The sequence below is a fragment of the Botryllus schlosseri genome, chromosome 13, assembly GCF_051294905.1.
Source record: "Botryllus schlosseri isolate E-star chromosome 13, Bs_hap1, whole genome shotgun sequence".
In the NCBI taxonomy this organism is placed as follows: Eukaryota; Metazoa; Chordata; class Ascidiacea; order Stolidobranchia; family Styelidae; genus Botryllus; species Botryllus schlosseri.
In genome coordinates, this window is record NC_137248.1 from 13,829,811 (window position 1) to 13,901,899 (window position 72,089).

General features: G+C 40.3%; 1 protein-coding gene and 2 long non-coding RNA genes across 3 annotated transcripts in view; 1 reads left to right on the plus strand and 2 right to left on the minus strand.

Annotated features, from left to right (window-relative positions):
* Window positions 1-2,361: 2,361 nt before the first annotated feature.
* LOC145453230 (uncharacterized) lies at window positions 2,362-22,437 on the minus strand. The gene is made up of 6 exons (XM_080331214.1): window positions 20,921-22,437; window positions 18,208-18,432; window positions 14,413-14,607; window positions 11,633-11,881; window positions 4,080-4,256; window positions 2,362-2,711 (listed from the first exon to the last, which is right to left on the minus strand). The coding sequence occupies exons 1-6, from the start codon at window positions 21,049-21,051 to the stop codon at window positions 2,642-2,644; spliced, it is 1,047 nt and encodes a 348-aa protein (XP_080187340.1). The 5' UTR covers window positions 21,052-22,437; the 3' UTR covers window positions 2,362-2,641.
* Window positions 22,438-24,895: 2,458 nt separating this feature from the next.
* LOC145453268 (uncharacterized) lies at window positions 24,896-25,961 on the plus strand. Its single transcript, XR_013919682.1, has 2 exons — window positions 24,896-25,237; window positions 25,714-25,961. It is a non-coding gene; the product is annotated as an uncharacterized LOC145453268 (long non-coding RNA).
* A 30,935-nt stretch (window positions 25,962-56,896) lies between these two features.
* The window catches only part of LOC145453275 (uncharacterized), a 159,600-nt gene continuing 144,407 nt past the window's right edge, over window positions 56,897-72,089 (minus strand). The window contains exon 2 of the long non-coding RNA XR_013919690.1: window positions 56,897-58,078. This is a non-coding gene — a long non-coding RNA (uncharacterized LOC145453275). The remainder of the gene's footprint in view (window positions 58,079-72,089) is intronic.

A 72,089-nucleotide genomic window follows, 5' to 3' on the forward strand; every position in this document is an offset into this window, starting at 1 on the left:
ACCTTAAAGGGGCACTGCGCTTTAAAAATGATATGTTCCCAAATTGAAGCACAGATCGAACACATATTTTGGGCCGCAGACTTTCTCCTCAGAGATAGTCACCGTAATTGAGCTATACAATCAGAGCCGTAGCTGCCGCACCCCAAAACCACCAATTGAGGGGGGGCGAGCTCAAAGGGGGCCCAAAATTAATTCGTGAATGAGCATAAATTATAGAGTATTTTTTGGTAATTCATGCAACTTTAAAAAAAAAAAATTATTGGGTACTTTTCCCCCAAGAAAAACTACACAGAAATGCATAGAAATAATAATACATAAAAAATACATAGAAATGAGCATATCAGCGTTGGCTAATACCGCGCCACGACGCACCAAGACATATAAAGTTTTAGGCCATGTAACAGGCGACTCCAAGAAATGTGACAGAACGATCGGCAGCGAGAAAACCTAGGCCGTAAAGGGCTGCCCTTATGCTGACCGAAAACTTCGTTTTATATACAAAATACATATAGGTTTATTTGTCCATAGGCGCCTAAATGACTGGTGTCGAATGTTTATGTCTTGGCAATCTGAACCTCACAAGACAAATACCCTCCCGCAGGGGAAAAAATTATATGCCAGTAAAGAAATACCAATCTGAAATCGTACGGGCGATTCTATATTTTTTGATATAGCAGACAGGAGGTCACGAAATAACATCATGTAACGAAGTCATACACCAATCGGTCCGCGCGCCCGAAGATGTTCAATTATTATTTACGGGCTCTACAGTATCAAAGACACCTCACTCGGCTCTACCGGTAAATCTGATTACGTGAGCAGAGAGGACAAGAAATTGATAGCAATATATATGCAATTCCCGATCTTATAGACCGATTTTATTATGAATTATCGAAAATTCTCGCGCTAGCGCGGGCTCACTGAACAGTAAAACTATAATTTCGTGGCATAAGCGAACAACGTGACAGGGGTCAGTTTATCACGTTATGGGAGCCCAAGACTCAAGTTTTTTCGGGGGCCGGACGAAGTTCTGTTTCGTTCCTGCCAACGGGTATACACCCGGATATGTTTAATTATAATTTTTAATGCGGGGTTCTACCTTTTCAAACACACCTCACTCAGCTCTACCAATAAATCAGATTACGTGAGCACAGAGAGGATAAATATTGATAGCAATATATACGCCATTCCCGGTCATATTTACCGATTCAGTCATGAATTATAGAAATTTCTCATTGCGCGTTTCGGCGAGAAAAGCTGACTCACTAAACGGACACCCAATCTAACATATAAATAGCGGGAAAGAGCGTATAGCGTGAGGGGGGTCTGGCGGGCCAAGCCCCCAGAAGTTCGGTTTATCCCAATATGGGGGCCCACGACCGACGTTTTAGGGGGGCTGACGAAGTGCTGTTACGGCCCTGGCTACAATCAAATGAATTTTGATTAAGCCCCGTTCCACTCCGATTGCCGCGGCTGCGCGTCATGTTTTTTTTTTAACTAGTAGCGAAATTTATGGCGTGACATTGCCACCTCTGCACTTGCTCGACGCGATTAGTCAGTCTGTGCGTCACATCTCGTTTCGCGCTATATTTTGAACAATAAATATGCGAATCCCCTGATTTCTGAAGTTAAAATGTTGAAAACTGAACCATTCATGAATAATAATAGAAAATGCCCTTGATTATTTTTGGTTTATTCATTAAAGGTTTCTTAATATTCTTTTACTCATCCTGACGAGTATGGTGAGGCACTGCCTCACTTGCCTCCCATGAGCGCACGTCACTGCGTACTACATATATGCCGCTTCTCTACAATTTGTAGCTTTTTTCAATAATGTGCGGATGGTATATGGATCCAGCAGCTTTCTAGTTGCTGTAATATTACTCGAATATTGCCCCAGGTAGACAGATGTGGGGAGTGGTCGAAATAGGAGAAGGAGAGTTCTTTCGCTGAGGCCAAATCAGCCAGCGACTCGACCAAACCGATTGTAAACAAGGAACTTGACTTCGAGTAATATGAAGATATAACTTAGTCCTCTTTTAAGAGAATTTGTCCTCATTTCTGACAAAATTGAAAGGGACCTCTTTTTGGGGAATTTAACCTCTTTTTATGAAAAAGTAGTAAAATTTCATCGAAAAGTCCACTTAACAGCAGTATTCGTAAGCAGAATTGTAGATATGCGGGTAATTCGGGAGTGCAATCAAAGTGATGACATTTTTTTCGTCATTTAAAATTCACCAGTTTTCTTCGACGGAACCACGGGTTTCAGAATTTTTGAGAAGTATCCTTTTTTTCAGATATCAAGATATGGTAACCCTATATAACCTATCTTACCTATTCATGGAAATAAAGTAACAAAACTAATATATATATATATTTATTAATATGCGTTCAGTGATAGTAAGCGGATTGAAAATAAAATAACGGTATAGGAAAGCATAATAATATAGATTTATATAATGCAAAGAGAATGAAAGTAGATTCTGCGTGATTGATAATATAATTGTGATTTTTAAACTTAACAAAGAAACAAATAAGCAGTGAGGAACCCCAATAACTGTCTTGGTTGACAGATTCCTCATTTTTCAAGTGCATCTCACTCCTTGAAATGGTAGTTATCGTCACTTTCACTCTTTATTCGTCAGTAATATTCACATTGCTTAGCGTGGACTTCACCCTCTGGAGTAACCAACCAAACCGTTCTGGGGTAACTGAAACAAAAATACTCTGTCTAGTGCATGTAGGCCTACTCCAAACGTTTGAATGGTAGCGACTGAAATTCCGATTTCAAAATGCTCCGTGAACCATCTCTAAATTTGGGATACTGATTACAAAAAAAGGTCAGCACCTTCGACCAGACCTACTCAATGCCATTGAGAGAATCTGGCGACTGTGTGCGCAGTCATAGCCATTACATTACCACTCTGTTGAAACAATGTTATATGGAATTACGTTTTCATCCGTTAGGTCATATCTCATGCTGGGTTGCGAACTGAAAGGGGTTGGAAAGCACTGGCCTAGAACGAAAGTGGGCCGGGGTGCAAATTGGTTGATCAGCTATCGTAACAAAATATATCGGCCCGGTGTAAATGACCCAGTTAGTCGAAACACCATGAATACGGAAACAAGAACAACAACAACAACAACAACAACAACAACTCGTCTACTTTTCCTTGAAAGGTGATTTGCGTCCTATTGATTTCTATGGTGTAATTGCCAACATATACCTCTATTCGGGCATATTGAGATCACTATAAAGTTATTTACTCCCTACAATGTTTTCTCGCCTCAATCTTCGTACTAGTAGCTAGACACCATTATTACGTTACGTGGCGCTTTGAAATCACGATTCGACTGATGATAGCTAGTAAGCCGGGTTCGGATCCCTAATAAGTCGTTTTTTTTTCATTAAAAAAATGATCCAAATCTTTCAGAAAGGAGCAGCCTACATCATCCCGCGATTGCATTCTCGTAATAGTTATTAATATTTGATTGTCGTCTCCGCAACACCAAGAGGTAAGACAAACGACCCGCTGGTCCAGCTTTAGAAAGACACAAGTCCATCAACTCGCCAACTTTAACTATCCACGATTCAAGGATACACTTTCCGAAGGCAATAAGCCAATAACCGACACGACAAGATACCGTAGTAGTGGAGTGTCCGGCTACTTGATCGGTAGGTCAGACCAGATATATGTTAGGTAGTGCTATTGGTATCCGCGGATTCCCCGCTTGGCGCTCAGCATTTCCAGGATGTCATGGAGGGGTCGGGCGAGACCTTGAAATCCACACAGGGCTAGAGTGTACAATGTACATCTTCCTTGTACAGCGGCATGTGTGCAAATGTACGTCTTGCACTCATGATATGCATATGCACGGATCTTGTGTATACATTTTATATCATGAGTCGGTGTATACGTTGCACAAACATCAAGAACGAAATACATATATTGCAATACGCCATTGCATAATTTCAATTGAAACCAATGACTTTTTAACTGTGAATGTGTATATGTTCAACTATAATACGATACTGGTAATTCATGACATATGTGAACCAGTGTACCACTATCACTTACCATTCTTTGTGAACGGGGGCTTTCCTCTCAGCCGCAGGCACGACGACGGTACTCCGTTTTTTCAAGTCGTCCTCTTCCTTGGTTTTAGTCTTCTTCAAATAGGGAACCCAATCTGTTTCGCACGGAGTCTTATGAACGATGCCACGCTCATTCACGACCCACATTTCCCGGTCACGGCTGTACAGGTTACAGAATATATTTGGATTATATAACTGATGCTACCTAGGACATCTTCTAAACGCAACGAATATGCTAGCGTAGTGTTCTGCAATTATCGAACGACTCGAGTCACATTTTTGAAGCACTTGACTTGAGTCGAGTAGGCTCGAATTTGACGAAGAAGCAACATTGAATGACTCTTGAGTAGGGTTGGTAAAGCTCAAGTATCGGATCAAGTATCGAATATCAGCTTTCGAGTCAAATTGGGTTGTCGGGTATCACTAATTATGACTTCATAGCGATATGGATAATTCTGAATGTCCATGCCCATCCAAGCATGTACCTTTTAGCAACCACAAAGACAATAATCCGAGTTTCACGCCAAATTAAAGCTAATGTGATATTTTTAACCACCCATATTTCATTGCACTTTGTGGTACGACGTCACAGCAGTGTTGGGATCAAGTCACTACCTTCGAGTCACAAGTCATTTCGACTCATTGCACATTTTGACTCGAGTCAAGTCAAGTCACTCGATTTTTGGAGGTGACCCGAGTCAATTCCAGTCAAGTCAAGTCAAGTCACGAGTGTCAAGTCACGAGTGTCAAGTCACAATTCAAGCCAAGTTGCCTTTTCGAAGTATGAGGCATGATTACGTCATTCTATTTTGCTAGGTGTTTGAAATCCGCATTGAATGGTCCTTGATTTTTAACGAGGAACGAATATAGAGTTCTTAAATATAAACGCAAGAAGGCGTTTGTATTGCTCACATCTACGAAGAACTGTTGCATAGCCTCAGTTTATACTTACCAGCTAAAATAGAGAATATGGAATAAAGAAACGAATTGACAAGATGCAATACATTACCCACCTACACATTCATGCGATACAATTCGAGCCTGTGCCAATATTTGACGAGTATATAAACTATATTCGAATTGAATTTAAATAAAACAAGAGGTTTGGTTAAGATAAGAACAGACAACAGAGATAGATATTTGCTATTAAATTACCTAACTACTATTTTACGACAACGTGGCTTGTAAGTTCCGATCACTTCGTTAGTTTGTTTGGAGTATTCATGGTGTTCGTCGACTGCAATGGTCATTTACACCAGGCCGATTTTCTGCAGTTTTGATTCCGTTTCTGCCGACTTTCGTGAGAACAATGTAGGCTCAGTAAAACGTATGATCAGTGGTGGCCCTAGGCGAAACTTCCGGGGGGGCCCTCCTTATCTATATTATCGAAACTTCTGGGGGGCTACGCCCCCCAGACCCCCCTCACTAGCGCTTAACGATACTTTTATTGTTCTACACCACGTATACACTGTTCCAGTAGTGCTTTGTCTGTACATCATGTTGAAACTTTAAGCATATAAAATAATTATAATGTCATGCCACAGTACAATAAACGACTTGGCATATTCGAAAACAAGTGACTCAAGTGAACTACAGCGCGTGCCCAGACCCACCTATGTAGAAGAATTATGGGATGTAGCATGACATAATAGTATAACAAGGCAACTGCACGCCAAATATACCACATAAATCCAGAAAGCTGTCGGCTGACATTAGTAATAAGCCAGCACACCACGTCAAGGTTTCAGCCAGGTGCTGGATTGGGCCTATCTTTTTGCTACAAAGAAGATTTTGTTGCATGATAAGGCATAAAAGCAAAATGTGCGGCAATGTGGTACAACACCAGTAATACCACAGGAACACATCAGTACTGGTATCACCTGTGAAGAGCTAGTTCCATGATCTGTAAGAATATAGCTTTCAATACAACATCCATTGTAATATAATATTTATTGAACTCGGATAATTTTTGGGTGCCTCTCTTCAAGAGTTAACTGCACACCTAAGGGATTTAAATAGATTTAAAATCAAAACGGCAAAGTATGACGCAACAATCAAAATCACAAACCATGATATTCGCATTGTAACAATGACAACAACAACAAACCTTGAAGTATACGGACATACGGTACTATAGTAGCAGCGCAATTTGTAAATAAACAGTTACACACACGAAACAACACGCACTAATGAAAAAATTATAAGTTATAGAAAAAAAATTTTTGTCTGTAAGAACTTGCCTGGTTGGATTAAACCTAAAACGCCACAACTAGCATAGACAAAAGACCACTGCAATCAAATACAATATACGTATTTGAAAGCACTGTTACATCATTCAAGTCTACAAGGCAATATAGTTGGTGGAAAAACAGCATCATCCTCAATCTGTGCAGAACATTCCTGAGCTGAAATAGATGGTTAAATATTTATGTCGCAGTTCAAAATTTGCATTGTCACTTTCTTTCCAAATCTGAACCACTTCCTTTTCTGAGGTCCTGACTTACATTTAGCATGTACTCGCGGCATTGTAACAGATACTTGACTGCAGTAATTAGGAGATACTGATGCTACCAATTACAACATAACATATAACTGAGTGATACCAAACTCATCGTAGCTAATGAAAGGTACGGTTGTAAACTGACGAGTGCGCCTTACTAAATATGCTGTTTACCGGGTCACATTTATATTGAACTGGTAGCCCATTTCAAGAGTGTAATGGTCAAAATTGTCTTATGCAACACCTGATCTTAGGGCAAATTTTGGTTGCAGTCAAATCCGTGGAAAGTTGCACATATTTTTCATAAAAGTTGAAGTAAAAAGTTGCATTTATTTTTCATTTATTTTTCACTAAATTTACACTAAAAAAGTACATTTATGGATAAGTTTCTTGACATTATAAAGGTATGAGATACTCGAATCGATGCGTATCCAAGGCACTGTCGCAAAACTCAGTGTTGGCGCCTTCAACAAAATCAATAGCCTGAAAAAATTGACCCAGTAGTAGGCTAATATAATTTACGGCGGTCTAGCCTGAATGTATGTCAACTGAGAAATGACCTCAAATTTAAACGACAGTGATGATAATCAAGCGATCTATTTACATAAAGTACCAAATATTTCCAGTAAAAAGTGAGTTGCATGAAAAATGGAAAAGCAGCAAAAAGTTGCTTGAAAAAATGAAGAAAAGTCGCAATATAAGATTCCTCGAAACAGCTTAAAACACCATACTACATAACTTCCGAGTATGTAGGAAGCTGCCAGAAGCTGTAAAAAAAGTTGCAAAAACTTGACTTGTGATCATTTAATTCTTTCCTCTGCCCTGCTGAAATTGATTCCATTGCTAATTGTTTGGTCACATTTTGGTCTTTTTCTGTGACATCACATTAAATTATCAACCTCACAACAAATTGAATATATGTAGCCTTTCGTACACCTTTCTCAATGATAGCCATTCAAACCTTTCAAGTATCGACATAGATTTTTGAGGCATAAAATATCAGGCATCAGGCCGCTAGAAACTGTCCTGCATGCAAGATGTATTGCATATCTATCTATAGTACACCACCAATTAAAAGACATCCACCTGTAATAAAAAAACACTTTCTGACAACACCATAAACACTTTCTGACTGACTGTACCGGGTGCACATTGAGCATGGTAAAGCTTTGAAAATACGCTGCTAATCCGCAGACAAGAAATGAACAAATTTACCATCATGACAACCCTGAGAATGGATTTCCATTAAGAAAAGGCCCAATTCACAACAAGAGAATGGCTCAGTAAACAACAATATATAGGCTATAATAGCCTATGCTTTCATTGGCTTTCAAATGACTATTTCCTTTGATATTTTGGATATTCAGGCTCAGTGTGGACACGGTTCATTATCAATTAACATACGGTATCATATGAAAGCTGGCATCAAGAGCTAGCAAGTAGAATCTCACAAACTTATACTGGAAAATTTTGATGCACTGAAATATACACTGCTGCCACTAGGAAATATATACTCAATAATAATTCATTCCATGTTACAATATGACCTCATTAACATAAAATCGAAGTAGGCTCTTTTAACAAGCACAGAAATTCAATTATCGAACACCGTTTACAAGACAATATTCTACATGGGTAGGCCTACATGTATTTTCACGGTTATTCGCAAAATGATAAACTAAAATTGGCATAAATGGAGGGGGGGCTCATAAAATCAAAGTAAGCTCTATTAGCAGGTGCAGAAATTTAATGATAGACTACTGTTTACTGTACCATATTCTACATGGGTACATATATTTTCACGGTTACTCGTAAAATGACAACTAAAATTCGCATAAATGTAAGGGGGGGGGGCGGGCTCATAAAATCAAAGTAAGCTCTTTTAGCAGATGCAGAAATTTAATGATCCACGGTTTACGGTACCATATTCTACATCGGTACATACATTTTCACGGTTATTCGCAAAATTATAACTAAAATTCGCATAAATTTAGGGGGGGGGGGCTCATAAAATCGAAGTAAGCTCTTTAAGCGGATGCAGAAATTCAATGATCGACTACTGTTTACGGTACCATATGCTACATGGGTACATGTATTTTTACGGTTATTCGTAAAATGATAACCAAAAATCGCGTAAATGAAGAAGGGGCCTCCCTCATAAAATCAAAGTAAGCTTTTAGCAGGTGCAGTAATTTAATGATTGACTTCTGTGTGCGGTATTACATTCTACATGGGTACATGTATTTTCAGTTATTTGCAAAATGATAACATTTGCGTAAATGTAGGAGGGGGGGCCCTTTAGCTAATGGCAAAATAGATAGAGATCATCAAATCAAAGTGAGCTCTTGCAACTAGCGCAGAAATTTAATGATCGACTGCTGCTTACAGTACTATATGCTACATGGGTACATGTATTTTTACGGTTATTCGTAAAATGATAACCAAAAATCGCGTAAATGAAGAAGGCCCCCCCCCTCATAAAATCAAAGTAAGCTTTTAGCAGGTGCAGTAATTTAATGATTGACTTCTGTGTGCGGTATTACATTCTACATGGGTACATGTATTTTCAGTTATTTGCAAAATGATAACATTTGCGTAAATGTAGGAGGGGGGGCCCTTTAGCTAATGGCAAAATAGATGGAGATCATCAAATCAAAGTGAGCTCTTGCAACTAGCGCAGAAATTTAATGATTGACTGCTGCTTACGGTACCATATTCTAAATTGGTGCATGGATTTTTGTGGTTATTCGTAAAATGATTACTAAAAAATGAGATTTGATGATTGACCTGTCTTTACGGTACAATACCATATTCTTTATGGATACAAGGATTCCGCGGTTATTCAGAAAATGGTAATACTTGAAAAAAAGCGCGTAAACCGGAGAAATAGTCGGAAAAAGCGCGTAAACCGAGGAGGGGGGGCCCTCGAAAGCGCGTAAATCAACCAGGGGGGGCCCTAGGCAACCGCCTACCTCGCCTACCCCAAAAGCCACCACTGCGTATGATCATTGAATGATTGGCCGCTCTCACGGGTTACACCAGCGTTTCGCGAACAATTCAAACAGATGCCGATTACTTGATGACTTGAAATTGACTCGTGAATTTTGCTCCGAGTTACGAGTCAATCCACATTACTGATACGCCTAGTCGAGTTAAGTCATTTTTGCAAAGTGACTCGAGTCGAGTCAAGTCATGCGAAAAAGGTGACCCGAGTCTGACTCTAGTCAAGTCATGACTCGAGTCATCCCAACACTGCGTCACATATACGTCATTTCTATTAACGTGCGTTACTTTGTGCGAGATGTTTAGTTTGCGGCGATACGACCAGGTTTCTACTGTCAATAATGCGATCAAACTATAATTACCGTTGATAAATTAATATCTCAGTAGCAAGTAGAGTATAGTTTTAGCAGTCGAAAACATGATATGTCACCACTCGAGTCAATTCATTCAAATTATCACTCGAATCAATGCGTCCATCCCCGATACCGACTCGGAGACAAATCGTCAAGAGCATTGTCAAGCGATCAAATATATTCTACTTCTTATGGCCTATTAATGCTCTTAGTTGCACTAGAAATGGCCACGTCATGGATACCAATCCTCTTTTCCTATTTACCGGAGTTTAATTTCCATTTTTGTGTACCGTGGTTGATTACATCGGCAGCGACAACGCGGACAAACAGCGTCGGCATGCCCTTTCTGCCGCCATGACGGCTTTGACTACTTTAAATATCATCACAACCACCATACATAAATTTGTTCAACAAGTATCTTCTCTGTGGAGCTATAGCTGAGGCTCAGCGAAGTTGAGCGTCTATGGGCCACAAAAGCCGGAATCCATTTTGCGCTATACGCGAAGTTTAAAAGAAATATGATGTCGCAGCGCCAATAATGAGGCGATAGTCTTCGAATAACGATATACTTTACGACCTACGTGCTGTTTAGGTTGATTGATTAGTCGTTGAATTTCAACGCACATCCATAAGGCTTGCGTGTATTTAGAGACAGGGGTGCATTTAACTGAACCGAACATTCAGTTGGGTGGTTGGAGCGTAATACGTAGGGCAAGTTTTTGTTGCAGTCAAATCCATGGAAATTTGCATTTATTTTTCACAAAAGTTACACTAAAAAGTTGCATTTATGGACAAGTTCCTTGAAATTATTAGGGCATGGGATATTAGACTCGATCCGTATGCAAGGCACTGTAGCAAAACTCAGCATTGGCGACTTCAACAAAATCAATTGCCTGAAAAAATTACCTAGTAAAAATATAGTTTTCGGCGGTCTAGCCTGAATGTACGTCAAATCATCAAGGACCTCAAATTTAAACGACAGTGGAATAATCAAGCGATCTAGTTACAGATAGTGCCAAATAATTCCAGTAAACAAGTTATTTGCATGAAAAATCAAAACAGTTGCAAAATGTTGCATGAAAAATCGAAAGAAATTGTAAAAAGTTGCATAAAGAATCGAAAAAGTTGCAAAAAGTTGAATGAAAAAAAATGGAGAAAATTGGCAACGAGTTGCAATATAAGATTCCTCCAAACAGCTTAAACCATCTTATTACATAACTTCTGAGTGTTTAGGTAGCTGCTGAAAGCTGTAAAAAAGTTGCAAAAGTTGCAAAAACTTTTCATAGTGATAAGTTATCAAATTTCGTCTTTTCTTGGCCATTTCGAAAAAATTTATTGAAAACAAACGTCTCATTCACGACTCAATATTTGCGGTGACGGTAAATGACTTGTGACGGGAAAGCAGTGACTGTAACTCTACACTGTGTTGTAGTTTGCATCATCTCATACCTGTTGGTATTTCCAGACATTTATTTTACCACATCACATTGCGTAGTTTGTTGCAGAACATGTTATTCATCTCACATTCATTTATGGTAACGTACGTAACATCGTTCTACTTCCTGACTGGGAAACACAAAACAGAACATCGGCGATACGCACCACGTTTCTCTAGTTGCAATAATAATATTAGCCGCATCAGATTTATACACGCGTGAGTTTGATACATGAATATCTCACCATATGCGTAGTCGTCCGGCTCTTCGGTTTGATTCCACCTGCTTTTTCTCGCCAATGAAAATGTGGTACACTCCATACCATAACAGAACGCCGAAAACTAAGACGACGAGAGTACGAAATATTGGTGACCGGAACATCTCTCCTGTTATGACCTGTCGGGACGGCGGTCTAACAACAGTATCCCTCTGCCCAGTCTGTTGAACAGGCGGTTCCACGTTGGTACCAACTTCCCGCTCTCCATTATGACCGCTGAAAAAGCGCATAATATTTCATAAACAACTCAATCTGATGAGGCAGTGTTTCTCAACGTTTTTGTCTTCGCGGACCCCTTTGGACTGTTACGAACCCAAGCGGACCCCCCCCCCTCCCGACGTTTTAGTTCAAATTTAGCTCAATTATCGTGCAATCGTCATCTGTCGTGGGCAGATAATAACTGTAGGCTAGTGATAAACAGCAACAAAATGACTTATCTTCAAAATAACGTTATACTATTTATGTAGAAATTGAGTTGACTTTTATTAATTCAAAGCGAATTCTGCAACTGCATTTCTTGAAATACCTGGTCGCGTCGAACAAATCCGCGCCGTCGATTTGATATGAACGAGTGCCCAAAATCCATTTCCACAAAGATAGGTGGTGGCGAATGTAAAACGCCGTGGTTCCGACGACACATTTGGGTATGATCGGAACAAATACGGCCCTAATATTCACAAGCAAATTTTTGTAATGAACATATAACGTCAAGCCTGGTCATTTCTATATAGCAGTTCATCTTGAAGTTATTATGAAAAATGGTTATCTATATCACAGGATTTTTGTAAACATTTCGAAGTTACCGTGATTAACCTTACTAATCCAACTGTTTAGTTATTCCGCAATACCTAACAAAGCATCTCTAAACAGCAAAATGTTTGTATCATAGGCCATTGGCAATTTACCAATAAAAATGAGTCGACACAGCAGTATATTTCATCTCAGACGGCCTTTCTGTTGATGTGAGTTCTGGAGTTTTAATAGTAATGAAGAGAAACTGCCGTGATTTTCCTAATTGAATAAATACATATTAGGTTATCAACTAATTTGTAAATTTGGAGGCTTCGCGGACCCCCGGTTGAGAACCATTGTGATAAGGTATGGATCACCGTTATGTATATCAAGAACACCGAACATCTGAAGTTGAAAGTACCTATTTTATCAACGTGAAAGAGCCCAATCTGAGCATTATGTACAATCTGTAAATGCTTGCGTTCCGCAGGCCCACACATGTACAGTAAAATGTCAATCATTTTTGTGAAAATTTCATTTCCATAGATTTAGCCAGTGGTTCTTAAACTTTTTTCCCAAAACGCTCCTTTTCAAAAATTGTCTAGGTCTGGCGTCGTGCGATTTGGGTCGAGCCCGATGTACACATCCCTTATTCATCTCTGCGATTGGCAATACTGGGAAGTTAATTGTATTGGGTGTTGTTTAATTGCTTTGTGTGAGATGCATAGATGAGCATGGATTAGGATTAGGATTTGAAAAAAAACGGATTTGTGAAATTTTGTCGGATTAGGATTGCAAATTTTTTTCTGAACGGATTAGGATTTGGATTGGATTTACTGATTTACAGGGAAATTGATATGTCGTGTGGCGAATGGCGACAAACTTTATTCAGATCAGTTACGAATGAACTTATGGTACACTACACTATGGTACACTTGGTGCCAACGAACATGAGAGATGCAGCCCTATGCAAAGTTTTCTTAAATCAAGAGGATAGTTGGTTGCGAAAGAAAAATGTCCAATTCCTTCCTTGCATAAATTAGCATTTTTTCTTAATATCATGTCAGAATCAGATTAGGATTGGACATGGATTTGAATATACAAAGATTTTGGATTACGATTTGGATTGGATTAGAAAATAGAAATACCAAATCCGCTCATCTCTGGTCAAATCAACTTAGAATGTGGTAGAGATCTATGCACACATTGAATTTAGTAGTCATGAAGTGTTCCAAACCAACCAACCCATATTATATAACCTTCATATGATGTTGTGGGTCAAAACACGACGCAGTACCATTTTTTATGATGCGATGAAGAAATAATCTGACGACATAATTTCGTAGCTCTCAAATACAAGTATATTTAGTTGATCATTTGGCCAAAAAGGATCAAAGCATCATCTATGGGGCTCTAAAGGGCTCTAAAGGGCTCATCTAAAGGGCTCTCACTCTAAAAAATGATACAGTGTCTCTTCCTTCGATTTCGACAAGCTGTGCGGTTCAGGATACAATACCGGGTTCGAAACATTTTGTGGAGAATAACCCGAGCTATAGCGTGACGGGAGTGTTTTAACGGGGATTTCGCGATCTAACAAGTACGTGCAATTCATTTCACATGAATTATAATAAACCACTGCTTTCATTGAAAGAAGTTGCAAACATCATCGGTTAACATTTCGCGCGAAGTGCGACGAAAAATCCCGAGATTTGTCAGATTTTTAGTGAATGATAATTTACGTTGAGAGCTCAGGGATCTATAGAACTATTTTGTACTCTATCGTCATATGTCCCTACTAGATCATCTACTGCGACGCCATTTTTCTTGAGCGCCCCACATACCCATCCCTGAGCCCATATCGCACCCTGGACGTTTCCACTCCGATCAAGTTCCAAATCGCCCCCTGGGAGGGGGACCGGAGCGAAGGCTAAGAATCACCGAATTCGACACATATGTAGTAAGCTCCTGAGCTACTGAAACCATGAGAAAGATCGGAAGTGCCACTAGCATGTTACCTTTGTCTACGTTGTTCAGCTTGTGCAGCAATTAACATTGATATAATGTGATGCAGGTTGAGCACGGTAACAGGCCCTTGACAGACGCACGTCGGTGTTCGTTCCTCCTTCAATTCGTTGCAAAACAGACACAGAGTAAGCGAAGTCAGATCGGATGCACTGAATTCGTTCAAACAATACGGGCAGCTCACATCTCTGGAAAGCATGTACGGTATAACAATTCGAATGGTACTAACAATATTTAAATACTAATACTATATTCATCCAGGCTATTCGGAGGAATCCCGTATATCCTGGAAAGTTCTTGCGCTATACATTTTAGAATGTTTGTTGCTGACCATTATCGAAAATGTCATCACTAAGGTGATTATTTTTTTACCTAAAAACGGACTATTTTGCACTAAAAAAATCAAACTTTTGACATATTTGACATTAAAAAACTACTTCGAGAAAAAACTTTGCGCTCAGGTATTTTTATTAGGCATTGTTTTGCATAACGTTAGAACTGTAGAGCATTTCTGGTTGAAACTGTCTGTCCTTACGAAATAGCTTAGCAAGAGAAAACATTCAACAGCAATTGTTTGCTGACAGCATTGAATTTCAATGTATACTGCCGGAGTGCTAGTAACACACCTGTTGCTTCGTACCGACAATGTTTTCTACATCGACCTTTCTAGGCCGCAAACCAAATCTAAGTTTTTTTACCAACTCGTGCTCTGCTCACACTCTGAGAACCACTGAGCTATATTAAGAACCAATGTCCATAACGCAGTCAAGCTTCAGATTCAGATTTGAGATATCGGCGATAGCTTGTCACACGTTTTTTGATGTCATGATGCGTGTTTTTGTCATAATGCCAACTCGTGGTCTCCTTAAACACGGAAACTTAGCAAATATATATTGCCCTAAATGTTATTGAAATATCGGCCTACAGGCCCATCTTTCATTTTTTTCTTTCTTTCGAACTAGCCGTTCATCGTTTATGGGTGATGATGACTGCTATTCACGTGTGTTGTGCACAGATTGGTTAGTTTCACGAATTAGGGATTTGGAAACGTATCACAAAAAATGTGAGGCACAGATCGTATAATTCGCAGAGGTGGTCAAAGTAGTCAAGAAAGCTAAACAGTTGTCCTCTGTCTTCTTTCTATCAGGACCTCTTTTCGACATGTGGCTGTAACTATTTTTTGTCGGTATCAGTTATCATCTTTATATACCACTCTTTGTTCACATATTGTGATTAGTAGCTCCGTACCTAACTCAGTTTCCTACGCTATCTATCTTTATACATCTGTCCTGCAGACTTAATCGGTCAGTGCGTTTTATGATAGCATACCGCTCTTTCGAAAAACGAAAAAGTTTGCAAATAATAAACATTGTATTGTTGGTATATTATGTAGATGAGAATTGTTCACTCCGGAACACGACCCAAATATGTGGCTCTTCAAGCTTGTTTTGAAACAGTAATAGAAACAGGATTTCTGCTTTTTCAAAGAAAAAAGTGCTAATCATGATAACTTGAAAGAATTTATCATCATTAATCTCCACCTGTACTTATGATGCTGATTCTTCTTCTCCAGTTTCCATATACTGTCACATTTTATCGGAATCGAAGAAAGCTGTTTCTGAACTGTGTTTTGGGGCTTATTGCCATGATATAAAGGGCTTTTTTTGCATTGTCTATTATAGACAACCAGATGAACGGAGACTGCTTACTAACAGCTCAATACGAAACCTGAAGTGCGTGTTACTTCACAATAGAAATAAATATGCATCGGTCCTAGGACAGTCGCTCCGTCTCGACATAGGACATTCTGTGGCCTACACCAAATACTATGTGCTCTATGATGGAACAGAGCCAGAGATGAACATTGGTTAATTTATAGTGATGTTTTTAAATATTTTCGAGGCTTTTTGTTTGTGTTTTGCATGATTAAACGCCAGTTCTAAATACAAAAAGCTTTACATTTTTGACGGTTTCTGATTTGCCGTAATATTTTACTATGAACTAGAGTTGGTCGAAGTGATCGGCGTTGCTACTCGAGTAGCACAAGTAACGCCTTACATTTCTACTTAATTAAAAGTAGAAGTAGTAATTTCTAAGACATGTGAAAACTATTTGAAGTGGAAGACGAAATGAAAGGTCTGAGAATTACTAAAAGTCAGTAAATATCTAAGTATATTTGGTCGGGGGAGGGTGGTTGCATACTTTCAACAGTTAGTCGGAGGTGGCTAGGTCTACATACGAAATAGCAACATGTATCGTCGCAGCTAACACAAAATGACAATTATGACACCACCCATTGGTATAGAATCTTCGAAAAAATATATTCAGTTACCGTGATTCGGAGGCTATTTAACACGTTTCTTATGACAATTTAAAGCGGCACTGCACTCTAAAAATGATGTGGTCTCAAATTGAAGGGCAAAACGAAAATAAAATTAGGGCCTCCTCCGTTTTCTTCAGAACGCCACCATAATGGAGCTGCAATGTATTGAAATTTCTACAAACACATCACGCTCCAGCAGTCACGCAGAGATCAAACTTTGTACAGTTGTCAGCCGATGTTATGCAGGAAATATGTCGTACACGCCAAGGTGGTTTAGATACCGCGTTCAACGGAAGATGTTCAGTCGGGAGATCTATGTCAAAATCGGGCCTAGTGTATTCTATTTCTGTCGTATACGACAATATTTCCTTCATAACATCGGCTGACAACTATATAAAGTTCGATCTCTGCGTGACTGCTGGAGCGTGATGTGCTTGTGGAAATTTCAATACATCGCAGCTCCATTACGATGGCGTTCTGAAGTAAACGGTTGCAGCCAAAATTTGTTTTTCGTTCTGCCCTTCAATTTGAGACCACATCATGCAGTGCAGTTCCCCTTTAACTCATGATAGTGGTGCAATATTATCCCTCAACTACTTTCTACTTTACAAAAACCAAATTAGTCCATCCAGAATACTGTTCAGGTAGTTGTTGAAGTAGTTGTAAAATATTATCACTTCAGTAAGTACTGCAATTAGCTAATAACTACTTGAGTACCTTGAAAAATTAGAAACATTCAACATATGTATTATCTCAAAAACGTGATGTGATAGAGCAAAAATAACGTCAGATTCGTATTCAGCGCTCTCAAATTAGGTATAATTGGCCCAACGAAGTCCTGGCGCAAAAATCGCAAAGACCAGTGTTATTGTTGGCTCTCCGCGACAAAAAGTACCTGTATTTCTACGTCTCATTCTCTCTCATTCTCTCTCTCTCTCATTGGAAGGATATAATACGTAAATCATTAAATATTGTGAATTAGAAGGAGCGAAAAATTAGTTCTACTTGAGTAAGTACTAGGAGTAGAGGAGTGGAGTGTTGGAGGTTTGTCTAGGCTCATCCTCTCCATCTCATCCGTGTAAGCGGTGTCTTATCAAAGCCTAAAAGTGGGTCGTGCTACAAGTCGACTGCTACGGCACAACAGTGAAGATAAATTACCCTGGTGTAAATTACCATAGTAGGTAACAACACCGCGAATATCACAAACAGCAACAGCAGGTCTGATTTAAGCTATACGAAGTTTGTTTAATCAATAACTGGTGAAATTACGAATTGCATACTAATCAGCAGTAAAGCGCCGGTCAAATGTTCTCATTCCCAACTCACACCATATAATTTTCTTATTGAAATCGCGCAATGCCATTCGCGCAGCGGTAAAGCAAATACTTTTGTCATGGTCTGTCGTCCGCCGTTATTTACCACTTCCATGCCTGTAATTGTTTGAGTTTTTGTGTGATGTATTTACCCTGTGTCTTTGCCTATTTCACACGACAGGCAGTTTCTTTCGTTCTGGAAATGGCAGCACGGAAATTGGACAATCCTCGTTATGTATTTTTCGCAGCCCCCACACGTTTTGGCCTCGGGATAAATCACTTCTTGGTTACGCCTCGCAAACACCGTGTTCCTGCACAATGGACAATGTATGGGAGTCAAGTCATCCAATTCCGAACGCAAAGCTTCCTCGAGAGTCCTGATGAATGAAAAATATACTTTACTAGGAGGTTGATGAACTTATTCAGAATGCGTAAATAGTCTAGAGCAGTGGTTCTTAACCACCGGTCCGCGATGACTTTCTAACCGGTCCGCGAGGTATATTATAATTTTGTACCTTAATTTCAAGGTGCAATATGTTGAAGGATGGTCCATTGATAAAATAAATTCAACATCAAATTTTAAACTCATTCCGAACTTCGTGAAGTAGGTCTGAAAACATGTTCGATTCGACTTGAAGTTCGAGCCGTGTCGTTTGACGACATACGAGCGACCAGTACGAGTGACTCGCTACACCGCGCAGTTTGTGCGATCATTTGTTTTCCAGTCATTCATTTTGCGGAGGACCGTAGCTACCGCACCCCAAACCCCCCAATTGGAGCTGGTTCAAGCTTGAACGGCCCCAAAATTATTTCGTGACTGTACAACAGCTTCTTTTTTTATAACTTTACCCAACTTTTTCAAATTTTCTTCGCGCTTCGCACGGTTTAGCTTCACTAAATGTCTTGATTGTTGGGTCTCCTTCCCCCAAGAAATAATCATGATTTACAGAAATAAGCATTTCAGCGTCAGCCATTACCGTGCCAACATATATGAAGTTCAGGCTAACACAGGACTTCGAAAAATGTGCTATGAACTGGCCAGCGAGATCACCTTGGCCGAAAAGGAATGCCCTACCAAAACTTCGAAATATATTATGTATATGTCTAATTTTGTCCATAGGCTCCAAAATGGCTGGCACCGAATCTCGCTGTCCTGGCAATCTGTACCCCATACGAAAAAGGCCAGACCACAGAGAAATATTATTTTCCAGTGAAAAAATACCAATTTGGAATCGTGTGCGTGCTTTAGTTTAGTACGCTTGGGTGATTTGAATATCTACTCACCCTTAATCAATTCTACCGGAAAATCTGATAATTTTGAGAGTATAAAAAATCACAGCAATATATATGCAATTACCAATATTATTGACCGATTCAGTCATGAATTACAGAAAATTCCCGCGCATCGCGCGATCATATTTCATGATCTTTCTGCCTACACTGTGTTCTCAAGTACTGCTGAAAACACCCAACCAACAGTGGGGTCTAGGAACGACGCTCCCCAGAAGTTTGGTTTATCAACCTGTGCGCCCAAAAACCAACGTTGTTGGGCAGCTAGGCTTACGATCGGCCCTGAGTTTTTGGATGACCTGGTATAACTGTTGTTGGGTGTTTTCGTGCGGCGCACTGTATTCACAGTAGCCAGATTAGCCTACGTCTGGTGGTAGTGGGCAATGAGCAAGGTAGCACAACAAGGTGCTGCGTTCGACTCCGAAACGCTTGTTCTCTCGATATTGCCGAAGAGAAGAATATTATTCGAGTTAGCGTCGTCGGTTGAATCCATGGCCTTCGGTGCGGAACCCTACACGTTTATCTGGGCAAGGAAATTTTACCTCGACTCATCAGACTCACGATGGTAAAATCACATGGATGCCATCATGAACATAATTATTTACGATCAAAACCCTCAAAATGTCACTCTCTTGCACCACATACTGGCAAAAAATGGTGGCATACTTCACGTTATGAGTTGATTTCAATTTTTGAAAGTCCACCGGTCCACCAAATATTTTTTGAAATTTTACCGGTCCGCGTGGTGAAAAAGGTTAAGAACCACTGGTCCAGAGCAGGATTTTTATACCTTTTTAGCGCGGATTGAAGAGCAGTAACCTCATCAGTACTATTATGAACCATAGTATCTCTACTGATATCGAAACGGCCGTAAATACCACGTAAATCATTACTCAATACCATCTATTATTTAATGACCAGTAGCCTATGTAGATCAGCTCATGACATTTGAGTAAACATAGCTCATTGGATGCTGCGAGTACAGTACAAAGGGTGTTTAACTCAAGTTCTGGGGGCATTGTCAAACAGTTGAAACAGTAGCAATTCGACCATATTGATCGAGCCTAATCACGTGCAACCAATGATAGCTAAGTCGGGCGTATCCTCACAAACCAAATGTAGTATGGTATTACACAATTAACGAATTCATCGGTACCCCGAAGTTACTCGCGTATCACATTGTGGGAACTATTGTTAGAGAACAGTGGTTAAACTATTGTTGGCTACAGACACCTAATGGTAGGGTTACCCTATGTTGAGATCCAGAAAACAGGACTCTTTTCACAGGCTGTAAAATACTATAGCGGACGAGAGAATTGGCGATTTTTATATTTATAGAGCTAATTTCGTGGAGTTGACTAAAAAAGGTTTTGTTTCCAACTTGACTCCAGAAATACCCGCTTTTCCCTTGTATCAGCGGAGTAGACGGATGGTTACCCTACCTATGAACGCAACATATAATATCTAATAAGGCCTGCATTGATTTAATCAGGCTACAGTACATACCGATGAAATTCAAACAGTAAAACAAGCCACTCATAGATTAAGTGAGATCGTTCCTATTTGCATACTCACGCTATCGCTATACCGCTTGCAACGTACTCCGCAATGCAGCTTCGACAGAAGACGTGAAGACATGGTAAGTAAACTGGATCCACCATCGGTCCCATGCAAATCGAGCAATTCTCGTCATCGGAATAAGTCATTGCCTTTAGAAAACCTTAAAACTATTTTCTAAAATGAAATAAATAATATGACTCAAAACAAATTGTACGGACGAAAGTATGCATATTCATCGCCAATTTTTTCCCGAGCAAAATCACTGGATGAAAAGCTCTTCTAATATTATTCCATTCCGGACTATATTCATCGCAATATAATATATTCAAGGGGAATACTTATCGTGTCTCCCTTATTAAGAGTACCACGTATAGCAGACCTGGGCAAAGTGCGGCCCGCGAAGCTTTTCTGAGCGGCCCGCGTAAAGAATGTTTGAATTTGAATGTTACTGCGTGGAGTAAAATCGCAGGCTGTATAAACTGAACCGAAAATTCGTTCACTTTGAAACCTGTTCAATAATGTGCCGCGATTACGCAGCCTATGTACCTCGCATGCGTAATCCAGATTAAAAATAAAGCCAATGTAGCAAAGTATGCCGTAACAATTAAAGTCACAAGAAGTCACTCTTTCCAAATAGTTTAGTTCAAGGCGTCTTTGTTGCCATTGTCAGATTACGCATTACAGTATTATACCGTCTGTGCTTGGAATTGTTCCGTGAAACTTTTCCAAATCCCTACTTCGTAAAACGAGTCAATCAGTGCTCGTGATTACTCGTGGCGTGGATTCCTGGACATTGCGGAATTTACGATAACGTGAAAGCGGAGACGAGTCGAGTCAAGCCTAACAATCAATAAAATCATACATATTTATGAAGAGTGGAAATCGGCATTTACAGGGTCGGAAACTGCAGAACATTTCAAAAATATTGTTCCCGATGTGTGTACATGAAATGCATATACTGAAAAATATGTTGTATGAGCCTACGGATAATTACCACCCGATATAGCCGACATATATCGATATGGGATGGTCGGAACCCTCTAAATCAGAGGTCTCAAACACGCGGCCCGCGAGAGCATTTTGTGCGGCCCGCGACGGCATTTTGGAATTTCAAGTATTCGACAATATATTCCAGTGCCACGTATCTTTTTTAGATATAAGAACTTGAAGTTCAACCTAAAACTGCTATAAAAACACTGAAATCTGAACAAAACACACTATATCACATCACTTTTAAAAGCTACAATGCGGTAGAAGATCAGCTATTATGTCACATTTCTAGTTCATGATGATAAAACATGACCCGTTGATGATTCGTGACTGAAAATATTGTGATTTGGTTTTGTGCGATCTTTCGTAAAATTACTCGATTTCGGATTGACTGGGTGATTTAATAAAAATGACTCGAGTTGAGTCGAGTCAAACGTTAAGACCGGAGAAGGACTTACGACGCGGAACGGTGACTTGGCAATCCTACGGACGTAGCAATCTATGAAACTGTCATGGCGAATAGTAATATATCAAAAGGTGGTAGCTTGCGTTGCATAGGGTATATATGGCAATCTAATCAGGCCAGTATAGGAACAGGGCCGTAACAGCACTTCGTCAGGCCCCCCTTAAACTTTGGTCTTGGGCCCCCCATAGGGTTATAGACCTAACTTCTGGGGGGCTTCGCCCCCCAGACCCCCCCTCCGGCAATACACTCTTTGCCGCGTTTTATCATATTCATTGGGAGTTTGTTTAGTGAATCAGATTTTGTCGCCTAAGCGCGCGAAGCGCGGATAAATTTCTACAATTCATGATTGAATCGGTCCGTATGATCGGGAATTGCCTATATTGTTATCAATTTTTATCTTCTCTCTGCTCATGTAATCAGATTTGCCGGTAGAGCTGAGTGAGGTGTGTTTGAAAAGGTAGGACCACTCCATTAATAATTAAACATCTTCAAGCTTATACCCGTTGGCAGGAACGAAACAGCACCTCGTCAGGCCCCCAAAAACGTGGGTCTTGGGCTCCCATAGGGTGATAAAACGACCCCCCCTCCATCACGTTGTTCGCGTTTGTCACGAAATCATCTGTACTGTATTGTGAGCCAGCGCGAAGCGCGAAAAGTTTCGATAATTTATGATAAAATCGGTCAATCAGATCGGCGATTGCATATATATTATGCTATCAATTTATTTTCCTCTCTACTCACGTAATTAGATTTACCGGTAGAGCTGAGTGAAGTGTCTTGAAAACGGGATGGCCCGCAAATAATAATTAAACATCTTCTGGCGGGCGGACCCGTTGATATGACTTCGTTGATGTTATTTCGTGACTTCCAGTCTGCTATATCAAAACATATAGAATCGCCCAAACGTAGCCTTCTAAACTAAGAGACGCACACGATTTCAAATTGGTATTTCTTCACTGGCATAAATTTTTTCCCATCGGGATGGTATTTGTCTTGTGAGGTTCAGATTGCAAAGACAGGAACATTCGGCGTCAGTCATTTAGGCGCCTATGTACAATTAAACATATGTGTATTTTATATATAGAACGCAGTCTTCGGTCAGCATACGGGCATAGACCTTTTCGGCCAAGGTTTTCTCGCTGCCGATCGTTCTGGCACACTTCTTGGAGTCGCATGTTATATTGCCTAAAACTTGATTGTAGGTCTTGGTGGGTCGTAGCGCGGTAATGGCCTAATACCCAATAATAAAGATAAATGGCTTCTTGAATTCGCGCGCAGCGCGAAAAAATATTGAAAAATTGGCATAAATTTTCAAAAAATACTTTATTATTTATGCTAATTCACGAAATAATTTTGGGCCCCCTTTGAGCTCGGGCCCCCCCCCATTTGCGGGGTTTGGGGTGCGGCAGTTACGGTGCTGTATAGGAACCATTGGTATTATGTGACCCCCGTGACGTATAGTTGGTTACATGCTAGGTGTTGTCTGATCTCTTTATCCATGCTATTATCGGTGGCGATTAAGGTAGTAGTACGCTCCACAGCTCTTATATAACACCAATGAATTCATCGGCGACATTTCTATTCTTAACCAGGGTTCGTAGACCCCTTCGGGGTACGGAGCACCGCATCATGGGGTACGAGATGCACTGTGGAATTACGCGTATATATGCTGGGGAATATTTTCTTGACCAATTTACTCAACTGAAAAATGGTCTTCGCGCTACGCGCGATTTTACGTGTATGGGCTTTCTAATTTTAATATAGGTACAATCAGGAATTGTGTTGAAAATGAACAGGGGCTACGAGAAATCTTATTGCAAGCACGAGGGGTATACGATCGCTAAGGTTAAGAAACAATGCTATTACACTGTAAAAAATCTGGTAGATTTACTGGGAAATCTCTGTAAATTTTACCACGAATTACCGGTCGCAGCCAATTACTGTGCGTAGCTTGTCATTTTACATTTTGATATGTAATATTACCTTAATATAGCTGTAAAGTAAGTTACCAGAATTTCTTCGCAAAATTACTGACAGTTACTCGTTACTGCAGTTTACCGGGCTATTGGCAAAATTGATTAGCCTCAAAATCTCTGCAGCCAATGTATACGTAGAACTGAATGTTACTGATATATCATTCTAGAGGTGATTTGACCTGATTGAACCTCGTTTGCGAGACTGGGGTCTGTCATACCGAAATTGTTGGCCCTAGTATCAATTTAAGCTTAGTATGGTACAAGAAATAACTGACAATCGTAGCTAATGTGGTACACCGTAGCCATATTATATTATAAGGCAATGGCTGTACGTGTACGGCCATAGTCTCGCTGGTTACATTCGTTGTCACGGATAAGGCTGATAAGTTAGAAAATTAGTTCAGGATGTATAATATTGCTCGGGGAAACTAGATATATCAGTACCGCATGCTCAGCTGACCATTTGTTAATGGCGGACATGGCGACCTAGGTTACATTAGGTGACTGCTTTTTCTGAGATTCGTAGTAAACAACCAACGCACAACTGTGACATCATAGGTAGCGTCTAGTTAGGTAAGTACAGTAAGTAGTGAACAACACATGGAATATATATCAATTTATACGAAATTAGATGAAAAAAGGGACTATATGCAATGATAAATGTTTCTGTATGGAAAAAAACGACCCAGATCAAACATTATAACGTGGCCAGTAAATATTATTGGTGTCATGTGTCAGCGGATGAATACCATTTATTTCGAAATCGTTCGAGTGTCGTCTGGCCAGTGGCCATTAGTGAGATTTGAGCAAAGGGTGGAGCGAAGCTTGTTGTGCTTGAAGAAAGTGGACACGATCGTTGAAAATTCCTAGGAATGCTGAATGGAATACGCATCTTAAAAGGTAATAGAGTACTCCATAGTATTTGTTACCGTGAATATCTGACTCTGCACACCAGCCCTCGATGACTTAGATTTCATGATTGATATATTTCATTCGCCGCATTCTCTGTTCTATTTTGGGATATTTGTCGACTTATATAGTGACCACATACTCCGCTGCGGAGGAGTTGAAACTGTTGGCTTGGTAATGTCATTTTCGGGCCATAGCATAGATATGTTTTCATCCACTGCTGGATTTGTTTGCCACACATGCCACCTTAAATTAGGAACCTTTTGCTTCAATACAGAGATAAAGTCATGAATCTCTGCTATGTCATGTAAAAGGCGGAGCCGTTATCACACAATGTGCCAGTACCGGTACTTCAAAACATGTTATATTTTTGTTAGCCTATTTGTCTTAGTCTTTATAATGTCATGTCCACTGTCCAGGTTAGGAACTTTGCTTTATATAGCGACTTACGCATGAATTCTTTTTAGTGGAACTGCAAGATACTACTTACACAGAAGGAATGAGAACGAGAAAAAGAAACAATTGGAAGTTTGGCCGGTGGTGGAATTAATTCACGTTTTCTTGAGACCACTCGTGTTACTGCATGTCTCCTAAAGAAGAATTAGACCTCCAGCAGCAATATTTTTCCATCGATAACCACTTCATCGTGATATCATGAATGAATATACAGTTTGTTCCAATGTCGTTTTGGGGATGTGAAGAAAATGTTGCGATATTTTTGCATCGGGTTGCTTTGCGATAGGTATGGATGTACGTGAATTTACAAGCTAGTATGTAATCCTGATTTACAGGGACAGCATGTAGGTAGGTAGGCGGTAAAATGACAGTCTCGATCGCAAATGTACAGGAGAACATGTAGATTAGGTATACCGGAGGTGACTGTAACATTACAGTCTGGCGTGTAAAGTGAGATTACAGGACGAGTGTAAGTTAAATTTACAATGACTAACGGTAATGTTAGATTACCACGAAATGTCTGGCTACCGTGCTTCCAAATATTTCGCGGTAAATCGAGGTTTTTATTTTTTACAGTGTACTATGGCTCAATAATGATTATATTCAAGTTGGTATTGATATGTTCCTATAATAATCGAAGGCAAAATCTGACGATGATTTAATTTGACTTTGGCAATGACATAGTAACAATAGTCTAATTATCACGACTATATCATAACCCGGATTAGGCTACACCTCTCGAATGCTCTGATATCAGATCAATCTTCAGTAGATTTTAAAATATTCCACATAAAATTGTGGCACGTCAAAGCTCCACTATAGCTGCAATATTACTGCAATATTACAACCCGACAGTTTGACGATGTCATGATCAATGCTCCCTCTAATTTTTGACGCATCTGCCCAGACTCACCAACTCACTGCGCAGACCCTTGGACAACAGTGCGTAACGACTAAAAAAGGTCATCACTTCGGATTTGTTGTGCGCAACTTAGATTTTCTGTGCGCAGAGAACTTGTCAGCTCCGCGCATTTGCGCACGTGCGCAGCTTAGAGGGAACATTGGCCATGATGCATCGTCTCGCATGATGTCTATAACTCATTATTTGAACAAATGATGCCCGGCATAAAATCAATTTTATTCAAATATTAGAAAATATGATTTTTTCCGAGTCAAGCGTGAATAGTACAGTAAATTACATATTCATGATGTTTCTGGAATGCCTGGTTTCAAGCTCCAGTCAAATAAGGCCTACTTGGGAATTCTGCGTTGAATATCCCTATTATTGGTGGTGCGGCCCGCGGCGTCATCAAAACCAAGAAATTGGCCCGCGAGCACATTTGAGTTTGAGACCTCTGCTCTAAATAGTCGGTTCAACCGCAATAGTACAGATATTTCGTCAAAGGAGCTATAAATACCGTATATTTTTAATTGTCGATGTCAATCCACTATGACGTCACAATTGAATATTCGTGACGTCATGGATTGAAAAAACATGTTTTAAACAATGGCCTTCTTTTAAACATGTTTGTTTCAAATTGATTTTTGTTTTAAATGCAACCCTAACCCCACATCCAACACTAATGGATTGTCGAAAGTACATTTATCAAAGGAAAGCGATGATTAAGAAATGCTCTCACCTCAAAGTACTCATGAAATTGTAAATCTTATTAACAGACCCTTGCCTCTTCAAGAATATCATAGTTTTCACTCTGGCAACGAATGTATAGCAGTGTTGGGATCAAGTCACTAACTTCGAGTCACGAGTCATTTCGAGTCATTGCCCATTTTAACTCGAGTCAAGTCAAGTCAATCGATTTTCGAAGGTGACTCGAGTCAAGTCAAGTCACTCGATTTTTGGAGGTGACTCGAGTCAAGTCGAGTCAAGTCAAGTCAAGTCACGAGTCAAGTCAAAATTCAAGTCAAGTTGCCTTTTCGAAGTATGAAGCATGGTTACGTCATTACATTTCGCCAGCTGTCTAAATTACAGATTGATTGGTCATTAATTCTGAACCGACGAACGAATATAGAGTTAAATATACATGCAATAAGGGGCTGTATCGCTTACTTCTACGTAGAACTGTTAAACTGCGTAAGTAATTGCATAGCCTCAGTTTATAGTTACCAGCCAAAATAAAGAATAAAGAAACGAATTGATAAGATGCAATACATTACCCATTCATACATATTGATATGATACAATTCGATTCTACGCCAATGGTTGAGGAGTATATAAACTATATTCGATTTCAATTTCAAAATGAAACAAAAGGTTCGGTTAAGGTAAGAACAGAGAACAGAAAGAGATATTTTGGTATCAAACTACTACTAATTTACGACAATGTAAGCTGTAAGCTTCGATCGCATCGTTTGTGGTCAATATATTTGTGAGAGAATAATGTAGGCTCAGTAAAACGCACGATCATTGAATGATTGGTCGCTCTCACGGGTTACGCCAGCGTTTGACGAATCATCCGAACATGCAAGATACAGTGATCGCCACCGATTACTTGATGACTTGAAATTGACTCGTGAATTTTGCTCCGATTCACGAGTCAATCCACATTTCTGATACGCCGAGTCAAGTCAAGTCAAGTCATTTTAGCAAAGTGACTCGAGTCAAGTCAAGTCATACAAAAAAGGAGACTCGAGTCTGACTCGAGTCAAGTCATGACTCGAGTCATCCCAACACTGATGTATAGTCATCTAATGATTGAACATTGCTCATCGAGCAATTATAGTGAATGGCGAACAAAACCACTGAGTTAAAATCACCAATCAAATCATATTCAACAACAACAACTTCTAAATGAGTTACGTTCACACGTTTGATGCTGACCGACTGCACGCAACACGAGACTTCGAGACATGGAATACACGGTTGCCCGACATATGAGCATGCGACACAATGGAAAACGACAGTTCAGCATGGAACACATCAGCATGCGTCACTTCAGCATGAGACTGTATAACCCAAAAACTTACCCTAACCCATAGCCTAGCCTAACCTAACCTAACCTAGCCTAACCTAACCTAAACCCTAACCCTAACCCAACCATAAATCCAACCCTAACCTACCCCTAACCCGTAATTTAACCCACATGCTCAAGTGCCGCATGCCAAATTGTCGCATGCCGAAGTCTCGCATGCTGTAATGTCGCATGCTCATATGTCCACGGACCGGAATACACAGCGAAGCATGTCTTCTTCTGCGACATTCGTTTTAAGGTATATGACTATATAATACCAACTTCATATCGAGTCATTGAACTCTCGGCTGTTTCCGGAATAAACTGGCATAATGCAGCAGTTTTGCAGACGTGGCGTCCGTAATTTTAACATTGATGGACGCAGAGTGGCAAGTGATATTCCTCGAAACCAGCTGCGAATGCATATTAGAAGCAAGATGTGTGGTGGTATGTGGTGGCTCTTCCTTCATATATACATACGCAAATATTGCACAAGTTTGAGAGGGGTCTACGCGAATGAATATTGGACTTATTGCGATTGTTGGCCATTATTTTGATGTCAGTAAAATTTTATGGGCATGCGCTCTTTAAAGAAACAATTCGCGATGGTCTATGTAACTCGCCAGTAGAGCTCAAGCTATCGCCCGTTATATGACAGGTATTCTTCCATGCGTTAGCCGCTATTAGTACGCTTTTCACCAACGGTCTTGGGCGGCAAATACATAACTATTATCCGCTATAACGACACGGATTATTAATACAAAAAACTACCACTATCCATTTCTGTATATTATGCGTTTTGTGAGGTTTTCAGGGGCCGAAAACAGCCGCGGTTGGGACTCACTGATACAGACAAACAACGATAAAATCCATATCGGTACCTACCCAATATCGGAAACGAAATTACGATCTGAATACTTAAGCTACAGCCTACCACTGTGCACTGTTAGATACACACAGTGCAACACATAGTAGCAAGTTTCAAGACTTATCGCGGCTGAAACACTGTCAAAATTGACGTTGACCAGCAATTACTGTTTTAATGCTCGGGGCAGTAATTTCAGACCAATGTTATGTCATAACCGGGACTAATCAAAAGTTGCCCTGTCTACTCACTAATTTCGCAGAGTAAGTTAAACAACGAAACTAAATTGTATGTGGCCCTTTCACGCATTAACGCTGGCTGAAAACTGCTGAGGACATTTTAATAAATGTGCGGAACAGCAGCACGAAGCCATGTGATAAACTTTTGTTAACAGTAGCCTCAGTTTCTCAATAGCACTAAACACCACTGGGTCTACACATGTTTATGAAGAAACATTTTTGAACACGAATATGCATATTACCAAATTCGAAATGTCATGTTTCCAATTGTATCAGAAACGAAATGGGTAAAATCGAATATATTCTATATTGATCGCGTAGTTATACACCCAGTCCACACGCACGGTGTCATGCATATCGGAAGGTATCAGGTTCTGTTACTATACATACTATTTACAATTTTACTCTTTATTGACTTCTCGCGAATAGCATAAACTTGCCTTCCTCTGAAGTATAAGACAACAGGATTTCTCGAGCGTTGTTTGTTTTCTAATCGTTATGAAAATATTTCGTCATGGCTATGCATACATTTTATATTTGGATGGTGTTTGACAATTCAAAAGCTAATATCAACCAGGACATCTGATTCAATATCTGCGCTTTATTCAAAGTTTCTAATTAAACTATACTTTGACCAACGTGCAACATTCGAAAAAACTCGAATTAACTATCGATCATCCATGCTGTTAGTAAGGTGTTACAAAATAGTGTAATTCTTCGCCAAGGATGGCATTGTAATGACCCGCTCAGGCTGTAACTTTGTTATGCCCCAATGTGGGTTTTTGGGTTGGCAGCGTTATTGGACGACTGCTTTCACAGTCGCTGCCATCTTGCAATCTCGTTCACTTTCATGCGTCTGCCAGCTTCAAGCTCGGCACAAGTCATCTATGGCTCATTCAAGCGAGGAAGTCACTGTTATGATGAGCCCAAATAGATCAGAAACTACTGCCATTGGTGTCGTGACGCTGGTGTTCAATCAATTGCGCAACTCGTATCCCCTCGGCACCATTATATCTATTATATCCATTATAATTCACGCACTGTGCACGAACTGGTGGTATTTTCCAGTTTTTCACAATGATGCGGAGTGACAGGCGATCTGCAAAGTCGGATACAATATCACCTTTCACTCGGTACCACCAATAGCAGCACTCATATATAATTACATATATGCTTAGTGAGTGGGATCAGTTACAGCCTTATGAGGTGGTAATACCAACGCTTTTTGCATCGTCTTTGGCCGTAACAGTGACATATTGTAATATGGCCACCTCTGAACTTAGACTCGCAGACACCTAGGGACGCACCCGATGAACAATGTCCTACATCAGAAGACGTAATTATCACCTTGTGACATCACAAATATATCATTCTCACGGCATCCAGTCCGTTTAATTTTGCGATGTCCACCCTGCTAAATAATTCTCTCTTCCACTATAGGCTTATTTTGCTTTTTGTATACCACATGCACCAGGCACACACATATATCCTGCCCTCTAAATCGCTGATTGCGAATAATTGTCGCTGTGTATGATTCAGTCGTCATATCGCTGCGATAAACACGAAAGGACGTCGAACTGGCACACCAAATCAAATGTTTTTCTCCGAATGTTGCAGAAGTGCTTTGACGAGTTCGTTCTGTGTTGCGACACGATCGTGAAACAATAAGTGATGAAAGTGATGCAACGCGGTTATTATTTGAAACGACTTTGACAGCGCGCAATTCACTTCCGTCAATTTACTGTTGCGACGCTGCTAATGGCGTCGTGTTTAAAATGAAAGTGAATTTTATGCACCTTCCCTGCCATCAAACTATCCGTTGGGATTCTTAGCATTCTGGTTGCATTTTGTGATATGGCGATAAGGGGGGCGCGCGACGTTTTTCACTATCATAATGGGGGGCGTGTCTAAAAAAGTTTGAGAACCACTGCGCTACATGGTACTCGGAAATATTTAGAGACGAATTTCGACATGTTATATCGGTTTTGTAAGACAAAACTTTATTTTTGTGCAAAGAGTCTTTTGTTTGCATTGCATTCCATATCAAACAGTATAGTATTTTAAAACACAATAACATTTGGTCACAGTACTGACATGTACATGTAATCGCATCACGCCTTCGGAAATGTTATATATTTTTATCGTATGAAAGGTATTATGGACGAACCTGATTTCTTACACCGGGATGCCACTGGGATATTTCGGAAAAACCCAGATGTAGGCGCTAGATAAACCCAGAAAAACCCAGATCCCAGATCTCACTCAAATTGCAATGAGATAGCTGTGAAACTGGAAACTGACCGTCATTATTACATTTCTACAGTTATAGAATTACGTTTTAGCCCTTGATATTGAAACTACAACAGTTTATACTCAAAATTTTGCTCGATTAACACTGCAAATTCCACAAAAACGTGGTTTTCCTCTCAATGCATCGCTATGAAACAATTGGTGCGCGTTGTCAACACTCAATAGTGTAGTATATCTCCACGCCGCGAATGTTGGCAACAATGCCTTTCCCTTCTCTGAGAGTGTTTTCAGCAGTGACCTGGCCAGTAGAAAGTAGCTTTCCAATGATGAATCCTGGGATAACGTGACAGGCATACTTAATCATGAAATTCGGGGTCATTTTCGAATGTGCTGATAAACAACCGCTATGACTACCTTAATTGCTGGGGGTGTCCGACTCTGAGCGTCCCTGTTGAAAGTTGATATATCGTTGTGCATCATATACAGTTACATGTTACTTATTGATACACAACAAATTGATTGGAGTGATACTGGCATTCAATTATTAAATCGTTTCAAATCGTGAGACAACGGTTCCAATGAGTTTCCCTATGAACATGACTTTCTGCGACTTGAAAGTTAAGATTCAACGAAGCTCCATCGTATCACGCCGAGGTCTCTTATTTTACTAGTGAAACATTGTCTCAAGACTCGTTATAATAACAACGAAATCCATCGACAATGGCGCAGGGATGTCTACAAATCTAGAGTTATAAATTTCCCTGCAACGGCAAACTGAAGTACGTGCATTTTACGACATTATGATCTTACTAGAATCTAATAATTATTTTCGAGCCTAAAAGTAACCTGACGAACATGATGTTGAAAAAAAAAAACAGATTTCAAGGACAAAAAAACCCACAGAAACCCAGGTGATGCTCGAAAAAAAAAACAGATCTGGGTGGAAAACCCAGGAGTGGCATGCCTGTTCTTACATTACGGAGGTACATTTAGTTCGTAACATTCTGATAAACTTATTCCACTATATGTCGATTCTTTAATTGGTACTACTATCAGCTAGCCTGGTGACCTGATCCTCGCTGTACTATCAGTTATACTGCGTCGTATCAGCAAGATCAGCGAGAATTTATATGCGTCGACATGTTCGATGAGCAGCCCGTGGGTAAATGTCAGGTCGCACTCATCAGTGCAAGGGCATGGTATCGTGTGTTTAGCCTACACCGCCCTCTGTTCTTCAACAATAATACGATAAACAATATCCACGCCAAATCCGAAGGATTCATTCGATTATGGCCATTGTGAGCTCATCTGGCTCACCCCACCATAATGAACATTGTCATCTTTCTTATTATCTTCAATTACTTATTGAGCCGCTCTCTTATGTCAAGAATTTTTTAAACTATGGAACACTTTTGTTATCACTATCATTATCACCAGAGCTTGATCCCTCGTTGATATCGACACCTTCCTATATTTTCATTGTATCGCAGTTTTGTGGTGTTTTGAAAAGATGAAAATATTAATAAACTGATACTGATACTGATATTTAAATTTTATTTCCTGTGCCTGTGTTCCTGTAACATCACTTTATAATATACGAAGTACCCACACGCTACAAAACCTTGCACTGCATGAAGCGGTCGTCGAGCATGTACACTTGTACAGTGTACACATTCAAATTGAAATATGTGGCTCTAATTTGTTGATAGTATTTATGTATTCGTAAAAGCGATGATAGCAGCCATTGCTCTCGTAACTAAAAGAGTGTATGCGAACTCAAAAAATCACCAATACATGGACATCTTATTGATTCCATTGCGCCTGGATCAGTGGTTCCCAACGTGGGTGATATCGCCCCCCAGGGGGCGATTTTGAGAAACAAGGGGGAGAAAACACCACACTGGGGGACGATGGGCGGCAAAAATGTAAGAACGTCCTGTGAGATTTGGGGGTGATGTGGTACCGATGAATAAATAATTGCAAAATGATCTCTGGCCCCAAAATCTTCAGCGGATAAGAGCAGATCTTTTGCTGGCTCAACACTTTGATACACGCTCTACCTACCGGATATTTATTCATTTAAATGAATATCCACCAATTGAAAAAATATTCATTAACGTTCAAAATTTGTTGCTCAAACGTATCATCGGTGCTCACCCGGTGGGTCGGACGGAACACGACCCGGAAACCTATGAGACATACGCTCAAAAATTTAAATGTTCCAGCTTTTCCTGCTGCGTAAAATAATCTAAGCTACAGCAAGCCAAAAATAATGTTTGGTCACGACCGTCAAGTAAATAGAATAATTAATACGATAAATGTTGCCATGAAATAACGTTTCGATTTAAGCACAAACTTACAAATTTTAGGATACATACACATTGTCCGTAAATCGAGATTCTGACTTCCAAATAGCTCATTATAACGACAAAACATCACAGGTAATCATTAAAAACAACGTCGATGTGTGTAGGCGTGTTTCTGTTGTTGCATGACTAGTTAGTCTAAATATTTTGCTTGATTTACCTACGGTATCATTGGCATCAACTGTATAAATTATGTATTTGAATTGAAAAAAAAATGCACACAAGGATGGTATTGAATAAACCATATGTGCCGTTATATAGCTTGGTACAAGCCCTGCACTTCATATTAAAAGTTATTGAAGGTTTGTTCGTGTTGAATGTTACAAAGAAAAGTGAATGCGTCGATCGACATGTATTACACACTCCCAAAACGGACAACATCTGTCAGAGACCCCTTAACTCATGCAGGCTGAAGTTTTCAGCGTGTGAGGGACGATTCTGCCAGCATGTAATAGTAGACAAATTCACTGTGTGTAATCATGGAATTATCATAGATAATTTCTCAAGTATTTTCGGTCCCAGTATCTCATCGGTACCACATATCCCCTATTTAATTACCACGGCCAAAAATGCACTTGAAGACTGCATATTCTGCATGTGACGCGGAAGTTCACTAAAACAAGGTCAACCCAACGTAAAGTAGACGCGGCAATCGGTTTTCTTAGCACCTACTCGGATAAATGACATCTGTTGGTCAATTCACAGCGATCACAGTTAATTGAATAAATTTCCCGCATACATATGTCCTCTTTTCTGAATCCGTGAAAATTGCGGGGCGAGAATTTGTGACTAGCTTGATAAGGGGGCGATGAGTCGAAAAAGGTTGGGAACCACTGGCCTAGATCAATGGTCCCATCTTATACTTGTTGTACACGAGGGCGAAACTTGGCAACTAATAACATTGCATCAACACCCGCAGAATGCAATGCAGATCGCTACAAATTCACAACAGCCTCTGCACCGAGCAACCACCTATTGCCGAATGACTCCAAAAAGTGGGAAGAGGTCAAAATAACCCTTCACTGAATACCATAATACGAGACCGTCGCTTGAATGGAGTTGAACTCGACCTGTACTCTGTCTAGCAAGAATTGATGAGTTTAAGCTTGAGAAGATTCCGTGAATACGGGCTTTGACAGTCCTGAATTATAGTGTGACTGTAAGCAGGCCATGTCGTTGCTGTTGCAGGACGCTCGTGTTCAGTGAGAGGTGGACTACCTGGCTTAACGACCTCCGACCTCGAAGTGGGAAAAATTTACCATTTATTCAGGATTTCCCTCCAGTATGTTATGTTTAAAATTATTTAAAAAGTGTCCTCTAGGGTTGTTCAAAATTTGGAAAATCTTATAAATCCTCCGTTGTAATGTCTTATTCTATAGATTATTGATAAAAAACGACACCGGGCCTAAAAGAAGCTCCCAGGAAGGCTGTTAAGATTTCGTGCATAGCGCTTGAAAGTAGCAACCGAAGAATGGGCGTGCCACCGACCATGGAACGGCGAGAAGACTAGTAATCACGAAAATCACGGCTCTCGATTAGCTAATCGGCTATGCTTCAATGACCACGGCAGCAGCAGCTTGCTGATCAGGTGATCAAGGAGTCTGCTACCGGCGGCGATTCTGAAAGCACATTGTGTGTAGATCAGCTGAGGGTATGTGGAGGTACGAAATACATGATGAACAAACAACAGCTGCTTCACAAAAACGTTTGTGGCATGGCCGCTTTATTGTGAAAAAAACACCATAGCCTATATGCCTTGTTTTCAACGAGGGAAAGCATAGAGGCGCGTATGCAAGTGGCGACGGAGCCCTAGGTTCAGAAAGGATATATCATTATTGAATACAAATTTAAAGCTTAACAATGACACTATAATTTGTGTGATCTTATTGGGCACAGGTTGTAGTACATAGTGGACGTTTTGAATACTGTAGGGGTCGGCTGAATAAGCCGGTTAGGCTTGTCACTTATCAGACGTTTACAGCAAATTGAATTCACTTGTAAGTGTTTTCAAAGTCCCTAATGAAACGAGCTGTAAATGTAAGCACAGACTATGCTTGATATGATATTCAAACTATGCTGGATATACTATGTACTGTGCAGCATTGTCCATGCTTACCTTTACACCCCTTTTCTGTGCGATTATTAAGGACTTTGACATATCATTGACATATCATATCCAGCATAGTATGTGCTTACTTTTACACCTCTTTTCTGATGCATCATTAAGGACTTTGGCAACACTTGCAAGTGGATACAATTTGATGTAAGCATCTGATAAGTGTCATTCATAACCGTCTGATTCAGCCGATCCTTAGACCTTTCAATACTTCAACTATGTGCTACGACCTGAACCCAATAAGATCACACAAATTATAGTGTCATTATTAAGCTTTAAATCAGTGGTTCCCAACCTTTTTCCACCCACGTACCATTTCGAGGTTTGATGCAGTGCTCGCGTACCACCTACAAGTTTTTCGCGCGCCGAAAACGGTCACAAATGTTCCCACCATTTATGACGTCATAAGCCCGTATTTGACCTATGCGAGGTGTATTAACAAATTCTATTAAACTAGGCATTGTCAGTCAGGGCTGATTGGATGCATGGAATTGTTTTTCACCACCGGTCACAAGAAGAACAACAACATATTGAATTAACAACGAACAACAAAAGTCAATTTATTTCATACGATGGCTGCATTTCCACTAGCTTAGGAGCGACCAAACTTTTCGGCCAATGAACCACGTGAGATCTGTGAACCACTGTCAGACCCCTTGAATGTTGATGACCTTTTTTAGCCACCTGATAGCAGCGAACCGGATTAGGTAATGATGAAAACAAGAGCGCACATGGCGCGAAAAATTTTCAAAGTTAGTGAATGAGTTCGGCCAATATTAATGTCACTTGCATATATTGCGGGTCAACTCTATATACCACGGGACTCACTTGGCAAACACAGGATTATTAGTACATATTATAATGCCGACGATTTCGGTGAACATTGAACATGCGTCTATCATTTTGTGCCATAGTTTCATTGCCGATCATCTTCATCATCATCATCATCATCTCTGCGAGTGCAGACGCGAAGTCGGATGTCGGACGGCATGTTCTCTCATAATTGCCAATATAGTCAATTAAGTAGGAAGGGCTACAAAAAACAAGAAATTGAGTGACAATAAATCGCGCTAAGTGCTAAGAGAAATATCAAGCCAAAGAAATCTACAACGAAATATTCTAATTTATGGCATTTAGGGAGATCTACGAAAAATGTTTCTGGCTCCTGGCTACGTCAATGCGTCGGAACTGGTATTTGAGTCATCAACATCACAAATTTCGGGGTCAGACTAATCAAATTTTTGTTTGGTCTTGGAATTTCACAGTAAATTTGTTATCTGATATTATAACTAATTTCGGGAATCATCTCGCGGGCCGCATTTGACCCGCGGGCCACGGGTTGGCCACCCCTGCTCTAGCTGGGCAATGCGTGACATACGTTTGCTCACGGCGCATCAAAATTCACGCATGGGCGCAACAAGTCGGTTTCATTTATTCGACTTTATAGTCATCAGGAATGACAATCCGTGCTCGCACTCCCACGTAGAAGGGAAAATTAACAACTGGGGAATAGCGTGATAAGCTAGCGTCGACTAGGAGGAGGCGATGCTACAAAAAACTCAAAATCAACGCCACCTGAACTAATAAGTTCCTTCGGTCGAAAAAAACATACTCTCCTCGCGTACCACCTGGAAGACCTTCGCGTACCACTAGTGGTACGCGTACCACAGGTTGGGAACCACTGCTTTAAATATAATCCATTAATTCTGCCATCGGAAAACATCTGTTCGATAATAATCCGATTTGTGCGAATAATTATCGAGACGACCGATTTTGAATCGTTGGGCGGGGCCGTTCACAATTCCATTTGTGTGCCTTGGAGTCGACTTTTATCGAAATACACCAACCAAAACTCTGTCAACAAAAGGAGTTCGTGTACCACCTAAAAATAGTACAATGAACGCTCTGTAATTCGAAATTTCATGCTGGTGACGTCATATCTTGTGATCCGATTGTTGATATACAATGTTCTTTCCAATTCTCTACTAGTTGCTGACGATTACCCCTGACGAGTGTCAGCCGAAAATATTCGGGTTCACTTCAATATGAATATACTATTCAATTGTATATTGAAGTTCTGTACCTCCAAGAAGCCCTTCAAGAATAGTCAATTAGTCTATTAGTGCGGATACTTGAAGATGCGACCGGAAACTGCTGAAAGTGAGGGAAATTAGTATAATAAAAATGCGAACCATTCGATATCACCAAACAGAGTTATAAAAAGTGAGTTTTACAAAACTTTAACTGGAAACTGAGCAGTCATCACAATGACTTGGACTCGGACTCAAGTCATGATACCATGACTCGGACTCGACCCTCTGCTCAATGACTTGGACTCGGACTTGACTCGGTGGTGAATTGAAAATGACTCAACTTGACTCGAGTCAAAACTATTAAAGTGAGATTGACTTGTGACTCGGAGCCTTGTGACGTGGTTACAACCGTGCCTCGACACCACTGAAATTGCCCATGCTCAATGGTGCATTGGAAAAAATATCTTAGCTGTAGTTCGAATACGGTGACTTTTCCCCACAATTCCAACTTGAGTGTGAGACCGCATTATATTTATAGCACAGTACAGCTTTAAGACATATCTTTATAGTCTTTAAGAATCATTTTTCTCTAACCATAATATTATACGGATGAAAAGCACGACTAAAATTGCAATATTTGGTTCGCAAAACAGCATGACATATATTTTCAACACCCGCGCAAAAGTTCTTGTATCTTCAGTACAAGCATTCCATGTCATGCTTGTACTGAAGATACAAGAACTTTTGCGCGGGTGTTGAAAATATATGTTTACATGATAGAATCACGAAGAGGCGTTACCGGACTCATTTGCAACTGCTCGATCTTTGTATTCAATGATACCACTAACGTGGACACGACTGCGAGGAGGAACGTACCTCCACACTATTATAAGGTCATCTGTGCTTACTCCGACATAATGAATCCGTGGCATTGTTCCATTCTTCAAAGACGTCCAGCAATTCGCCCCGCCAAATCCTTCATTAGTTTATATCAGGCATAAGTTTCTCCCTGGGTTAATTGATACACAACCTGCGTGACGAATCTCCCGATATATAATGAGTAGGACTGGGCACAATGATTCGAGTACTCGAAACTGAATCCAGTAATTATTTTGATGATTTGAGTCGAGTAGCAAACGACGATTTTTTCGAGTACTTAAATTATATACGCGCCCCGCCACTGTGGAAGACTCGAAACCTTGATTGGCCGTATCGCACCACACGAAACATTTCCGAAGTCATGATCCTTCCACAACATTGTCACAAAGTGAAATGAAATCGGCAGGGTCGATAATTTACCAAAGTATAAGTAATGTGATGAACAACAGGCATTGTATTCTTTGTGGTGGCATAAAAGGTACCTATTTGAACCTTCACATCTTACATACTGTTATTACGTCATAATCAGTGATACTCGAATACTCGACCCGAAGCATAATACGTGATTCGGAATCGAATCGCTCAGGTACTAGATTTTTTCCAAGCCCGAATAATGAGTACGTTCCGGGTTGCATATGGATGCTAGATTTAGTGAAAGTCAACCTCGCGCTATACATGGTATTCGGAAATATTTAAACAAATTTCGACACGTTATATCGGCTTTATAAAACAAAATTTCATTTTTGTGCAAAGAGTGTTGTGTTAAAAAAACATGTTTATACAGTAGTATTTTAAAACAACGTTACAACTACTGTACTGCCATTTATATGTAGTCGCATTACGCATTTGGCAGTGTCACACATTTCTATCGTATGCAAGGGTGTTATGGCCGAACCTGATCTCTTACATTACGGAGGTACCATTCGTTGGTAACATTCTGATAAACTTATTCCCCTCTCTGTCGATTCAATGGCTGGTACTACGGCCAGCAGGCCTGGTGACCTTATCCGCGCTGTACAGTTGTACAGCTGTACAGCGTCGTACCAGGAAGTTCAGCGGGAATTTATTGCCGTCGGCATGGTCGATGAGCAGCCCGTGGGTAAATGTCAGGAAGCACTCACCAGTGCAGGGGTATGATATAACTGTGTTTGTTTAGCCTACACCGAGCTATGTCCTTCAACAATAATACGATAAACTACCAGTGAAGAGCGGATAGTGCTTTTCGAGACTCCGAATCCCTCCGACAACTTTAGTGTCTGAGGAAAACTCCCTCCGACTCAGAAGAGCTCAATCCCAGACTCCGAGATACTCCGATGAATCTCGTCAAGTATCCGAAACAGTGGCAAGCATGGTACATGGTACGCATGGTACATGTGATAATATGGTTGGCCTCATACTATTGTTTACTCTCCAGTCCCCAATTGCAGTGCAGATGGCTGATTTTAATGCACTTGGCAATCATTTTTGCATGTTACCCGTCATATTACAACTTTACAAGGTGTCAACTGTCTGTGTTTTGGTTTGTAATCATAATCAATAGTGTATTCTCGTCAGAGCTATCCAAAGATATCGGAGACAAAAGTTACAATACTCCGAAATTCCCCGAAAAAATATCTGTAGTAAACTCCGACTCCGCTCCGACTGTCACAAAATCGGCAAAACTCCGCTCCGAATCCACTCCGACTCCGCTACGATGCTCATCACTGTAAACTACCCACTAGGCTACCCACGCAGCATTCCTCGGATTCTTTCTATTATGGCCATTGTGAGTTCATCTGTGCTCAGCTGCTCACTCCACCATAATGAACATCGCCATCTTCCTAATTATCTCCGACTACATACTGAGCCGCTCTCTTTTGACAAGAATTTTTTTATCAATTAAATACTTTTGTTATCGTTATCATCATCGCCAGAGCTTGATCCAACTGTGATATCTACATGCATTTAAATTTTATTTCCAGTGCCTGTGTTCATGTATTCGCTACGTAATAATATAGGTAGGGCCCACGCACTACATATCATTGTAGCCTACTACACGAAGCGAGATTACTGGGTCACAATCTGACTTATTGAACGAGCCGACCGACACATGCAACATTCCCTTTCTTTGCTTCCTTTTATGTTATCGTTTCCTGAATCCAGTGTGCATGCCTGTTATTTAGCCTACACTACATGCTGTAGGCCAGAGGTCGCCAACTAGAAACGGGTCACGGGCCACTTTTCAATTGTCCATGAGTCCGCCGGCTGCATGAATTCAATATCGATATACAATAAGCCACACAGTTTAGCAACTACGTTTTAACCCTTTACGTCAGTACAACGCTGTGCTCTCGAACAACGGCGACGAGCATACTGTAGGTACCACTATTTGAAGAAATAATATTTTATGAAAGAAATACAAATACACCAAAAATAAACATGATAATCACTTTCATTCTATTTTTGACTATGAGCTGCGTACGATACCTGACAACATTTTTCATCGACTAAGGAATCAATATTGGCGTTAAATAGACGGGGTACTTGCTGAAAACACATCTCGTCGTAAAGCTTGATCAATGATCATGTGGGGAAGCCAATGGTCGTTTGCTAAGCCTTTCGGTCTTGACAGTGTCTGGGCCATTCTACATCAAGGCAATATGCCTATTCATATCAGCTAATTCTTCCTCCACAGAATGCTATTGACATCGCCGAAGCCGTATCATCTAGTGGGGAATGGTATGTTGGACACAGAACAATATCTTATTTTAAACAGCAACAACGACATCTTTAACAGCATTCCAAAATGCGCTTGACTGAGCGTTCTCTCAAATCAGGTCGCGGGCCACAAAATAGGACCTCACGGTTCGCATTCGGCCCGCAGGCCGCGTGTTGATGACCCCTGCTATATACGCGGCACAAGCTATACGACCTTTTGATATATTTAGGCTTACCATATTTTGGAAATCTAAAAAGAGGACACTTTTTCAGTAATTTGCAACTTGCAAAACCGGAGTAGAAATCCCAAAAACCGGTGAATTTTTCCCACTTTGTGATCGGTTGACTAAAAAAAAAAAGGGTCATCTTTTCGCTCAGAGCTAAAATCACCGTTTTTCACTCCGAAATACCCGCCGGAGCTTCACTCCTGTGCTAGTTTGCGGCATATCACTCGCAATTTGCTCTAAATCTGACCTAAATTTTCAAAAAAGAGGACAAAATCTCAAAAAAGAGGACAAAAGGGCGTCCTCCGAGGACACTTTAAAAAAAGTCAAAAAAGAGGACAAATCCTCTTAAAAGAGGAGGTATGATGGTAAGCCTAATATACGTAGACGATGACATATCTTACGAAATCTGTTCGGAATACAGCCTGAATATCGATCAATGCGAAGAATTGTGTCTAAAAATTGACCACCCAATCGGCAAACACAAATCATTTCTCGTTGCAGTATTATACCGCCATCCTAATCGTAAGAACAAAATCGCTGAATTCACCGAGGCAATGGAAAACAGCATGGATAAAATCAGCAGTGCAAAAAAGATCTGTTTCGTTATGGGCGATATTAATATATATCTTCTCAACAGGAGATCGAACTCATACGCCAACACGGTTAAAGCCGTTGGTCTCTGCCAATTGATCACGCAGCCCACGAGAATCACCGATAAATCAAGCACTTTAATGGATCACTTGTATTCGAACGTGCTTGACAAACAAATGTTCCCGTTTGTTACATCTGCTAAAATAAGTGACCACTATTATATAGGCTTACCATATTTTGGAAATCTAAAAAGAGGACACTTTTTCAGAAATTCGATACTTGCAAAACCGGAGAAGAATTCTCAAAAATCGGTGAATTTTTCCCACTTTGTGACCGGTTGACTAACTTTCCGCTCAGAGCTCAAAATACCGTTTTTCACTCCACATTGCTAGGTGGATTACTAAAAAAAAGGTCAACTTTCCGCTCAGAGCTCAAATCACCGTTTTTCACTCCGAAATACCCGCCGGAGCGTCACTTCTGTGCTCATTTACGGCATATCACTCACATTTTGCTCTAAATGTGACCTAAATTTTCAAAAAAGAGGACAAAATGCCGTCGTCCGAGGACACTTTCAAAAAAGTCAAAAAAGAGGACAAATCCTCTTAAAAGAGGACGTATGGTAACCCTAGATATATTATACTATTCCTCATGACGGTGTCATAGCTTGTTGCGTCCGTAGTCGTACCAAGTCACGGCGTTCCGAGTCAAAAGTCCTTTTTTTATTTTAACGATTAACCCAACTCAACTCGAGTCATTTTTATTTTATCACCCAGTCAGACCGAATCCGAGTAATTCTACGAACGGTCGCGTCCAAGTCCAAAGCACAGTTTTCAGTCACGAATCATCAACGGGTCATGTTTTATCATGAACTAGAAATGTGACATAATAGCTGATCTTCCACTTCATGGTTGCTTTTTAAAGTGACATTAAAGTGAAGTTTGATGAGATTTCAGGTTTGTGAATTAGTTTTAGAGTGGGATTTAAGCTCTCAAATCCAAAAAAGATGTGGAAGTTGGATATGTAGTCGAATACTTGAAAATCCAAAATGCCGTCACGGGTCGCACAAAATGTTCTCGCGGGCCGCGTGTTTGAAACCCCTGATGTAGACTGTACACTGCACGCACACTTCGTCAGGTATAGATAAATAAATATCCTTTGTCGGAAGGAAAGTCGAGTATATTTAAGGCACATATTAATTGGCCAGATATCATTAGGGCTGATCGCTGATTCTATATTAACCAGACACTGACCTATGAACATAAAGTCTAGATTTCGCACTTCAGCGCCATCAACTTTACGCTGGGATGAAGTTTGTATATCTTTGTGGCGTATAGCTTTATGCGATGTAATATTTTCTTTCAGTGGGACAAGCTTTGTCTGGTTTTATACCGGTGTCTGCTATTTGGAATCGTAATGTTATGTAATTTTGCTTGGTGCTTGCATTGTAATGTTTATAGCTTCATAACTAAAAATAATGGGTATTTTTTTTGTAGGCCTACTTGTATATCTGACATCTGTCCTTAAGGAAACGCCTTCAAGTCGGCAATTCTAACTGGTTTCATTCTATATTCGTCTAATGTTGATTCTCCATATATGAAATTATTTTCAGAAAAACGTTCCGCGTTGGTGACGATAAAATAACACAGCAAGTATAAATGCATCATTTTAGGGAGTCGGTGTATACGCGGATCTCTCATGTGTCAGTGTTATGTTTTAGCAGATGATGCCACCTCATATTTAGAGGCCACATGCCTCTTTGAACTTTCGACTGGCATGTCGAATGCCGTTGAAGAACTCCTTGTAGCTTTCTTTGATCCGTCCGTTCAGTTCGTCACACATCTTTTGGCATTGCTCAACCACGTGGACGATATCCAGGATCTCTAGAATCACATCAACGACAGACAAGGAAACCCCAACGACCGTTGCAAACTTGCCGACTGCATTCATCATTCCAAACACACTGTAGTCGACTTCTTCAACTGGAATCCCTGCCACCCAGGCGAATTTCCTGATCTTTTCAATCTCTATCTGCATACTGTGATGCATAATTCCTAATGAAAATACTCGGACTAAGCCGATTACCTCTATGGCATATTCTGGCAGTTGCCATGCAGCCAAGGTATTTATAAATTTCTCCACATCTGAATCCTTGCGCGCGCTCCAATGGAGTTCGTCGAGACCGATATAAACATCTTCAATCTCTTTGCTGTTGAAGACTGATCTTGCGGATGCAGCATATTGTCTGAAAACTGACGCAGTAATCCACCCGTGGCTTTTCTGTACATGGCCCATGAACTGCATCAGGTATGTACGGCACTTACGCTTACCGATCCCTTTCGGGCCGTGCGTGCTGAGGAAGGTATTGTTGGCCTTGTACTTTTCAATGTAGGTTTCAACGTTGCTGCTTATTTTGGAGGCGATATCGATGTCGACAGTCTTGAGTTTTTCATTTAGGTCCCTCGACTTCTCTGAAATCTTAGCTTCCTCTTCTTTCTCAATTGCTTCGAGACCAAAATACGCTACCATGCCGAGACCGAAGCTCCAAGGAGATGATAATAAAGCCCCATCTGCTGCAATTTGCGTTGCATCTGCGGCAATCGTACGATTTCTGACTTCGTGCGCCAAATCGCACAGTGTCTTGAATTCTTCATCCACTACAGAGTCCGATTCGAAGTCGTCCAATTTCAGAAACACAGTAAGCTCCGAAATCAAGCTATCAATGTTCACGTCACTTTCTTCCTCCAAATATGTGATGTACTGCAAATATGTCTTTAGCTCAATGCTAGCCATGCTATTCATTCTTGAACCAGTTTGAATATATCAAACGATGTGAATATGAAATCGATATAATATGCTATAATGGAAAAAGAAATACTGGATAATGCAATATACATCACTTTTTTAAGTAAGTCTATTCTATCGACTTTGATAAGCCAAATGAAATCTCGGCAGTTTTTACTGCTGTCTGACAACTAATTCGTGATGAGTATCCTGTTTAGGCTCGCTTGTCCGGCTTTTCCATAGAATTCCAACTTAGTTAACGTAGGCTCCGGTGGAATATCTCATAAAAAGTAATATGGATGTTTTCCGAAACCATGTACGTTTATTTTTAAGTAATCACGCTTGTAATATTATTATTTTTGAAATTGTGTAACTGCACAATCTTCATACTTCGTTCCTACTATATAGTTCCATTATTTTAATTGTTTTAAACAAGATGCAAGGCATGTTCAAAACATGTTCATATGATGAACTCGCCATGCAATATGAAAATCTGCTATATTAGGCTCAGTGGCAGCGCAGGAGTAGAATAAACGATGAGGAACAAATTAATCGGCCAGGCCGTTCTTACGCGTGTGATACCTACAATCTCAGATCCGCAGTGCTATAAAATAATGCGCCCTGCGAAACCAGAAATAGACTAACGGACCGACATCGGACGGTATTGTATTTGTCAGTGTTGTAATGACTCGAGTCATGACTCGCCTCGAGTCCGAATTGAGTCACGATTTTTTGGTGACCCGACTTGACCCGAGTCATTTTTTCAAATGCGGAAAACGACGATTCGACTCGTCTCGAGTCAGTTTGTGAATTGACTCGACTTGTACTCGAGTCATTGTACATGACTCTAACCAAGTCATATGACTCGAGACTAGAACGGCCAAGACAGACATTTCATTGTAACTTCGAAGAATAGTAAAGGCACCATATTATTGGTATTTCGTCTATCACAGTGGTTCCCAACGTGGGCGATATTGCCCCCGGGGGGTGATTTGGCGGCCTAGGGGGACGAAAATAACGAAGGGGCGTTAGGGGGAAGAAAACGGACGAAGGGGCGATATGAGGTGAAAACAACGAAGGGGGCGATGGTGAGTTAAATCGTCTATATTGGAGTCAGGACCGTAATTGCCACACCCCAAACCCCTCAATTGGGGGGGGGGGGCAAACTCGAAGGTGGCTCAATTATTTCTTGAATTATCATATATTATAGAGGAATTATTTAGAAATTCATGCAACTTTTTCCGAAATTCTTCGCGCTGGGCGCGATTATTATTCTCATATAACTTGATTTTTGGGTACCCTTCCCCCATCAAATTACGCAAGATTTATGGAAATGGAGACTTCGGCGTCAGCCATTACTGCGCCACGACGCACCAAGACATTTGAACTTATTGGCCATGTAACATGCGACTCCTAGAAGTGTGACAGAACGATCACCAGCGAGAGGACCTTGGTCGAAATCGAATGCCCTTGAGCTGACCGAAAATTTCGATTATATACATACATGTTTATTTGTCCATATGCGCCTCAATGGCTTGCGTCGAATGTTCCCGTCCTGGCGATCTGAACCCTACAGGACAAATGCCATCCCGCAGCAAAAAAATTATTTGCCAGTTAAGAAATACCGATTTCAAATCATGTGCGTCTTTTAGTTTTGTATGTTTGGCGATTTCCATATCTTTTGACATAGCAGATATAGGAGGTCACAAAAAAGCATCATGTAACGAAGTCAATATAACAACGGGTCCGCCGAAGATTGTTAAATATTATTTAGCGGTCATACTATCCCCAAGACACCACACTCAGCTCTACCGGTAAATATGATTACGTGAGCAGTGAGAGGATAAAAAAATGATAGCAATATATATGCAATTCCCGACCATATTGACCGATTCAAACATGAATTATATAAATTTGTCGCGCTTCGCGCGTTTAAGCGAAATGCGTTGACTCACCAAACAGTACATGAAATAGGGTATAGCTGATATGTAGCGACAAAAAGCCCACTGGCTGAGGTATGTCTTGGGTTTGTTTTATCACCCTATGAGGCCCAAGACCAACGTTTGGGGGTTGACAGAGTGCTGTTACGGTCCTGATTTGAGTCAAATTGGAGAAATGACTTTTTTTTAGTAAACTCACGAATATTTAGCTGTAAAAGTGTAATTTCGAGGTCGAGTCGAAAAGTTGACCTTTTTTATTAGTCAACTCGCCTATGATCCCAGTCTGTATGCCCATTTTTCAGTTCCCAATATTTGGGGGCGATGATCGGTATGGAGCTTCAAAAGGGGGTGATGAGCCGAAAAAGGCTGGGAACCACTGGTCGCAAAGACTTGGACTCGACTCGAGTCACAACACCATTTCTCGGACTCGACTCTCTAGTCACTGACTTGGACTCGGACTTGACTCGGTGGTGAATTGAAAATGACTCGACTTGATTCGAGTCAAAACTATAAAAGTGAGATTGACCTGTGACTCGAAACTTTGTGACTTGGTTAAAACCCTGGTATTTGTATGAATTGTGAAGTGGCAACTGCTAGCGTATGTGCAGATCAGGGCCAATACCTATGCCTATCAGTCCTGATACTTGCAAAATAGTACCAGAAACTGTTAGGACGGAGGAAAATTACGATAATAGGAATGCGGGCAATTCTATATCAGTCAAGCAGAGTTGCAAAACGCGATTTTAACTGGGTTGAACTCAAAACTGAGCAGTGAACGCAAAGACTTGGACTCGACTCGAGTCACAACACCATTTCACGGACTCGACCCTCTAGTCACTGACTTGGACTCGGACTTGAATCGGTGGTGAATTGAAAATGACTCGACTTGACTCGAGTCAAAACTATAAAAGTGAGATTGACCTGTGACTCGAAACCTTGTGACTTGGTTAAAACCCTGGTATTTGTATGAGTTGTGAAGTTGCAACTGCTAGCGTATGTACAGATCAGGGCCAATACCTATACCTACTCTCACTGATGTACATATTAGGGATGGTGTGAGGTTCACGCTTGCGTTCTGTGTGTGAACCTTGGAAGTTTAGAGGTTCACGTTCACAAACGAACCTAGGTAGATTCTGCACTGTGAACCTTTTTCATATATTACAATTTTCACGTCATTATAACATCTTTGGTTGAAATTTATTGCATTTCAACTCCGGGCCCCTCAATGCATGGCACTGGCAGCATAAAAATTCAACACTAAACGAGCATGCACCTTGACAATCTCGAAAATTCTACCTGTTTTGTTACAAAAGTTTGCTCGAAATGTCTAGCTTTCTGTATGTGAATATTTAGTGACTCCCTGCTGTGAGCTTGACCTGCACTCATACAACACCAAGAGCGAAGTAGGCTACATGAAGGTCGTCAGGGAATGATGCTTATTCAACCAATCAATGAAATTGATATCGTTGTCTGATGTAAAAATCTAGCAAGCGCACGGGGTCCATATCGATTTCATATGTTTATTGTATCATAAAAGCCAAATCCATGCCATTGGTGTGTTGGCTACTGCTGTATGCCTTGTTAATGGTGGTGCAACCCGTTTTACACCCTGCTCAATAACAATGTAGTAACACTCGGACGCTGAATACATGGTCTGGTCTAGACCGTTACGGCGTAAGCTTATATTCACTTGCAAGTCCTAGTCGAAATTGTTGGCAAAGCGACGGAAGATAGTGGATTTGTGGGATTATTGTATCATTTGATAAATTTGGCGACGTTTAAAAAGTAAGTATGTACTTCAGCATTGTGGTATTATGTGGCCCGAGTCGTCGCTAGGTATTGCATTTATCATTTCACTGAAATGTAGCGCTTTGGACGCGATACAGCACAGTTCCTCGACTCATCATTTGATTTCCAAAATATTCGATGTATGCTTACATCTCTTGAAAAGAGAAGTTATTATTGCTTTTATATGGATTCCAGGTCGCGAAGACGTCGGTTTCAATCACGTCGCAGACACCCTCGCAAAGGAGGCCGCCGGGGACGAAGCAGGAGTCAACGACGAAGAATGTCTGGAAATAACACTATCGGAATGCAAGACTATCATAAATGAGCAATCCGGAAGGTGGTGGACCTCCGAGTTCAATGCGGCAGAGACTGGGCTGCACTATCGACGCTTCACTGAAGACAAAGAAAGCACCAAGGAAATGAATAAGCTGGATAAACAATAAAGTACAACGCTATTCAGACTCCAGACAGGCCATTGCAAGCTCAACGGACACCTGTACCGTATAGGGTGCCATGATGATGGACTATGAGAAAACTGTTACTCGGAGGAATCGGTCGAACACTTCTTGGTCCAGTGCAGCAGATACGACGACCACCGAACGTCACATAAAGGAGCCGCCGACCAATTAGGCATATGTTTTGTACTTTACAATTTATCTGACCCCAGAATGTTTATAAAAGTAGTGGAATTTGTAAATGCCACCGGGCGAGTCATCTGATTGCTTGACAATCTGGACTTTAGTATGGGCCGTGAGTCATGGTGCGAAATGACTTCGTAGTCGGTGCACCAATTTCCCCTTATTCAACCAACCAACCAACCAACCAAGATGACGTGATTTGACGTCATGAGGTTCACACCGTCCATAGTACCTATTATGATTTTGCATGATTATACCTAGAACTTCAATAGTGGATTCGTATTTCCTTCTTACGCAAAGAACAAGTCGCCAACTGAATAACCCTTTTTATTTTATTTATTTGAGAATCTGACTGTAGAGCTGTCTGCCGCCCTAAACATAAACCACATCTCGTCTCACTGACAACCACTGTCACTGCGAGGGGTAGATCATTGTCTCATTCGAAAGCGTCTGAACCGAAAACGAAACGAAAATATTTTCTGCATAACTTACACAATCAATCTAACATTAGTTTGCTCTGTGTCGCGTGTCTCGTCCATCGTCTCTACCGATAACGCTGCTATTATAGAGATGGTGTGAACGTGAGGTTCACGTTCGCGTTCTGTGTGTGAACCTCTGACATTTAGAGATTCACGTTCGCAAAGGAACCTTGGTAGGTTCTGCATTGTAAACCTTTTTCATATATTAAAATTTTCGCTGCATAAAACATCTTTGGTGTAATTTATTGCATTTCAACTGCGGGTGCATGTGCATGGCGGTGACAGCATAAAAAAATCAACACTAAACGAGCATGCACCTTGACAATATCAAACATTTTACTTGCTTTGTTACAAAAGTTTGCTCGAAATATCCCATTTATCGTATGTGAATATTTAGTGACTCTTTGCTGTGAGCTCGAACTGCAATCACACAATATCAAGAGTGAAATACACTACATGTAGGTAGTCAGCGAATGATGCTTATTCAACCAATCAGTGATTGATATCGCTATCTAATGTAAAACATCTAGCATACGTACGGGGACAATCTTGATTTCATATGTTTATTGTATCATAAAAACCAAATCCGTGCGATAGGGGTGTTGGCTACTGCTGCATAACATGATAATGGGTTAATATCGGTAGCAAGTACAGAAACTAGGGTTGCATTTAAAACAAAAATCAATTTAATACCAACATGTTTAAAACAAGGACCTTATCAAAAACATTTTTTTAGCCATGACGCCACGAAAATTTAATTGTGATGTCATAGTGGATTTGCATTGACAATTGAAAATAGAGGGTATATACAGCTCCTTTGACGAAACATCTGTACTATTGCTGTTGAATCGAATATTTTGAGGGTTCTAACCATCCCAGATATATATACGTCGGCTATGCCGGGTGCTAATTGTCCGTAGGCTTATACACCATGTTTTGGAGTGTATTTACACAATTATGGCATAATTTTACAAATTGAAAAAAAAAACATTTTTTAAAGGCGTTTACAAACAAATTGTTTTGAAACACCGTTTGTTTTAAATGCTACCCAGACAGAAACCCGTTTTACACTCTGCTCAATATCAACTTAGCGACACTGAGACACCGAATACATTATCCTGTCTGACCTGGACCGTTACGGCATAAAGCTTACATTCCCTTTCAAGTCCTCGTCGAAATTGTTGGCAAAACTACGGCAGATATTGATTTTTATGGGATTATAATATCATTTGATTGCCCCAGTTGAAACATTTGGCGACATTTAAAACGCCAATAGGCACTTCAGCATTGCGGAATTATGTAGCCGAAGTCCTCTCTAGCTGTCGTGTACATTAATATAGGCTATCGGAATTAGCAATATGACGTCGCGTGACGTCATGAGGTTCACTCCATCCCTATTGACCACCACCTTATAGTTTTACATCAATCGGTATCCGGTAGGAATTGTTTTCATCAGTATTCGATGTCATAGTTAAAACCAATGAGTATAGGGTATTGTTAAACAATGACAGAAACCTTAAGTCTACTGCAGTGCTTCGTTACTTTACAAACCAGGCGTATCACTAATCTGCAATGCTTCGACGAAACCCAAATTTTCGCTTTTTGCAAATTTATAATGTATTAGTCATCAACAGATCTGATACATAGTGATTAGTGTTGTTCAAATAAAATTCGAATATCGGGGATTAGGTGATTGAATTGCTAGGTTGGCTAAAAAGGCTGCGCACCAAATTTGGCTCAATTCGAACTAGCTGAAGCCGCAGCACAGCTAATTGAATTTTTTGAATTAATAAAAATGAATTTATAGTTTTTTTTACAAATTTTGCTGTCAATCCCATGATATTGTCAAGTTGTCTACAACAACGATGCAAAAGAACCTAACAATTTAGTCAGTGAATCCCCGGAATCAGGAAAAAGTAGAAGTAGAACATGGGTGAAAATCACCACAAAACAAGAAAAAATGTACTCGTACGTCACAATTGAAGGCTCGTGACGTCATGAAATCACGAGATCATGAAATCGTTCACTGCATGAGGTTCTACGCAAGCGCCACATTTTCAGTGTACAGAATGATGTTATTAGAACATAGTTACTGTATTTGCTCTTTTACAGAAAAAATATACTGTAGTGGAATGATAAAGTTATTATCAGGCAATATTAAAAATCAATGCTTAGGATTTTAGAAGAAGGAGGTTCCAAAACCCAATGCAAAAATATGCCAATATATTGAACACATACAAATTATTTTCAGCTACCACAAGAATAATGATTCAAGCCATTATGAAAATTTGAAAACAAGCTATCTTTAAGTTACGCTATATCAATAAATAATATTTCATTATTTGCATGATTAAAAATTTGTCGGAAAAACAGTATCCTATCATCAGAAGAGCTAAAAAGCCTACTGCCGGCGAACGATAGGCTTCCGACCCCTCTAGTCAATGGGCTCAATTAAGTTGCAGACCACAACAGGGATTGCGCCCTGAAAACAATCATACGCCACCTCCTCCTTGGGATGAGACCCCAGGGTATGAACCACTGAGTTTATCTATGAACTCTGTCGCTAATTCGATCATTTCTAGCCCAAAGGAACAATGTTAATGCACTACCTGCGGCGTATAGCCTACCTTTAAAACAAATGGCTGTTTAAAACACTTTGCCGGTCCACCAAATAGGCCTACATTAGCATTCCATATATCAATTACAATATGCGTGAAATTGGGCTTTTGTCCATTAATCAGATAAGTAAAACATCAAATTCAAAGCTGATTTCGAAGTTAGGAACGTATCTTCTGCATGGTGACGTAATAGACATAGTTCGTAAGTCCGTGGTGTAATTTGGGCCTGTGTCACAATGGTGGAGCTGCTGTACCAAACTTTTTATAAATAGCCTATATACAACTTGTTTCCGACAGGTTTTATGTGAAGGCTTCGGAGACTTTGAAACAGACTTCTTTGAATTAAGCGAAATTTATCAGCATAATAGAGGCTATTGTATATCTATCAAAGGATACGGAACAATAACAATCAAGTTACTGATTTTTAACAGCTTACTTCGCGAGCTTCCTCTCGCATAAACTTCAACCTAATATCAAAGAGTCTGCAGCAAATCAAGCTCCCAATATTGCATTAGATACGCGTACAGTTGTCGCAATGAAATTTAGGTTTAATTTTCAATTCTTAAAGTTCACCGCTCCGTAACATTTATTTTAAAGTTTTAGTTGTCCACTCGGTCAACAAGGTTGAAAACTACTGTTTTAAACAGTGTTTTAAACAAAGGCCTTTTAAAATTGTCTTTTTTCAAGTTGTATAATTATGCTATAATTGTGTAAATACTTTCCAAAATCATGTTGTATGAGCCCACGGACGACGATTACCATTGGATATAGCCGACGTGTACGATATGAGATTGTTGTAACTCTCGAAATAGTCGGTGCAACAGCTATAGTACGGATATATAGATCATTGGTACGAATTGAATGTTCACAGATAATGATGACCACCGACCGTAAAAATGCTGCAAGACGATGTATTCCTGGTTAAAAATATTGTTGGTTCATATATGATAGGGGTTAGAATCAATGTTCCCTCTAAGGTGCGAACGTGCGCAATTGCGCAGTGCTACCACGGTCTCTGCGCACAGAAAATATAAGCTGCGCACCAAAAACTCGAAGTGATGGATCTTTTTTTTAGTCGTTACGCACTGTTGTCCAAGGGACCGCGCGCAGAGAGTTGGTGAGTGCGCGCAGATTAGTGTAAAATTATAGGGAACTACGCACTTACTTGAGTAGATTCTGAATTGAACTTCTACTTCAAGTAGTTTTAGGTTGCCTTTTGGTTGCCTTTGAAAAGACTACTTCTACTCGTACTGGTTGCGCGTTGTAACCAGGGCATTTTTTCAGCGTCCTTCCCCAAAACAAAAACACTGATCTTGGGGCCATCATAGGGATATCGATGCAACTTCTTGGGGACTTAGTATATGCATCTGGTTGTTAAATTTTATGAATTAATTCTGTCGATAATATTGTTTCTTCCATATAGTACTATTATATTCTTTATTCACAGTAAAACTGGTAAATACACACATAATCCCGAGAGCAACCTGCCCCCAAAGGAAAATGGCGATATTGGAGTAAATTTTTAAAATTTCAGTAATACATTCAAATTGTTATTCCTATGCAATACATGGAGAAGTCAGATTACAGAATTGCAGCAGATGAAGAATTGGCAAGGGTTACAGAGCAGAGGTAGAGATGATTGAAGATGAAGAATGGAAATTACAGAAATCATGCTGTGATTCACAAGTGTAATTTTAGCAGAGGTGGTCAAAGTAGTCAAGAAATCTACTCAAGTAGAAGTAGAAGTAGCGACGAAAAAAATCTACTCAAGTACGAGTAGAAGTACTTTTTCCATAAGCAACCTAAAACTACTTGAAGTAGAAGTAGAATTGACTCACTTTAAAAGTACTCAAGTAAGTAAGTAGTTATGAGAACGATCCTAATTCGTTCACATGGATTTTAAAAAGGTGCAAATTGAGCTATGCGATAGGTGAAGAGCTTGATTCATATTGATGCATACCAGCAGGTATCCAATTTTCGATAGCATAAGTGTTCGTCCACATCATGGGATGAAAATGATAGTATTGATATGGAAATGCGATGCTAATCCTCTGTTTTCTCGAACAGCACGTTTTAGAAAATAGCATGGTACGGCGCCATTCCCCATATTATAAGGCCCGTAGTTTAGTCGAAGAGCAATACGGAAAAGTTGTATAGGATACGGTGTAAACACTTTGCGCGATTAGTAAACGTTAATAAAAAATATGGTTGACCGTAAAAATGCCATATTGTGTAGCTTTATTCCCAGAAATTAAAGGCATTACTACACTTGCTTTTATACTTCAACATGTATGTTATCCAGACAAAAGAACTGATAATAATTATAACTCAAAGTATATGATACTAGGAATTGAAACTGAAATATAAATGCTAGTTCTAAAAGCAGAACATGTAGGCCTATTTCATGTTTTTAGTCCAGAAATTTTCAAAGGTGGTATGCTAAAACAGCTCTAAAACTTAAAAAAAATCAGAGTCCACTTTTCCAGATTTGGACACGCCATGGACAATGGACATGCTAGATTACGATATGACAAATAAATGCTAGATTGCGAAACATCAGTTTAGAACGTTATGATGAGCCATATATACTCTGATGAATTATTTGATATGGGCGAAGGGCGACAATGTGGTGTGAACGGAACCACGCCAACCCTCTACCTAAATTATATTCACCGATACTTTCGTGAAATCATACTGGTCACTCCGTATCCACTGCGCGCGAAGCGCGACAAAAATTCTGGGCTTCACTAAACTTTTATGAAAATTAAATGTTGATACTCCGTGAAAACAGCCCCGAAATTCCTCAGGCTATCTTCCTGATTGGAAGATTGAACTACTTCTACTTGACAAACTGATAATAGCGAAAAGTAAGTAAGTAGATCACAAAATATTACGAAGTAGAAGTAGCGAAAATCAGATCTACTTGAGTAAGTACCAGAAGTAGAGGAAAACTACTTGAGTACTTCGAAAAAGTAGAAGTACTTCGTTACTGACCACCTCTGAATTTTAGTCCAGTGGTGCATTCAAGGCCTTCCGAAGAATGGGCACAGTGCCCAATAATGTGATCTTTTGGATCATATCGAATCGAACGTTACCCGGAATTTGTTGGATATGTCTCATGAGTTTTTTGCTTACAACCCCTGTAGCGCCAATGACCATCGGTACAATGTTTATTTTGCATCGCCACATTTTCTCACATTCCATTTTGAGGTCTGCGTATTTGGAGTGTTTTTCTGACTCTTTTTGCAGTAGGTTGTGATCAGCTGGGACAGCCAGTTCAATGAATAAGCATTCTCTTTTCTTTTTTAGTTTGACGATTATATCCGGGCGGTTGCTACTGATTTCGCGGTCAGTTATAACAGGTACATCCAACAGTTATTATTATTATTATTATTATTATTATTATTATAATAATTATATGGTTAAAAGTTGTAGTGGCGCTTATCTCCGTTGAGGGTCTGGTGCACCACGGTCTGCAATTACCTCCTGATATAAGTACCCTTGCAATGTAATTCAACCTCATCTATATACGAATCAAATCCTAAAGGATTCTACGACATGATACCACGAATTCAGCCACAGGGGTTAATAGCTCGGGCTGGACTAAGAGGTTATAAGTAGAGCCCGACCGATATTGGATTTCTGAGCCGATACCGATAACACCGATATCCAGTACCTCCACCGATAACCTCGATATATTCAGCCGATATTCAAAATGTATGGAATCTAGCTCAAGGCCCATATTTAACACCTCAGAGCATTTATTTCAACAACTTTACAGCCATTGATATGCTTGAACATGAAATAAATGATCTAGGGGCTATAAAAATATATCAAAAGCACCAATCCAGCAGTTGCAGATTACAGTTCACGAAGCACAATTTCTCGGCGCTTTCTCCAAGGAGTGAACTTCTGTGGTCTTTCATAAATGATGTATATAGTACTAAACACAGTGAGCAGTCTTTCACTTGGTACCTAGTGGCACAGCAAGGATTGGAAATCTTTCTTCATTTCGGTTCCACCGCTCCCTTGCAGGGGATCTTTCCTTCAATGGTTTCAAGAATATTGATATTCTTTTGGCAGAGCACCTGGAGCCTTCAGCACATCATCAACAAATAGCTGAAGAGAAAGGTGAAAACAGCTCAAATTGTCCATGTCTGCAACTGCTCCACCCATCCCCCTTGGGCCTCGACTATGACCAGCATTTCAACAATCAATTGATCAATATTTTACGCTCTCTTGTCAGAATTGGCCAATGTCATCATGGAATCAAAAATGTTCGGATCTGTTATTGGCTTTACTCCACCTTTGCTTGATTTTCTTGCCCTCTATGCTCGCATATTTCCTATCATGGTGGCCCCGCAGGTCTCAGCCCTCAGTCAGAGTGTCAGACGACTTCATACATTACTGGTATAATTAGCTCTGTTGGTACCGAACCAATAGCACTATCTTCAGAGAAACGTTTCGACGCGACGCTTTTCTCTATCATCACGAGGGCCAGTCCAGCATGATTGAAGTTCTCATTTCTCTTACTGATTAAAATCTTCTGCAGACAACTATCCATCCAGGATCCAGCTGCTCTCTGTCTTTGGTGATCGATTGATTACTGCAGGGGGATTCCCACGAAGTCAGCGGGGCATAACGGTGATTAGTTATCTACAATATTTTTCAGATAGGAACGCCTACTGCCCTCTATGCAGCATGCACTATATGCAGCTTGGCCATTTATTTTTATAATTTACCACCCTCACGTCTTCTATCGACTTCTCTGACTCCCTGCCACCATGTTGTGACGTCACGAAAAAGGCCGATATTTTTTTACCTTCAATGGTCGATACCGATATTTCTCTCCAAGCGTGATATCGACTCGATATTATCGGCGAGCCGATAATCGGTCGGGCTCTAGTTATAAGTCGTGAATGGGATGTCATGATTACGGCATGACTCAATGAGAAAGGACCGTTGAAAATCATATCTTGCACAATTCAGTAGAAAATGGTCGACGGTTGCGGCGATATTACAGTGGAGACATAGCGGAGTATCTGAACATCCTATTTTGAACGAATGGGCGTTAAGCCTACAATGGCCGGAGCGCAGACGGAACATGATGACCTCGAATTGCCGACATGCATGCATTGACGGGAATTTAATTGAAATGCAACTATGGAAACGCTTATAATGCACACTTTTATCTTCACATGCGTACAGTTCCTGCCAGAGAGTTCGCGAATATTGGCGGACAAGTGACTTAGCTTCTCCGATGGTCACCTCAGGGACCTGACGATTGGGGCCAGACAAAGCCGCGGATGTTGCTTCGCGGTCGGCGATCTCGTTGCCATGGATACCTTTGTGACTGGGAATCCATCCAAATTCTACCTCTATACCTCTTCCAGTAACCCGCTCAAGCAAGGGGAAAAACTTGTTAAACATATCTGTCGGCGCAGTGAGAGGGTTGGATATCGTGTTCAACACACTAAGCGAGTCTGAAAGAATCACATATTTGTCTTCTTTGCATCCATTACCGGAAACCCAGTACAATGCATGAAGAATCGCTAAAAGTTCAACAAGAAATACGGAATGATAAACATGACAAGTTCTACTAACCGATACCGAACGAGAGGGTATATAGAAAGCGTAAGCGGTTGCTATTGAGGTCTTGGACCCATCTGTATATATCTCGATAGCTCCGTCGTGGCATTCAAACATATAGTCGTGGAAACATGCTTTTATGACATCTTGAGTAACATTCTTTGGGTGTAAACGTAGCAGTTGCGTATTGACGATTGGTGGGCGGGCCAGCCACGGAGCTTGAAAGTGGGAGAGGGTTTTCTCCACTGAAATTTTCCGAAACAACGGGACGTTGGAGTAAATGTTATACGTGACAAAGCGAGGTCTATTTAGCCCATATATCTCGTGCCATGAATCTTGCAATAGCCCAAGCGCGGAATGTTGATCTGCATTTTGTTTGAGTAGGTAACAGCGATAATTCATACACAGATATTTATGTCTAATGTGAAGAGGGGGCTCGTTGCATGCTGCTTGTAACGCACAGACCGGAGAGCTGCGCATTTCTCCACAACATAAACGCAATGCTCTGCTCTGTTCTGCACTACTTCGATCTTTTTCAAATGACATTTTGGGGAGAAGTAGTATGCTGGCATACCGTAGTCAATGACAGACCTGATTAGAGACATGTGTAACTGTAATAATGACGATTTGTTACATCCCCAGCTCGTAGCACAAAGTGCACGCAGCATATTGATCCTTTGACTACACTTTTTAACAACACTGTCAATATGGAATTTGTAGGAAAGATTTTTATCAAACGTGATTCCCAAATACTTGAACTGCTCAACCAAATTGATGTTGATTCCGTCAACGCACAATGATACTTCGGGGATATTCCTCTTTCGGGTAAAGAGCATATATTACTATAAAATGCACCAGCAGGCTGCACACCCGATGGTTTCCAACCTTTTATGGTCGCAACCACATCTCCATTTTGAAAATGTTCTGGGGTCCAGGTCAAAAATTGACAGGCTGATTACTTCAAAAATCAGCTTGCCCACACTTTCTCACGACCTATTTTGGAAGTTGAGAACGTACAACATCTTCGCGATCCCCATAATAATGGCTAACGACCCCCAGGTTTAGAACAACTGTCTTTGACTAAAGCATCCAAACGGCCTTAACCAACTCTAGGAATTCACCGTTATCATTTAATTGCGGTTACAATTAGACTTATTTCAGAAAATGATGGTGATTTTTATATATTTTTATTTCACATTATGCGAGGGTGGTGCGCGGTCCTCATATTTACATCAATATACGTTTCACTAAATCGCACGGAGCGAGAAGAAAAATTTCAAATACCATAAATCTGCTCAACAATAATATGCGCGCAGACTCGTGTAAAATTAGAGGGAACTACATACTTACTTGAGTAGATTTTAAGTCAGGAAATTCAACTTCTACTTCAAGTAGTTTTAGATTGCTTTTGAAAAGACTACTTCTACTCGCACTTGAGTAGATTTTTTCGTCGCTTCCTTTACTTCTACTTGAGTAGCCTTATTGACTACTTTGACCACCTCTGGTTTACCTATATGAGTAGCCTTCCTACTCTAGGCAATAAGTATGAGCATGTTCAGCTCAGGTACAACACTTACAATACTCGTTGAAACAACAGCAAATATCAGCGGAACGTATTGGGAGTACTATCATAATGCCGGTATACAATTCGGGACTCTGATTTCTTGCCTGAATTCTTGAAATCTATAAAATCAAATAAAATCATGAAAGATATAACTTGTTGGTGTTATATCGTTGAGATGTTTAAATGAAGTTCGCATGACCATCGAAATGCAGGCAGCACATGAATATACTTATTCTAACTGATAAAAGTAGTGGGAAAACTCCGAACTTGAATGAAATACCGCCTCAACATCTGCGTGTGACTCGAAACCTGCGGATTCGCGTTACGGACTGATGCAGTTTGGACAAAAAGCAGTAACGCTATCCTATTTATTCGATGCGAATTTCCATAAAGACGCAGAGGCGGCTATCGTGTAAAGACTTCATATAAACTGCTTCTATATCGCTAGAATGCAAATTATTTTTATACGGTAACGTTATAAACGGATCTTTCCAGAATGATTTGAAGGGGACCGTTCTGCACCCGTTCTCAAACGGAGATTATAGCTTCATCTCAATCAAAATAAATTGGAATACATAGTTATTATAAGCCTATGTCCCAGAGCACGAAAATTTGATCCTTGATAACATATTTTGTCCGTGGTGCACAAGGCCGGAAACGGCGCCACGCGCCACTAAACACTCCTCATTAATAACAATAAAAAAAAATTGGAATACATAGCGTTGCGTAAATGTTTGAAACCGAGTATGATAAACAAATTAGTATAACCTTGTTGTGTTTTAACTGAACACAATACAATGACACTTTTCCTGGTGGAGCATCGTATTTGTGAACTGGTAGCTGGAATGGAACAGTTGAAGTCACACTCATTTGCAATAAATGTCCATTATAATAGATCCGTGTTGTGACAAAATTATACTTGAATGATAAGTTCTTTCAACACTATGTTGATGCAAAGTTCATTTTTCCCACCAGTAATCTATATATAGTAATGTGCATGTCTCAGTTAGATAAGACGCATGTTGTGATATATTTTCGCTCTCAACGAAGAATTCGGGGTTCCGTGAAGGGCTTGCAGATTATCGTGAGTGTTCCGCAAGTGTGCAAGGCGACCGAGGAGGATATGTATGATGAATAACACCGTGTAACTTTACATATATTTTAATATTACACGTATTTCCCGTTGAAACTGTAGATACAACAGGTAAAGTTATTATCGTTGCGCGAAAGACAATATTTTGTTTAACAAAGTAACTAATACTTTACATATGTGCAAAACATGATTTTACCAACGGGCCGATGCAAATATCGGTCTATACAAATTATAATGAATGCGCAATGACGTAGAGGTGACTATTCGAGTCCGAACGTGGTCGTCATTTGAATGGTTTTCCCTGTGTGTAGGACATTCATCTATAGCAGGGGCGGGCAACTTCTCTAGTCAGCGGGCCGGATATAGGAATATGAAGTAGCCTACTTGGCGGGCTGGATTCGTAAATCGATTCAGTAATTGTGTATTTATCCACCTATACAAGGAATAAGTCGTATAAAATGTGAATTTTAGGTTGAAAGCATAGAAACCAAAAACAATAAATAATGCATTTATTACCGTAATATACTTCAATAGCTTTGGAAGTCAATGAGATTTGTGGTCGATCAAAGTTGACGAATAGTTATTTGATTTCTGGCTGCATTTGGGACGTATAGAAACCCTTGGTGTAAAGACTGCTTGTGAGCATCAGTTAGATTGAAACGCAGCTTTGTCTGTTCAATTTCATGGTCGAAATTGTTTGCTCGCAAATGTATCTAGACATGAACAAAACAAGTAGTTTCATGTCTACTTTTCTCCGACCTCGGGCCACATTATCATGTGAGACGGTAAATTATCTGCGGGCCGATTAAAGTCCCTTCGCGGGCTGTTTGTTTCCTGCCCCTGATCTATAGGGTCGTCAAAACCGTCAGATGCACAGTATTAGTGGTGTTGCGCAAAGTCCATAACGTAAGTGCCCCTTGCCTTTAGTCCAGTGGTTCCCAACCTTTTTGTCTTCATTCCCCACTTCAGATTTATTCCGAGCCTTCATTCCCACCAAGACCGTAACAGCACTTCGTCAGACCCGCCAAAAAACCTTGGTCATGGGCCCCCACAGGGTGATTAAACCAACTCGCCCGCCAGAACCCCCTCAGCCCCGCTGAGCATGTACTTGTACGCTTTTCCCCGCTACTTATCAGCTGCATTGGGTCTACTATTTAGTGCGTCGCGTCGCATATATTTTGTTATCGATTTTTTATCCCATCTCTGAAGAGCTTCTTGGAGGTACAGAACTTCAATATACAATTAAATAGTATATTCATATTGGCCATTAATTCTGCCATCGGCAAACATCTGTTGGATAATCCGATTTGTGCGAATAATTATCGAGACGACCGATTTCGAATCGTAGGGCGAGGCCGCTCACAATTCCATTTGTGTGCCTTGGAATCAACTTTTATCAAAATACACCAACCAAAACTCTGTCAACAAAAGGAGTTCGTGTACCACCTAAAAATAGTATATTGAACGCTCTCTCTTTCATGCTGGTGAAGTCATATTTTGTGATACGATTGTTGATATACAATGTTCTTTCCAATTCTCTACTAGTTGCTGACGATTACCCCTGACGAATGTCAGCCGAAAATATTCGGGTTCATTTCAATATGAATATACTATTTAATTGTATCCCATCTCTGCTCAATAATCAGATTTACCGGTAGAGCTGAGTGAGGTGTATTGGAAAAGATAGTACCTCGAAAAAAGAATTAAATATCTTCGGCGGACCCGTTGGTATAGTGACTTCGTTACATTATGCTATTTCGTGACCTCCTATATATGCAACGTCAAGAGATATGGAAATCGCCATAACTAAAAGGCACACACGATTTCAAATTGGTATTGCTTTACTGGCAAATAATTTTTCCTGCGGGATGGCATTTGTCTTGTGGGGCTCAGATCTCCTGGACGAGAACATTCGGCGCCAGTCATTTAGCCGCCTATGGACAATTAAACAGATATGTATATTGGATATATCGAAGTTTTCAGTCACCACAAGGCCATTCCTTCTCGGCCAAGGTCTTCTCGCTGCTAATCGTTCAGTCAGATTTCTCGGGGTTGCATGTTGCATGGCCTATAACTTCATATGTCTTGGTGCGTCGTGGCGCAGTGATGGCCGACGCCGAAGTCTCCATTTCTATAAATTTTATGTATTTTCGTGGAGGAAGGGTTTCCGATAATCAGATACTCGGCAATATTAAATCGTGCACCCAGCGCAAATTTGTTTTTGAAAAAGTAACATAAATTTCCCCCCAAAAATACTTAAGTTTATGTTGATTCACGAAGTAATTTTGGGCTTCTTCGAGCTCGCGCTTCTTTGAGTGGCAGTTAGCCTACGGTCCTGTTCCCCACTACCCAGCACTTTTGCCATCACAGAGAAGCTATTTGCTGGTTTGCCTACACAAGACACACAAGACACACAACCACACCAGTACGCAAGACAATCGCCTATAACTGCAATATAAAACCGATACCAGTAGCACTCAAAATTTCACGAAAGCGTTATTACACGTCAAACTAGTCGTGCTGGATGCGTTTGTGACGCCATCATTTGACGATGCAGACTTAAAATGAGGTTTTGTGAACAACACGCAATATAATTTTCGATACATACATTGCAGAGCAGTTAACTGGTAACGGTAATTGCGCGTGTGTCTCCGTGAATATGTAGACTGTCCTGTATATAAGTTTGAACAAACGCGTCTATTCCCCACCAGAAACCATTGCTCCCTGATCGAAGTCTCTGATCGATGTCCCTGATCCCTGATTCCAGATCCCCACCGTTTGCGAATCACTGTTTTAGTCGGTATGAAGCTCAGGAAATATTCAAGAAGATTAATGGGCTGGTTTAATGACCAAAGATGTCGAAGCTCAATAATCAGCAAGTTTCAGCGTATAGTAGGCCTACGCAAGGCTACCAGCGTTTCACATAGGAAACGGTCATTTTTAGATGATTAATTTACTGTCGGAGTCGGAGTTCTCATAAGAAAAAACTCGGAGTCAGAGCCGGAGTCGGAGTCGGTATACGTTTGAAGACTCAGGAGTCGGAGTTGGAGTCGGTGGTAATATGTACCGTGTACATGTACACAACTCTGGTTCCCAGTCACACAGGCATCCCCGGCAACGTGATTGCCGACCGCAACCCGAAATCAGCGGCCTTGTCTGTCCCCAATCGCCAGATCCCTACTGTGACCATCGGAGACTCGCAGTCACTTGTCCACCAATATTAGCGGACTCTCTGGCAGGAAAGGTATTCATGCGTTTACATCAACGGTCACCAACTCAAAATCGGTCGCGGGCCACTTTTCAGAATTCGTGGAGGCCGCGGGCCGCATGAATTCAATATCGATATTAGAATAGGCAACGCATAACAACAACGTTTTGATAACTCTACGTCATTACAACACTGTGCTCTCTAACATAAGGGTGACGGGCATAGTTTCCAGAAAAGAAATTATATTTTATTGAAGAAATACAAACCGGCCTACAACAAAAGATATCATGATCATAAATTCCATTATATTTCGAACTACGAGCTGCGCACGATACCTGACAAAGTTCTGCAGCAACTAAAACAGGGGTTGCCAATCTTTTTGCTATTCAAAGCCGCATTTCTATCACTCATGTAGCTTGCGGCCGCATTCCAGTGCATAGCAGTAATGAACTAACTGGGGACAAATATATTCACGTGAAACTGTCCATGTCCATTGACGGAACACTCCGAACTAATCTATTTACTCACATCAGCTTACTATGCGCACCGAAACCATGAGTAGTCATGTTAGGAACAGCTACAGGGATTCGTTCTTTAGTCACGCCACGCGCGATTTTTTTTTCATATTCATGAGTAAATTTCGTCATTAATATTAGCATAATTTCAAATATTACCATCAAATATTTATCCTTTTTCAGCTCATGTGATCAGATTCACCATTAGAGTTGATGCAAGGGGTGTCTTCGAAAATGTAGGGAAGTTATTAGGGATGGTGTGAATCTCTGAAAGGTTCAGGTTCGTCTGCACGCGAACATTTTTGAAAGGTTCTGTGTGAACGCGAACGTGAACCTCATGACGTCATATTGCTAATTCCAACCCTAAATGTCAGTGAAGTGATAGCCTATATATTAATGAACACGATACCTAGCGACGACGCGGGCCACATAATGCCACAATGTTGAAGTACATATTGACGTATTAAACGTCACCTAATGTATCAACTGGGTCAATCATATGATATAATAATATCATAAAATCAATATCTTCCGTCGCCTTGCCAACAATTTCGACGACGACTTGCAAGGAAATATAAGCTTACTTTTACGCCTTGACAGTCTAGGCCTGACCGGACTATGTATTCGGCGTCTGATTGCTACGTTGATATTGAGCAGAGTGTGAAACGGGTTTTCAACTTGCTACCGATATTACCCCATTAACAAGTTATACAGCAGTAGCCATCACCCCAATCGCACGGATATGGTTTTCATGATAAAATAAACATGTGAAATCAAGACTGACTCGTACGCCTGCTAGATTGTTTACATCAGACAACGATATCAATTTCAATGATCATTCGCTGACTACCTACATGAGGTGTATTTCGCTCTTGATGTTGTGTGATTGCGTGTCAAGCTCACAGCAGAGAGTCACTAAATATTCACAAACCGAAAGCTTGATATTTCGAGCAATCTTTTGTAGCAAAGCAAGTACACTTTTTGAGATTATCAAGGTGCATGCTCGTTTATTGTTGATTTTTTTCATGCTGTCAGCCAGACATGGGGTAATCGCGATTAGTAATCGTAATCGATTACGACGATTACAGCATTTTCAAGTAATCGTAATCGCAATCGATTACATTCGAAAAAATCCCGAAGTAATCGTAATCGTAATCGACTACTTCCCATATTTAATCGATTTCTTTGTGAAAGAACGATTACTTTTTATTTGTACAAGGACTGTGACATAAACTGAACAGTGAACACTCGTAAACAAGGAAGAGGTATTATACCAGTTATTGAGAGCGCAAACGTCTGATTTTCAAATGCCACTGCTCATTATTACGTCAGAGGTAGCCTATTAGCTTTGCTCGTCTTTGCGTAAGAAGTGTCCACACATAATAAATAGATATTCGATGTACATTAGTGTCATTGTAAGAGAACCCACCGTGCTGTATATCGGGTTATCAATACATTTCAGACACCACTACCTCGCAACAGGATAATTAATCACCTCTCTGCCTAAGTTAAAATAGCAACTTTTGTATTGATGTTTGGTTCTGCTTAGTTAAACTATAGAATGTAATAGTTCTAATTCTATAGTTAAATGCAGTTTCACCGTTGCTGCTTGGCGAGCAGTAGGCCTATATGGTCCGAACGTACACCAGACAAAGGTTTGAAATTTTGTACTCGTCAAATAAAACATTACGGTTTCCACAACGAAGCATTAAAATCAACAGCTGCTGATATATATCATAACCGAGCCGTTGTTTTGCCGTTTTCGTAATGGCAGCTTGCATTACATTATCTGCATTAAGTTGAAGGCATAATTTTATGTTCACTTTCTCGTATTCTCATATTATTCTACTCAAAACGGGCGCCAATCGCTATTTCACAATTCCTCATTGAACATTTGGACCTGCCGCCATAGCCATCGGCGTATATACCATGTTAGCATGAGTTGTAGCTAGAATCAGGATCAAAACAGCAAAAGTTTCCCTCACCCAAACATTGATGTTAGGCCCCCATAGAGTAGTCAATTTTGAAGTTGAAGATTTAATTTAATCAATAATATTGGTAATTGCATTATATTGCGTTTTTAATCCTATCTCAGCGCCCGATGGCCAGATTTACCTGAAGAGCAGGTGGCGCGTAATTCATAATTATAACATCTGGTAGCCTATCTTGGAATAATTACTTTATTGTATGTTGTTAATTCGTGACCTCCGGTCTGTTATATAGCCAAAAGATATTGATTGTAGTGGCCCAAACATAGCAGACTAAAAGAAAAACTTGCGTGAGACGCACACACAAATTGTCATGTCTAATGCTCTGTGGGTGCCCGGGTGGCATTTGCATCGTGGGCTCAGATTGAAAGGAATGGACTGTTAGTCACGCCCACCCAGCGCGGCTATTGACAATGGACGCATACCCTAAGTTTCGGCCAATGTCTTTCTTTAGTAGCACACTTCGTGGAGTCTCATGTTGGCCGAAACTGCACATGTCTTTTGATGTGTCGAGGGGCGGTATTGACTGGCACCTAAATGCCTATTACTATGAGTTATATATGCTTTATTTCTTGAGGGGGAGACGTATGCATTTCGAAATCAAGCTATCTAGAGACATTTAAAACGCAAAGCTCAAACAGAATTTCCAAGTTAATGAAATCTATCGAAAATACTCTTATAATTTATGTTGGTTTACGAAATACTTTTGAGTACCCTCTAACCACGCTCCCCACCCTATTGGGGAATTTGGGGTGCGGCAGTTATGGAGCTGGCAAGAATGCAAAACGTCGTTTGCGATAAACCGTCCTCTATAAAATGGGCAATGGTTACATTATGACGTAACAAGGAAATGCCCCATCTTTTGTAAAGACAGTTAGGTCTTTTCAGCACAATCCATGTATTGTCTTCCAATATAACTACTACACGATGGAAAATAAATGTAATCGTGAGTAATCGTGATTACTTTTCCAATGTAATCGTAATCGTAATCGACTAATTTGTGATTTTGTTGTAATCGTAATCGCGTGATTCAGAAGTAATCGTAATCGCAATCGATTACATTCATGAAGTAATCACCCCATGTCTGGCTGACAGTACATCGCACGAATATGAGGCCAGTGGAATTACCCAGATATCAGAGATTAAATAGTATATTCATATTGAAATGAACCCGAATATTTTCGGCTGACACTCGTCAGGGGTAATCGTCAGCAACTAGTAGAGAATTGGAAAGAACATTGTATATCAACAATCGTATCACAAAATATGACGTCACCAGCATGAAAGATAGAGCGTTCAATGTACTATTAGGTGGTACACGAACTCCTTTTGTTGACAGAGTTTTGGTTGGTGTATTTTGATAAAAGTTGATTCCAAGACACACAAATGGAATTGTGAGCCAGGCCAAGCCTATACTTGGGATATATCCACGCCGTGTTATTTTGGCATATGCCAAAACTGCCAAAAATAATTTATTTTTGGCATTTTTCGATTTTTATTTTTGGCAGTTTTGTCATCGCCCTCTTAATAGATTGTTTCAGCCTCGAATTAGTCACAAAAACGCTTTATTTGGGCTAGTTTGTCAAAAGACAGCACAAAATGTGCAGCTTCCACGTATAATCAGTGCCAACAGACAATAAGAAGAAGAAAAAACTGACGATGTCATAGGTTAATATTATCAAACGAAACCACAAAATGTGCAGTAACCATCGGACTCGGTGCCAATAAGCAAAAAAAAGAAAGAAAAGCCTAACAAACACGCTCAACAGCTGATTGTTACAGCTGTTGAATAGACTTAAATCGTTTGCACTGTAACGGTGCTTCCAAACTCAGGTCAGCTAAGTTTCTCCTAAATTCATTTCTCGCCCAGCGAACCTGGGAAATATCGGCTTCAACAGTAGCCGTTGAGGGAAAGAATGTTGCCAGTCATACAGAAAAGGTTTTCAGAGCTTCAAAATCTTTGGAGGGCCGAACCGGCTTCCATGCATCATGAAAAGAGATCACTTCGCCAGTGCCATCGATCTCATCGCGGAAAGAATTTTCTTCCCGATCCTTTTCTAGGAGTTTCCTGTGTTGTCTCTCAACACATTCTATTTAGTAGCCCGACTATGATTTCTCCTTCAGTCTACCGATATATTTTCGAAGGACTTTTGTCACTTCAGGGGGATTTAATATTACCAACTCGGGAAGTTTAGCTTGTTTAAGAACATTGACGCAACAAGACTGTATGGCAAAACGAGACTATGCAGCTCAGAAATAGCCAGACAGTTTGTTGCGTCACAATGTTCAACTCGATCACAATGCAAAAATCGTGGTTGATTTTGGGGGTTCCAGCTCCATAAGCAGAATATAATTTATATTTTAATAATCAGTACTGCGGCAGCTTCTCATTGATACCCGTTTTATCAAATTTAGTGCTTGATAAGCCGGTCAAAAATGGTCGTAAAATTGCCTTTGGACAAATGGAAAGTATGACGTAAACCAAATGCAGTCAGCCGTTCAATCACGCTGTGCCCACACCATTTTAGGACACCATGCTTTCACCCCTAATGGGTGGGCTGGACCCAGATTAAGAAATCTGCCTTTCACAAACGCTCTTCTCGCTTGTAACGCGGTCCTGTTAACACAACACCATGAACGAAATACACTATTTGGCAGGCCGCGTTATTTTTGGCATATGCCAAAAATTGCTCATTTTTGGCATTTTCAAATTTTCATTTTTGGCAGTTTTGGCATCTGGCTCCAGAAATGCCAAAAATAACACGGCCTGGATATATCATTCCCAATTGGGCTCTGAATGAAGGTAGCGTGCTACACAGTGAGCTGGGTGCTGATGGTAACTCCGCGTTGCCTTGATCCTATTCTTCCCGCCAAGGCACAGACTTGTTTGATAAACCAGATCTTATCTGTTTTTCAATTCAAGAGCAGGAATAGTTGTGTCAAACTTTTCCCGGAAAGAAGATCTCTCTGTATCTCAACTGAAAGCAATGTGTCGTTTTATACATTTCATATGACTGTCTATTTGTATTTGACCGGTATTTTGAATGTATGCTCTTGCTGGATTTTATTATAACTAACACGACAATGAAATCATATTGTCAAATTGTGATGTCTTGCAACGTAAGGTTAATATATTTGCTAGAAAGCAACAATGATTCAGGTAGCGACAGGGTTACTTGCGGTTGTAAGCTGCAGTAGCGAGAGGGGTAATGAACGGCAACAGAAGGGTTAATGCAGTGGTTCCCAACCTTTTTCGTCTCGTGCCCCCCTTGGCCGATATTTGAGCTAAAATTCCCCCCTATGAAAAAGTTGCCTGTGACTAAAAAATGTGCTTTTTGACGCGCAACCATTTGTTGACTGAGCAATTAATGGCCGAACATATTCAGATATGTCCGAACTATGGCGAATGCGGACCGCACTAAACTTTTGTAAAGTACAGTCAAATTTGACCTGTCTTCGACCGGTCGGGTAGCCGCTGACGAAAAATAAATCACCAAGTCCGCTTGCTATGGACTTGAGTTGAATCGATGAGTTTGGTAAGGTATGTTCTTCACGTTAGCTCATATGTCGGCTTTAAAAGTTAAACAATTTCACCAGTGGCCTTGTAATGAATTTGGCTTGACGTTTTCCTGCTTAGTAGCAATTTGGTCGAGAGGCTGTCGCGGACCCAACGAAATCGTCTCGTGAGCCTCACTTTATCAGGGGGTGCAATATATACGGAAGGCATATAAACATACACCTAGCTTGAAATCCGCCAAAGAAACAAACAGTTGTAAAGAACTAATTTCTACTTAATTGTTCTATACCATAAAAATCTAAAAACCTTGTAAACCCAGTGTATCTTCCGATTTCCCCTAAAAAAATTAAGCCAGTGTATCTCCAGATTTCCCCTAAAAAAATTAAGCCAGATTCCCCCCTAAAAATTGGAAAATTTCCCCCAAGGGGGGAATTCCCCCCTGGTTGGGAACCACTGGGTTAATGTGTCTGCAGCTGAAGTGCGAAAATTGTTTCTTTTGAAGCATCATTTTAACATCGAATGCGCATAATACGCCGGACGATCGCTTCCCATTTTGTTGACTGGGAAGGTTCGTTTGTGAACGTGATCCTCTAAATTTCCGAGGTTCACACATAGAACGCGAACGTGAACCTCACGTTCACACCATCCCTAGAAGTTATTAATTCTGAGCTGCATCTTTGGGTGAGCCAATTGTAATTAGTTCCATTTGTTGCATGCTGTTATTTCTTGACCTCTCATCATGATTGTCGGCATAGTGGAATAATAACGGATTCTCCCAAACGCATACATACCAGAAAAAGATTTCATTGGTGATGAAGGAGAGTATGATTAACATTGGTATTTCTATACGGGGCGCATCATTTTAATCTGCTGTTCCCATCTGTACTGTGAGACTGAGATTACAAAGGACACTACTATATTAAATTTTGAAATCAACCGACATTGAACCGCGCACAGCGCGAAGAAAATTTCAAGAATAATTCAAACCTTTCATTAATTAGGGAGTCAATTCGTAATATCAATTTGCATATTGACGACCGCCAACACATTCTAATTTATTTAAGTGTCGACAACCGAATAATTTCCATTCTACGGCCGCAGATTGGCCACCCCATAATAATAATAGAATCGATATTGGGTTTATCTAGACACGGTACTTGCTGGAAAACTATCTTCTCGTAAAGCATGTTGTTTTTGAGATCCAAAAGTCGTTTTTCAAGCGTCTCTGTCATGGCAGCGATGGGCCATTACGCGTCAAGACAATATGCCCATTAATCTCAGCGAATTCTACCTCCATGGAATGATATTATACCATGCCGAAGCCGTATCGGCTAGTGAAGAATAGTGATGTTGGGCATATCAGAATAGCTTACTTTGAACAAGAACAATAATATGTTTGAACTGAAATCAATTTCAGCATTTCAAAATTGTTTACGA

Coding starts and splice junctions, on each gene's coding strand:
- LOC145453230 (XM_080331214.1), bottom strand. CDS start 21,051: ATGACTTATTCCGATGACGAGAATTGCTCGATTTGCATGGGACCGATG. Junction 14,608..18,207: donor GAAATAGGCAAAGACACAGG/GTAAATACATCA, acceptor CATGCTTTCCAG/AGATGTGAGCTGCCCGTATT. Junction 11,882..14,412: donor GCTGAACAACGTAGACAAAG/GTAACATGCTAG, acceptor GCGCTTTTTCAG/CGGTCATAATGGAGAGCGGG.